We start from the raw sequence: 72089 nt of genomic DNA on the forward strand, positions 1-72089 counted from the left end.
CAGATTGTCAACCACTAGCTTAATCAGAGCAAAACTGTTTTTTTGTTTTTTGTTTTTTGTTTTTTCTTTTTTTCACATTCAGGGCAGATCCTCTTAATTGACTACACACAAGACATTCAACGTTCTCTCATTTACTCCCTTCATAAAAGGAGCTGGGAAGCCAAATAATTATTTTCCCAGGGAACTTTTAATTATAGTGGTTGTTTAACCCAATCTCAATCTCTGCATAATAAACAGAATGATGCTGATGAGGAGGAGTTGTTTTTTTTTAAAAAAAAATAATGCTTCCCTAGTAACAAAGTACATGGCAGATTTTCTGTATTTGGCCATTCTTTTTGCCTTCATGGTAGGTGGCATATTCATACAGGTCACATGCCCATAGAACCACAGGGAGAGAGGCAAGCAGAGAAAAACCAATATGCTTAGAGTGACAAAGTGGGAAGACAGAAGTAGCTTACCTCTCTAATTTAATGCTTGAATGCCCCCAAAAATTCCACTAAAACCTAATCTCAGATTACTTATGGACACAAAATACTATTTGTTTAAACCACAGTAGTCTGGCTTTCTGATTCGTGCAGTTCAGTATATGTCTATGTGATTCAAGGTCTCTTCCAAAAAAAGTATTTTTAGTGTTTTATAAATTATAAACATATTTGATTTTATTAATCTGAAACTACAAATTTTATATGCTTTTTTGAAAAGATTGTCAAGCTGATCACATTAAAAAGAAACCTAGGATATTTTAAAACATATAAAAATCTCTTTTTAATGTAAATAAACCATTTTATCTGACTGATTCTATCTTCAAAACCTTGGTGGAGTTTCTTTTCTTTTTCATCTCTATTGTCGCACATATCACTTGTTTTATCAACTCTGTAGCATCTTTGTATGAGTCTACCTGCCTTCCTAACATTCCCTGTAGTGGTAATAAAAGGACATTGCATGATTCATAAATTGGGTCCCTAGAAAAGGCGTGTAGTATAAAAAATATGTAACACCATTTTGTCATGCAATAAATCATTTAAAAATTATACTTTTATGGCTCAGCATTTGCCAGACATCTACAATTATATAGTGTCAGATCCATGGCCAATCCAACTTTTTTTCACTGCTCTCTGCCAAATCAAAGAAGCATAGCTCAACACAATTAAAAAAAAAAAAAAAAAAAAAAAACCCCACACAAGAATGTGAAGAGTTTCAACTCTGTACATTCTGCTATCAAAGTAACTTCAAATAATTGTGTATCACTTTCCAATTCCTTCACATGTTGTTCTTTTACAATTAAATAACAATTTTAAAAATTCACTTTGGAATTTGTTATATATTAAATGTTTAGTATAGATGGATAGCTTTCTTTCCTTTTCTAACATATGCATTTGTTTTTTTTGTCGATGTTATGAAATAATTCAGATTTTCCTCTATAAATGCTTCTTTAAGGTAACAGAAAAGGTTAGTTCATTTTGTAAAAGCAAAAGAATACTCACAGCTGCCTCATGCCTGATGTAATAACATTTTTAGACCACAGAAGACAAAACAGAAATTGTGAATATTTCCTAATTATATAATAGTTATTAATAAAATTGATTGTTAGCTCTGTGCTTGGCCCTGTGTTATGATTATAAGTGGATTATTATTTTTTACTAGAACCTCTCAAAAGCCCAGTGAATTAGCTGTCATTTTGTCTTATACATTATACAAATGAAGGCCTGGAAATTCAGAAAATTTTAAAACCTGCCCAAAGCACAACAGCTCATCAGTGGTGGAGTCTGATGGATTCTGGAATTTAATGAGAAAAATAGAGACAATTTGACTTCCTCCTGTCCTAATGAATACCTTTATTTCTTTTTCTTGCCTGATTGCTCTGGCTAGAAATTCCAATACTATATTGAATAGGAGTGGTGAGAGAGGACATCCTTGTATAGTGCCAGATTTCAAAGGGAATGCTTCCAGTGTTTGCCCATTCAGTATGATGTGGGCTGTAAGTTTGTCATAAATAGCTTTCATTATTTTGAGATACGTTCCATCGATACCTAGTTTATATCGAGAGTTTTTAGCATAAAGAGCTGTTGAATTTTGTCAAAGCCCTTCTCTGCATCATTGAGATGATCATGTAGTTTTTGCCTTTGGTTCTGTTGGTGGGGTGGATGATGTTTATAGACTTGCGTATGTTGAACCAGCCTTGCATTCCCGGGAATAAGCCTGTTTGATTGTGATGGATAAGCTTTTTGATGTGCTGTTGCAATCAGTCTGCCAGTATTTTACTGAAGACTTTTGCATCTATGTTCATGATGGATATTGGCCGGAAGTTTTCTTTTTTTGTTGAGTCTCTGTCGGGTTTTGAAATCAGGATGATGTTGGTCTCATCGAATGATTTGGGAGGGATTCCCTCTTTTTGTATTGTTTGGAATAGTTTCAGAAGGAGTGGTACCAGCTCCTCTTTGTATGTTTGGTAGAATTCAGTTGTGAATCCATCTGGACCTGGGCTTTTTTTGGGTGGTAGGCTCTTAATTGCTGCCTCAACTTCAGACCTTGTTATTGGTCTATTCAGGGTTTCAATTTCTTCCTGGTTTAGGCTTGGGAGGGTGCAAGTGTCCAGGAATTTATCCATTCCTTCCAGGTTTACTGGTTTATGTGCATAGAGTTGTTTGCAGAAATCTCTGATGGTAGTTTGTATTTCTGTGGAATTGGTTGTGATATCCCCTTTATCATTTTTTATTGCATCTATTTGATTCTTGTCTCTTTTCTTTTTTATTAATCTGGCTATTTTGTTGACATTTTCAAAAAACCAGCTCTTGGATTTATTGATTTTTTGAAGTGCTTTTTCTGTCTCTATCTCCTTTACCTCTGCTCTGATCCTAGTTATTTCTTGTCTTCTGCTAGGTTTTGAGTTTTTTTTGGTCTTGCTCCTCTAGGTCTTTCAATTTTGATGATAGGGTGTCAATTTTAGAACTTTCCTTGCTTCTCATGTGGGCATTTATTGCTATAAATTTTCCTCTAGACACTGCTTTAAATGTGTCCCAGAGATTCTGGTATATTGTGTCTTCGTTCTCATTGGTTTTGAAGAGCATCTTTTCTTCTGCCTTCATTTCACCGTTTACCCAGTCAACATTCAAGAGCCAGTTGTTCAATTTCCATGAAGTTGTGCAGTTCTGAGTTATTTTCTTATTCCTGAGTTCTAATTTGACTGCATTGTGGTCTGAGAGACTGTTTGTTATGAGTTCCCTTCCTTAGTATTTGCTAAGGAGTGATTTATTTCCAATTATGTGGACAATTTTAGAGTAGGTGCGATGTGGTGCTGAGAAGAATGTATATTCTATGGATTTGGGGTGGATAGTTCTGTAGATGTCTATTAGGTTTGCTTGGCCCAGATCTGAGTTCAAGTCCTGGATATCCTTGTTAATTTTCTGTCTCATTGATCTGTCTAATATTGACAATCGTGTGTTAAAGTCTCCCAGTGTTATTGTGTGGGGGTCCAAGTCTCTTTGTAGGTCATTAAGAACTTGCTTTAGCTACTATATTGGGTGCATATATATTTAGGATTGTTAGCTCTTCTTGTTGCATTGATCCTTTTACCATTATGTAATGTCCTTCTTTGTCTCTTTTGATCTTTGTTGCTTTAAAATCTATTTTACCAGAGATGAGGATTGCAACTTCTGCTTTTTTTTTCTGCTCTCCATTTGCTTGGTAAATCTTCCTCCATCCCTTTGTTTTGAGTCTATGTGTGTCCTTGCACGTGAGATGGGTTTCCTGGATACAGCACACCAGTGGTTTTTGACTTTTTATCCAATTTTCCAGTCTGTGTCTTTTGACTGGCGCAGTTAGCCCATTTACATTTAAGGTTAATATTGTTATGTATGAATTTTATTCTGCCATTTTGATGCTAGCTCGTTTCTTGCCTGTTAGTTCATGCAGTTTCTTCATTGTGTCTATGCTCTTTACCATTTGGTACGTTTTTGGAGTGACTGGTACTGGTTGTTCCTTTCTATGTTTAGTGCTTCTTTCAGGAGATCTTGTAAGGCAGGCCTGGTGGTGATGAAATCTCTCAGCAATTGCTTGTTCATAAAGGATTTTATTTCTCCTTCACTTATGAAGCTTAGTTTGGCTGGATATGAAATTCTAGGTTGAAAGATCTTTTCTTTAACAATGTTGAATATTGACCCCCACTGTCTTCTGGCTTGTAAGATTTTTGCTGAGAGATCTGCTGTGAGTCTGATGGGCTTCCCTTTGTGGGTAACCCAACCTTTCTCTCTGACTGCCCTTTGCACTTTTCCCTTCATTTCAACCCTGGTGAATCAGATGATTATGTGCCTTGCGGTTGCTCTTCTTGAGGAATATCTTTGCTGTGTTCTCTGTATTTTCTGGACTTGACTATTGGCCTGGCTTGTTAGGTTGGGGAAATTCTCCTGGACAATATCCTGAAGAGTGTTTTCCAGCTTGGATTCATTCTCTCCATCACATTGTATACCTATCAAACAAAGATTAGGTCTTTTCACATAATCCTATATTTCTTGGAGGCTTTGTTCATTTCTTTTTCCTCTTTTTTTCTCTAATCTTGCCTTCTCATTTTATTTCATTGAGTAGATCTTCAAACTCTGATATCCTTTCTTCTGCTTGGTCAATTTGGCTATTGAAACTTGTGTATGCTTTGCAAAGTTCTCTTGTGTTTTTCAGCTCCATCAGGTCATTTATATTCTCTAAGTTGTTTATTCTCATTAGCATTTCATCTAGCCTTTTTTCAAGGTTCTTAGTTTCTTTGCATTGGGTTAGAACATGTTCTTTTAGCTCAGAGAAGTTTGTTATTACCCACCTTCTGAAGTTTGTTTCTGTTAATTCATCCGACTCATTTTCCATCCAGTTTTGTTTCCTTGCTGGTGAGGAGTTGTGATCCCTTGGAAGAGGAGAGGTCCTCTGGTTTTGGTTATTTTCATCCTTTCTGTGCTGGTTTCTTCCCAATTTGGTGGATTTATCTACCTGTAGTCTTTGTAGTTGGTGACTTTCAGATGAGGTCTTTGAGTGGAGGTCTTTTTGTTGATGTTGAAGTTATTTCTTTCTGTTTTTTATTTTTCTTATAACAGTCAGGCCCCTCTGCTGTAGGACTGCTTGAGGTCAACTCCAGACCCTGCTTGCCTAGGGATCACCCACAGCAGCTGCAGAACAGTAAAGGTTTCTGCCAGTTTCTTCTTCTGTTATCTTCATCCCAGAAGGATACCCACCAAATGTCAGCCTGAGCTCTCCTTTATGAGGTGTCTCTTTGGATATAAGGGGGTTGGGGGAAGTGCTTGAGGAGACAGTCTCTCCCTTATAGGAGCTCAAGTGCTAAGCTGTGAGCTCCATTGTTCCATTCAGAGCTGCTGGGCAGATATGTTTAAGTCTGCTGCAGCAGAACTCATAACCGCCTTTTATCCCATGTTCTCTGTCCTGGGAAGGTGGGGCTTTATTTATAAGTTCCTGACATGCTGCTGCCTTTTTTCATAGATGCCCTGCCCAGCAAAGAGGTAGCCTAATCACAGTCTGCCAGCAGAGGCATTGCTGAGAGGCCATGGGATCTGCTCAGCTGCTGTGTGAACTTCCTTGAGGTTTTGTTTATAGAGGTATAGTTAGAACTGCCTCAGTAATGACCGTCTGCCTCAGTAATGGCAGACTGCCTCGGTAATGGCAGACACCCTTCCCCCCACAGAACTGGATCGTCCCAGGTCCAGCTGAGCTTGCTGTGAAACTCTCAATCCAGAGCATTTCAGATTGCTGGTCTTTGTGGGGGTGGGACCCACTGAGCCAGATCACCTGGGTCCCTGTTACAGCCCACTCTTTTTCAGTCGAATGGGCGGCTCTGTCTGTCATGCGTTCCAGGTGCCAGTTGAAATGGCCATCCAGATTGTGTGAGTTTTTGTGTGGAAACCCACTGCACCAGCTGAAGCAGCCATGCTGGAAACTCATGGCACTTTTCAGCCCAGGAATCTCCTGGTCTGTGGGCAGTAATAATTCATTTGGAAATGTGGGGATCACTCACCCTCTGCATTGTTCGCACTGAGGACTGCACTCCAGAGCCGTTTCTATTCTGCCATCCCTCGCAATTGTTATTTTTTAACTGAAATTTCCCAATTTGAAATTATCTTTACCCTCTTAGATTTTACAAGTAGGAGATTACTTCAAAAAATAATCTGTTAATATCCATAAGGTACATAATTTGATTTTTAGCATGTTGCAATGCTAAAAATATGACATTTGGCTGGGCATGATGGCTCAAGCCTGTTATCCCATCAGTCTGGGAGGCCAAGGCAGACGGATCACCTGAGGTCAAGAGTACAAGACCAGCTTGACCAATGTGACGATATCTTGTATTTACTAAAATACAAAAATTAGCCAGGCATGGTGGCCCACGCATGTAGTCCCGTCAAAATGGGAGGCTGAGGCAGGAGAGTCTCTTGAACCCAGTGGGGGCAGAGGTTTCAGTGAGCCAAGATTGTGCCAGTGCACTACAGCCTGGACAACAGAGCAAGATTCTACCTCAAAAATAAATCAATATATAAATATATACATATATATATGTATTATATATATATATCTTCTCAAAATTTTGATAGATATAAAATCCAGAATTTGTCTTTTATTTCAGAAGCTTGTGTGTTGTGTCAGCACATAGAACTAGATCAGCAGACTATCTTAAATGAAGCCAAAAAAACTAATTTTCTGAATTATACTCTGCTGACTTCTAAAAACTATTTCATGTCCTACACTCAATAATTTTCATGTAACAAAATAAAAAAATTTAAATAAATTACCTAGTCTGTTTATTCATATCCTTGGGAGATGAATATAAGCAGATCTAAAGTCTTACTTAACTTTGAATGTATTCTTTATAAAATAAGTGAATTGTGAATAGGCTGTTTGAAGTAAGCCTTATAAATCACCTGAACTGTTCCACTATTGGCATGTCTTGGAGTCATTATGTATAATTGGTTAATGGTATATTTATTCTCACATTATTGGATCAGCTCCAGGGATAATCACTGATGAGTTTCAAAACTCCAGGAGGATTTCTATGCAGAGGTAAATGAATTAAAACACAAGATAAAACTAATTACTTTTATTTAAATTCAATTTTGGGTGCACTTGTTCTGTCTTGGGGGTTTTCCAGCAGTTTTCAGAAGTGATAAATTTTATTTAGTTTGCTAAGTTTCATTTCCTTAGAGCTAAGAGATTAAATCATTGGGATGAATATTAGAAAGGAAGTAATTTAAACTAAATTTTGTGTTAGAATTTCCCACCTTAGTTCTTCATGCTTTCTTTTTGATGTTTCTCTTAACTAGGCATTTGAAAACTTGATAAATAAGAAAAAAGAACCAGTTTCAATGCTAAAATTACTTAAAGGTGTTAGGAGTTCCAGAAATTAAACACCATAATCAAAAAAGACTCATATATACTTTGCTGAAAGGATCTATAGGACTGGACAGGACTCAGAGAATGTGAATCATGAAGAGCTATAATTTTCATGTAAAGCAACTGGATGTAGTTAAGTAATAAAAGTTTAAGGTTTTTCCTCTCCATATGCTTGGCTGTGTTTGAATATTTTTTAAATGTCTGATATTATACATACACAACCTATTTCCTTTGACATGAGGCTATATTGCCATGAAAGTGGTAATATCACTGAGATAGGTTTATAAATTAAGAATTACACTTAAAGCATGCTTCTTGAGATAAATAGGACCTTTCATTAAATATGACTTGGGTTAAGAAAAGGGGTGTAGTGATTAATTAATTGCATAAAGCAGTGGTGAATATATCAATTAAAATTAGATTTTGCTACATGTAAAGAGCTATCTAAATAAATGTCATTGAACAAGAGGTGAGTTCTCTCATGAAACAAGTCTGCAGCATGGTGTTGCCAAATTGGTGTGATTACTCTATCATCATTAGGGATAAAGGATCCTTCTATTTTCTCTCTTTTTTTCTTCATCTCACTTACCTACTGAAGCAATGAATATCACTGACCAAATGGGTGGAGGAGAAGAAAGATGATGACAAAGAATCAGTAATACAAATTCAACTGTCCATGTGTTGTAGAAGCCAGAAAAACCCAAATTGCCAGATCTCAAGAAAGTTAGCAAAAAGTCAGAGTAAGTTCTAACTGATGAACTAAGGAGAGATTTTTAGAACCTCAAGAAGCTCTGGGTGCCTGGAGAATTCAACTTCAGCAGAACTCAGATGAACTCTGACTTTTCTAACTTCTAATTTCTTCATCACTGTAAAATAAAGTTTAGATTTCATTGTCATTAGTGTTTAGGAGCTACCTAGTGGCTCTGTACCTTGATGTGTACTATAAGCTGCTTGTTGAATAGAAAATTACAACAAAATGGCATTGTTTTCTAAAAAAAAAAAAAAAGCTGTCTTGAGATCATACCACTGCTAAATAATGAAAATTGTTTGATTTTTCTTTCTTTCTGTCAAAAATATTTAAAGCCAATGAAATACATATTTTTAAAATATGTGTACCATATGAGGATGACTTATCATCATACTGTCTTTAAAAAGCCCAAATATGTGAAAATCAGATATAGTTCAGAGGTGTAACTTCAAGAATGTTACAGCTCTTTGAATCCTATGTAAATTGCTCTTCTCTCTTTATGATTTCAGTAGAGAGTTTTTTTAAAAAAAAGCAAATTTTTGACAAGTTACCAGTTCTTGGATCTTTTAGTTTTTTTAATTCATGGTCCTACTTTGGGGCCTGATGAACCAAGACTATTATCTACAAGCCTTGCTATCAGATACTTTTACATTGGATAATGGCAGAGAAGTGATTCAGAAGTGGATCTTGCAGAAATGGGCAGATATTAAAAGGCCATGACCAATCCCTATTCAGATACATTACATGCTTATTATCTGTTGAAATCACTGCTGCCCTTCAGGTCAGGAGGATGAGAAGGATGGATTAAAGAGAAGTATATGAAAGCACCAGAACTAGTTTGCCTGTTAATATTCATATTCCCTTAACATAATCTTGGAAAAGAAATGATTGAAACAGATAGTAAGATATGATAACATTTCATTCTTATCACATCTTTTTAGAAAGAATCTTTTTGGAAAGATTCTAAAGTTTTAGGATAAAAATTAACTGTTGACCGTAAAAAGTAGAATTAAACTCAAGTGAGTATGATTCAGTAGGTATAGTTTGAAGCTCAAAGAGTTACATTTACAACATCAGAGGTGATTTAAACATACAGAGTTATTGGACCACTCTTTTAAAGACATTGATCTGCGGCATTGAAGTATGTCTCATGAGCTGGATGTAGGAATTCGTTATGCTTGTATTTTGATTTAAAAAAACATTTTATTTTTAATTAATTATTATAAATATTTGCTTAGGCGATTGTGTACATGACTATACTGATTTGTGGGATATAAAATAATCTTCAGCTGGGCACAGTGGCTTACACCTGTAATCCCAGCACTTTGGGAAGCTGAGGCAAGTAGATCACAAGGTTAGGAGATCAAGACCATCCTGGATAAGACGGTGAAACCCCGTCTCTACTAAAAATACAAAAAACTAGCTGGGCATGGTGGCACGTGCCTGTAGTACCAGATGCCTGGGAGGCTGAGGCAGGATAATCATTTGAACCTGGGAGGTGGAGGTTGCAGTGAGCAGAGATTGTGCCACTGCACTCCAGCCTAGGAAACAAAGTGGGAGACAGAGTCTCACTCTGTCGCCCAGGCTGGAGTGCAATAGTGTGGTCCCGGCTCACTGCAACCTCCGCCTCCCAGGTTTCAAGCGATTCTCCTGCTAAAGCCTCTTGAGTAGCTGGTATTACAGATGCCTGCCACCACACCCAGCTAATTTTTATATTTTTAGTTAGAGACAGGGGTTTCACCATGTTGGCCAGGCTGGTCTCTAATTCCTGACCTTGTGATCCATCCTCCTGGGCTTCCCAAAGTGCTGGGATTACAGGTATGAGCCACTGCACCTAGCCAAATCTGTAATTTATCAAATGAACACAAGTTTCTATCCAAGCTGTTCCACATACAAGCTAAATGGCCTTTGATAAGTTATTTTACTTCTCTCAATTGCACACCCATTGGTTAAAATATGGCTAATATTTATTTTGATGGATTATTATAGCAACTAAATTAGATTTTGCATGTAAAATAATTATTACAGTGAAACCTAGCTTAATATATAATACTTGTATTTCATGGTTTATTTTTAGTTTTTATGTTAAATTTTTGATAAATTTGGTAGCATTGTCTTCATTGCATTTTCTGCTAGATTTACAGCATTGCTGGTTTTCCATATATACAGATGCAAAAAAAAATGTATTTTTAAATAAGTATGTTTATTTTTAATGTCAATTTAAAGAAATATAATTTGTAAGTAGTAGTATAGAAAAGACTTAGATATTGAAAAATATTTTAAACTGGACCCAAGGTTGAGAAAATACCATATGATATGCTGCCAATTATATGTATTTCTTCCTTAATAATTCACAGATTTTTATTGTTGGATTCAGAAAGCATAACTGCAGAATAAGAGTGATAGAAGGAAACTGTTATTATTCACTTCATAAGGAGAAAACCCTGGTAAATGACATATGTATTTCTTCTTCAATATACCATTCATTTCATGGAGTCCTCTGCTAGATGCTAACATTCACCACAAGGCAATGAGGCCATAACAAACTGTACAAATGGAGTCAAATCAGAAACACAGGTGAAGCAGAAATATTCCTGTTTGTCCAGTCTCTCATTAGAGGCATGAAAAAAAATCATTTGTTTACTAATGAGGTACAAACATCAAGATTGATCATTTATTAATGATTAACATGGCATTCCCGTATATACAGAAGGGCATAGTGTTTTTTTTTTAACAGGAATGTGTATGGAAGATGGCATCTAAAATTTCAACAATGATTTCTGCTTTATGATTTCAGTCTTTCACAGAGAAGGCATAATGAGGTCAGAGATTAATAGCATTATTGTTTTAAAATAATACTTGTAATATTGGGAGGAAGTTCAAACTTAAAAGAAAAAAATATATTAAAAAGAACAACAGTTGCTTTCTAAGTTACCAGACATGTTCACATGCAAGGAACAAAGCAAAATAACACAGCACACTTGCAGTAATGTTAATTCCTAGCAAACTTGGAAATATATATATATTTCCATCTCTTTCTCCCTCTTTCACATATGCACGTACTCACATCCCGGATGCACCAACCCTGAGAAAAGTATTTCAGAACATGCTGACCAAAGTTCTGGCTACCTGGAAAGTTCCCGAATAGTAACTGTTTTATGGAATCCTCATAGCTGCTGGGTTTCATGAGAGTTTTCTCGTGTCCTTCTGAAAATAACTGTGGGAAAACAATTCTTGTAACATGCAATCCGAAATATTTTTAATCCTAATTAAAATGATCAACAATTGGTGTGATTTAAAATTCTTAGAAATCTTTGCTTGACAAGTGCTTTAAAAGAAACATATCTTGGGTTTGACACCGTCTATCTATAGGAGATGAAATTTATAAAATGTTTAATTCATTTTTCTTGACTTACTACAATAGAATGTTTATGGGAGAATAAAAAATAAAATAACCTGTCTCCGAAAAATTAGTTATATCATTAAGAACAGGCCATATTTTATATTTACATGTTTGTGTGTGGCCCTGTTATAGCATAAACTGTAAAACTGGTTACTGCTCCCAGCAGGGAAGGTCAATTTGCAAATTCACAAATCATTAATGTTACTCTTCTGTTGTAAAAGATGTTAATTTGTTGGTTTAAATAAAACCTCTAATCTCAAGTACAAGTGCTGGTGTATGGCAGTATTACCACTCTCAGCCACTGATAGAACATACAGATTATGAATTATTGAGGTATTTATCAGATAATTCTGCATTAGCAAATATGAAATATCATGAAATCAGAAGCAATGCCTTAAGTAAGAATGAATGTGGAGACTTTATATGAGACCTCTCAATTAGGTGCTAAACTGATAATACATCATGTGAATTTTTTTCATGTAAATATTAGCCATTATTAAATGCTTCTTTGTAACTTATCTTCTGTACCTTTTTGGGGGCACAGGGTCAGACTTATAATTGTGCAGATACTTTATCATGACTTTGCAGATAACCTGCCTTATCATAAAGATCACTAACTCAAGGTACCCAATGTTCACCTCCTCCACAAAAGAAGACCAAAACAAGAAATAAATAATGGCACTTTGAGTAGATACTCTATGAGAAGATGCTGGAATTGATCAAAGAAGACATGAAAACCCCCTGAAGCATGGAACCTTGAAATCGCAGCATAGAGAGGTAAGAAAAATACCTGGCCAGGATTGGCTTCAAATGCGCAGGTAACAAAAGCAAAACTAGACAAATTAGATTAAGTCAAACTAAAAAGCCTCTGCATAACAAAAAGCTTAGGGTGAAGAGACATCCTGCAGAATGGTGAAAAATATTTGCAAACTATTTATCCAGTAGGATGTTAATATCCGGAATATATTAGGAACTGAAAGAACTCAACAGCAAAATAAAACAAAAATAAAAACAAAAAACAAGGAAAAAACCTGATAAAGTAATAGGCAAATGATCTGAATAGATATGTCACAAATGTCAACAATTATCCAAAAAAGTATGTTTACTATCCCTAATTATAAGAGAAATTCAATTCAAAACCATGAAATGTTATTCAGCTTCAGTTGGAATGGCTAGTATCAAAAGGACAAAAAATAATCAATGCTGTTGAGGATGAGGTAAGGGAACTCTTATACATTGTTGGTAGAAATGTAAATTAATATAGTCAACATGGAAAAGCATATGAAGCCTGCTAAAAAAATAAAAACAGTCTGGGCACAGTGGCTTATGCCTTTAATCCCAACACTTTGGGAGGTCAAGGGCAGGGTACCACTTGAGGTTAAGAGTTCAAGACCAGCCTGGTCAACAAGGTGAAACCTCTTCTCTATTAAAAATTCAAAAGTTAGCTTGGTATGGTGGCAGAGGTCTGTAATCCCAGCTACTCGGGAGGCTGAAGCATGAGAGTCTCTTGAGCCCTTCAGGCAAAGTTTACAGTAGGCCTAGATTTTGCCAACACACTCCAGCCTAGACAACAGAGTGAGACTCTCTCTCAAGACAAACAAACAAGAAAAATTTAAAACGGAACTACTGCATAATACAGTAATCCCACTACTGGGCAAAAAAGAAAGGAAGTAAGTATGTGAAAGATTTATCTTCATTCTCATATTTATTTCAGCACTATTAATTTTAGCCAAGATTTGAAATCAATCAAAATTTCTATCAACAGATGAATGAATAAAGAAAATGTGGTAGAAATACACAGTGGAATATGATTCAGCCCTGAAAAAACACCTTGTCATTCATAGCCATATGGCTGAGCCTGGAGAACATTGTGCTAAATGAAGTATGCCAGGTGTGGAAATGATAAATAGCTCTTATTCTCACTCACACATGGAATCTAAAGAAGTAGCTCTCATAGAAGTAGAGAGTAGAATAGTCGTTACTAGGTATGCCAGGCATGAAAATAATAAATAACCCTTATTCACACTCATATGTGGAATTTAAAGAAGCAGATCTCATAGAAGTAGAGAGTAAAATAGTGGTTACTAGAGGCAGGGACATATAGGGGAAGGAAATTATAGAGAGCTTGGTTAACAGATACAATATTACAACTAGATCGGAGGAATAAGTTCTAGTGTTCTATAGCACTGTGGAATGACTCTAGTCAACAATAATTGACTGTATATATTAAAATAGCTAAAAGTGAAGGTTTTTATTATTCCCAACAACAAAAGAATGGTAAATACTGGAGGTGATGGCTATGCTTACCTTAATTTGATTATTATGCATTGTATATCACACAATATCGTTTTATATCATTTAAAAATATCACAATCTACCCTATAAATATGTATAATTATTACATGTCAATTAAAACTAATAAAAATAATAACATTTCTAGATGTTTTTAACTTAAAGCATACAGAATAGATAGTATAGGACTTGGAGTTGTACTCCTGTACCATGATGTCATTCTTTAATGAACCTCTCTCTCACAAGTGGCTATAATATATAAATTAAATAATTTATAGAAAATACTTTATATGTATCAGGAACGGAGGAGGGAATGATACCAGTAGGTCCCCTTTCATTTTTGAAACAAAGATCTGGTGTCAGTATTCTCTCACCCTGCCACTAAGCATAAATAAAGACATGCCTTTCTCTCTCTGCCTCTCTGTCTCGCTTTCTCTCTTTGTAAAGTAAATGTTCCCTATGTTTTTGTATATGTAGACACCAAAAATGTGCACATAATTATATGATATATTTCATCTAAATTGTAAAGTCTCTATGATTCTGCTTTCTAATCTGATCACTGGTTGACTTATACCACATTGTCTCTAAAGGACCTTATGGTTCTAAAAGTCTGTTATGGAAACTAGCTGGGAAAATGGTGGATAGGAGGTAGGACTAACTTCCAGCAACCACTCAGATAAACAGAGCACTGTGTGGAAACTCACATCATGAACTTTTGCTCCAAGAACTACTGCAGGAATATACCAGGAAAGCCTAGACAATCCACAGACCCTTTGAAGAAACTAGATCACTGCTGCAGTCTCCACGGGACAGTGAAGGAAGTGTGAATCCACTTGCTTTCTCAGCTGGGAGGCTGGTAGCCTGGGGCAAGTTCTCAGCCCTGCTCATAAGCTGTCAAGAAATAAACTTGATGCTGTCAGTGGGGTAGGGCGAGAATGAGACTAGCCTTTGGTCTGTAGGCTGCATGGGAGCTGGGTGAGGCCTGTGGCTGCCAACTTTTCCCCACTTCCCTGGCAAAAGGTGTGACACAGCACAGACAACCATAATCCCCAAGGAATATAACTCTATTGGCCTGGGAGCCACACCTCCATTCCCCACAGCAGCCACAGAAAGCCCAGCTCAAGGAAATCCTGATCTCAGATATACCTAACCTGGCCCCCATCTGATGGTCTTTTCTACCCACCCTGGTAGGCAAAGACAAAGAACATAATCCCTTGGGAGGTCTATGGCCCTGCCAATAGAGCTGATCATCCCATGAAACCACAGCGAATGTGCTCTTGAAAGTGCCACCTCCTGGCCAACAAATACAAAACCAGTGCACTGAACAAAAATACAACCAAGGACCTTCCCAGAGTCCACTTTACTCCCCTGCTACCTCCACTGAATCAGGTGCTGGCAACCATGGCTGAGAGACCTGGAGATAACACCACAGGTCTCTTTACATCATTCCCCAGTACCAGCTGGATCCTGGTAGCTTTGCTGGATGGATAGAACCAGAAAAAAAATAATCACTGCAGTTTGTCTCTCAGGAAGCCTCATCTCTTGGGGAAAGGGGAGAAAACCACATCAAGCGAGTGCCCCAGTGGGACAAAAGAATCTGAGCAGCAGCCTTGAGTCCCAGATTCTTTCTCTGGCATGGTCTACACAAATGAGAAGGAACCAGAAAAGCCCTTCTGGTAATCTTATAAAACAGGTTTCTTTAACACCCCTAAAAGATTACATTAACTTACCAGCAATGGATCAAAACCAAGACAAAATCTCTGAATTGTAAGAAAATGAAATCAGAAGATTGATTGTTAAGCCAATCAAGGAGGCACCAGAGAATGGTGAAATCAAACTTAAACAAAAATGATACAGGATATGAATGGGGAAATTTCCAGTGAAATAGATGGCGTAAATAAAGAAACAATCGCAACTTCGGGAAATCAAGGACACACTTAGAGAAATGCCAAATATACTGGAAAATCTAAGCAATAGAATGAAACAGAAGAAAGAACTTCGGAGCTCAAAGGCAAGGCTTTTAAATTAACCCAATCTGACAAAGACAAAGAAAAAAGAATTAAAAAAAAAAGTGAGCAAAGCCTCCAAGAAGTTTGGGATTACACTAAACAATCAAACCTAAGAATAATTGATGTTCCTGAGGAAAAAGAGAAATCTAAAAGTTTGGAAAACATATTTGAGAGAATAGTCCAGAAAAACTTCCATGGCATTGTTAGAGATCTAGACATTCAAATACACAAAGCTCAAAGAACACTTGAAAAATTCATCATGAAAAGATCTTTGCCCAAGCATATAGTCATCATGTTATCTAAAGTCAAGATGAAGGAAATAATCTTAAGAGCTGTGAGGCCAAAATATCAAGTAACCTATAAAGAAAAACCTAACAGATTAATGGCAGATTTCTCGTAGAAACCCTACAAGCTAGAAGGGGTTGAGCTCCTACTTTTGGCCTCCTTAAACAAAACAATTATCAGCCAAGAATTTTGTATCCAGGAAAACTAAACTTCATAAATGAAGGAAAGATACTGTCTTTTTCAGACAAACAAATGCTGAGAGAATTCATCACCTCAAAGCCAGCACTACAAGAACTGCTTAAAGAAGTGCTAAATCTTGAAAAAAATCCTCAAAATGCACAAAAATAAAATATCCTTAAAGCATAAATTTCACAGGACCTATAAAACAATAACACAATGAAAAAAAAATTTTTAAAGGTATTCAGAAAATAAATAGCCTGTTGAATAAAATAGTATCTCACATCTCAATACTAACATTAAATGTAAATAACCTAAATGCTTCATCTAAAAGACGCAGAATGGCAGAATGGAGAAGAACTTACCAGCCAAGTATCTGCTGTGTTCAGTAGACTCACTTGACACATAAAGACTCACATAAACTTAAACTAAAGGTGTTGAAAAAGATATCCTATGCAAATGGACATCAAAAGCCAAACTCGAGTAGCTATTTTTATATAACACAAAACAAACTTAAGCAAAAGTGATTAAAAAAGACAAAGAGGGATATTATGTAATGATAAAAGGACTAGTCCAAAGGAAAATTTCACAGTCCTAAATATATATGCACCTAACACTGGAGCTTCCAAATTTATATAACAATTACTGCTAGACCTAAGAACTGAAATAGACAGTAACATGATAATAGTGGAAATTTTAATACTACATTGACAGCACTAGACAGGTTATCAAGTTAGAAAGTCAACAAAGAAAGAGTGAACCTAAACTGTACAACTTAACAGATATTTACAAAACATTCTACCCAACAACTGTAGAATATGCATTCTATTTGTCAGTGCATAGAACATTCTCCAAGATAGACTATAATCTTCAAGATAAACTACAAAACAAATCTCAGAAAATTTAAGAAAATCAAAAGTATATGAAATACTCTCTCAGACCACAATGGAATAAAATTGAAAATCAACTCCAAAAGGAACCTTCAAAACAATGAATAAGCATGGACATTAAATAACCTGCTCCTGAATATCTTTGGGTCAACAGCAAAATCAAGATGAAAATTTAAAATGTCTTTGAACTGAATAATAATAATCATACAACCTATCAAACACTCTGGTATACAGCAAAAGAGGCTCTAAGAGGAAAGCTCATAAAATTAAAGGCCATTATCAAAGTCTCAAAGAGCATAAATAGACAATCTAAGGTCACACTTTATGGAAATGGAGAAACAAGAACAAACCAAACACAAACCCAGCGGAAGAAAAGAAATAACCAAGATCAGAGCAGAACTAAAGGAAACTGAAACAAACAACAACAACAACAAAAATTCAAAAGATAAATGAAATAGCTGTTTTTTTAAAAAAGATAAAATTGATAGAACATTAGTGAAATTAATGAATAAAAGAAGATCTGAGAATCTCCAAATAAGTACAATTAGTAACAAAATGGGAATATTACAACTGACACCACAGAAATACAAAAAATCATACCAGGCTACTATGAACATCTTTACACATATAAACTAGAAAACCCAGAGAAGATGGATAAATTGCTGAAAATAGACAACCCTCCTAGGTTAAACCAGGAAGAAGTGCAAACTCTGAACAGACCACTAACAAGCAGCAAGATTAAAATGGTAAGAAAAAAGCTATCAATAAAAAAAAGGCCAGGAACAGAAAGATCCACAGCGGAATTCTTTCAGATATTCAAAGAATTGATACCAATCCTATTGACACTATTCCACAAGATGGAGAAAGAAGCAATCCTCTCAAAATCATTCTATGAAACCATTATCACTCTAATACCAAAACCAGGAAAAAATATAATGAGAAAAGAAAACTGCAGACTAGTATTTCTGATGAACATAGATGCAAAAATCCTGAACAAAATATCAGCTAACTGAATCCAACAGCATATTAAAAAGATAATTCATCATAATCACATCAGTTTTATACCAGGGATGCAGGGATGGTTTAACATCCTCAAGTCAATAAATGTGATACACCACATAAACAGATATTTTTAATCACATGATTATTTCAATAGATGCAGTAAAAGCATTTCACAAAATCCAGTGTCTCTTTATTATTAAAACATCAGAAGAATCAGCATAGTAGAAGCATACAATAAGGCAATAAAGGCCATGTAAGCCAAATCCGCAGCCAACATATTGAATGGGGAAAAGTTGACAGTATTTCCCCTGAGAACAGGAAGAAGACAAGGATTCCCACTTTCACCACTTCTGGTCAACATAGTACTGGAGTCCTAGCTAGAGCAATCAGACAATAATAAGAAATAGAGGCCATCCAAAAAGGTATTAAGAAGTCAAACTGTCAGTGTTTGCTGATGACATGATTGTATACCTAGAAAACCCTAAAGACTCATCCACAAAGCTTCTAGAACTTATAAATGAGTTCAGCAAAGTTTGAGGTTACATAATTAATGTAGCGAATCAGTAGCTCTTCTCTACACCAACAGCAAGCAAGCTGAGAATCAAATCAAGAACTCAACTCCTTTTACAAGAGCAGAAAAAAAAAAAAAAAAAAAACACCTTAGGAATATACTTAACTAAGGATGTGAAGGACCCCTATAAGGCAAACTACAAAACACTGCTGAAATAAATCATAGATGATGCAACAAATGGAAACACATCCCATGCTCATGATTAGGTAGAATCAAAATTGTGAAAGTGACCATGCTGCCAAAAGCAATCTATAAAATAAATTCAATGCAATTCTCATCAAAATACCACTATCATCCTGAAAAAAAAAAAAATCGAAAAAACAATCCTAAAATTTATATGGAACCAGAAAGGAAGCCACATAGCCAAAGAAAGACTAAGTAAAAAGAACAAATTTGGAGACATTACATTACCTGACTTCAAACTATACTATAAAGACACAGTTACCAAAATGGCGTGGTACTGATATAAAAATAGGCACATAGACCACTGGAACAGAATAGAGAACCCAAAAATAAACCCAAATACCAACAGCCAATTGATCTTCAACAAAGCAAACAAAAACGTAAAGTGGGAAAAGGACACCCTATTCAGCAAATGGTGCTGGCATAATTGTTCAGCCACATATAGAAGAAAGAAACTGTAGCCTCATCTCTCACTCTATACAAAAAGCAACTCAAGACGGATCAAATACTTACACCTAGCACCTGAAACCAAAAAAATTCTAGAAAATGACATTGGGAAAAGCCTTCTAGACATCGGAAAAGACTTCATGACCAAGTAACCAAAAGCAAGTGCGATCAAAACAAAGATAAATAGATGGAACTTAATTAAACTAAAAAGTTTTTGCACAGCAGAAAAAGAATAATAATCAGCAGAGTAAACAGACAACCCACAGAATGGGAGAAAATCTTCATGATCTGTACATCCAACATTGGATTAATATCCAAAATCTACAAGAAACCCCAAATCAGCAAGATCAAAATGAACAATCCTATCAACATGTGGCTAAGAACATGAATAGACAACTATCAAAAGATGATATACAAATGGCCAACAAACATGAAACAATGCTCAACATCACTGATTATCAGAAAAATGCAAATTAAAAGCAGAATGTGAAAACACCTCACTCCTGCAAGAATGGCCATAATCAAAAAATAAAAAAATAATAGATGATAATGTTGGTGTGGTAAAAAGAAAATACTTTTAAACTGTTAGTATGAATGTAAACTATTACAACTACATGGAAATAGTGTGGACATTCCCTAAAGAAGTAAAAGTAGATCTGCCATTTGATCCATCAATCCCACTCCTGGGTATCTACCCAGAGAAAAATAAGTCATTATATGAAAAAGATACTTGTACACACATATTTATAGCAGCAAAATTTGCAATTGCAAAAATATGAAACCAGCCCAAATGCCCATCAATCAAGAAGTAGATAAAGACACACACACCATGGAATATTACTCAACTAAAAAGGAATGAAATAATGGCATTTACAGTAACCTGGATGACATTGAATGCCATTATTTTAAGTGAAGTAACTCAGGATTAAAAACCCAAACATCATATTCGCACTCGCAAGTGGGAGCTAAGATATAAGGATGCAAAGACATAAGAATGATACAGTTGACTTTGGGGACTTGGGGAAAAGATGGAAGAGGGCTGATGGGTAAAAACTACCGCTGTGTACAGTGTACACTGCTCAAATGATGGGTGCACCAAAATCTCAGAAATCACCACTAAATAACTTATTTATGTAAATAAACACAACCTGTTCCCCAAAACATTATTGAAATAAAAAGTAATAAGTTATGATTATAAAGGGAAAACTTTATCAATGTGTTAAAAAATAGAGAAAACAAAAATAAGGTTCAGGTTGGTAGTGTAAACAAGGTAGAAGGTGGAGAAGTGAAAGTAAATAAGGTGAATCAACTTCACAGGAGCTTGAAATTTGTATGGCTTCTTCAATTCTGCATTAATAATATATGAAACTTATGCATTTGAAATTCTTGAATGCATCCATCCATGCATAAGGGAATTAATGATTGAATGGATGGAAAAATTCCACAGAATCAATTGAAGCAAAGTTGTGAAAATGGTGACTGAGAACATGACCTGTGGAATGATTAAGCCCTGAGTTTACAACCTAACCTTAGTAAATTATCAGCTATGGGATTCTAGACAAGTTACAACTCCTTGAGCCAAACTTCCTCCACATAATACCTTTAGCTAATGGGATTACTATTTTCCTCGTGTTTCAGAGGAGGGCAATTAGATTCAGAGAATGGAAAAATGCACTTCGCCACTTGCTAAAGGGGCTGCAAGGTCAATGGATCATATAGGGATGGGTGGAATTGGGAGAAAATTGTAGCATTTCAATCTACCACATTCTATTTAATAGCTACTCACCACTAAAATTAGCACTAAATCCCGTTTAAAATCTGCTATTCTTTGCATTTAGTGTCATCCATGAATGTAGTGACTTGCTCATGATAGTTGTTAATTATATCTGGATGAATATACAATCTTCACTAAAGAGAAATAATCTAAATTTCATCAGGTAGTTCTTCCTTTAGAATTTACACTTGTAATTAACATACTTATTTTAATTAACTGTATTTAAAGTACAAAATATCTCCTATTTTGGGGGGTACATAGGAACACTGTCATGTAGAGAAAACACTAACTTCATTAAATAGACTTGAAATTTACTCTCTGGCAAGTCATTTAAATTCACTGTATCTGGTTCCACAATAAAATTGGGAAACTAGTCTGATTTTCTTACCTACCAGTCAAATGAGACAACATGTGACAGAATGCAACATCAATTATAAAGTGAGACAAAGTATCTTAATAATAATTAACCAAAGGATACCTTTGGACTTAATTGTTTTAAAATGAAACCTTGTTTATTTAGTTATCTATCTCTGTGTGCATTTTATAGTATTGTAATATAAAACAATGACCTTTCAATTAACTGCATTAAAAATGTAAAGCCAGTACACTCAGAGGCAGTTTGGGTAGTATATACCAAGCCATTTTAATAGCATGAATTTCTCTGAGTCTTCTAAATTTTTTTATTATTTTTGGACTTAAATGGAAGTATCACTTTAACTTGATGATTCTCAACTGGAGTGATTTTGCCATCCATAGTACATTTGGCAGTGTCTAGAAATACTTTAATTGTCACAACTCAGAAGGCGTGTGTACTTGTATCTTGTGATTAAAGGCTAGAGATGCTGTACATTATAGCTTCTCCATCTCCCCAACAGGAATTATTCAACCCAATATGTCAATAACCAAGTTTGAGAAAGCCTGTTTTAACTGAATAAAGAATTTACTGAGGTGTTATTATTTTATTATGAAGGTAGCTAATGATGTGAATTACGATGGCAGCAGTACAAAGAATGTAGAGGGGGCTCCCTTTCTTTTCTCATTCTTTGAAGTGGCTACCTTCCCACAAAGGATGGGAAGGTGAAGAACAACCCAGATCTCTATGCACTTCTTGAACCCCTATCCTTCTGGCCTTTCCCTGTGCTTCCTCTGCTGGTTCATCATCTCAGTGGTCCTCCTTGTCCATCTTTATGCCAGCATTTTTCTATTGTTATATTCTTGGAGCATTATCTGAGCTACTGACTGGGTCTTTACGATTGATGAGGTACCATCAGCCGTTTCAGTTTTTATCAAGGGAGCAGACGTGAGGGGGACTTGAGTTCTGGCATGTGTTTGGTAGGTGTTTGTTTTGACTGTCTGATGGCTGCATACCAGCCTGAGGGAGTCACAAATGTCACTGGTGTGTGATGGTATAATTTTCCTGCTGCTCCAAAGAGTCTTCTGTGTTAATCTCCTGGCATGTCTGGCAACTTTCAAAATAGAAGTAAAAAGGCAATTCCATGGAGCAGTGAAAAAAGATTCAAAGTCTCCATTTGTCTTTGTGAAGGACAGAGAAAATTGCTAGCGTGCAGTTGGCCATTTTCATTATTGAGAACATAGAGCAGCTCAGTTTTCACCAGGGCTAATTGATTTTCACAGCTGGTGCAGGAAAGTCTAAGAAAGATATGAGACTTGAAAAGTCCCTTTGTGCAGACTCTGAAGTTCACGAGTTCTGCAGGGACTTCAAACTTGGGCTTTAATAAGAGATGCTGAAATCATCTGAAATAACTTTGGGTACCAGCTGGAAAAGAATCACTTGTTTCTGTAGGCAGGGTGTGAGTAGATTTTGGCCTGCCATATGGCATCACAACAAATTCATCATTTTCCTTCTTACATGAAGTATCAGTATGTTAAATTGCACAGACCTGGTTTTCACCCCTGGTACCAAATAATTCCCCCACCTAACATGACATGTTAGAAGATGTCAATGTCTATCTTTCCTTTGCTTTATGGTTGACAGAGGACACTATCTACTAATGATAAGTAGTCTATATCATAGATGTTTAGTATTCCTTATTATGAAAAGATGGAAAGACAGTAGCAATCTGAGGTAGGGCTCCCATGCAGGAGCACAAAGCAGGGATGTAGATATTATATTAGTACTAAGATGGAACGGGAGGATTTGGTCACAGGAAATTATGTCAGAGTCCCAACGGAATGAGCATGCTTATGGAGAGAGGCACCACAGTACAGTAAAAGGCATGGACATTGGATCAGATAATTCTGGCTTCCAAGCCAGACGCTGCCACTGGGAAGTAAAGGGATCTTGGATGAGTTCCATTTCCTTATTGTAATGTTGTGACATTTAAAATGTATGTAGAAGGGTCAGCATGTCATGGCACTTCACACTCTCTTCTTCCCTTTCTTCTTGCATTGGTGAAAATTAGTTTCAAGGTCAGAGTCTTGCTGAGCAAAGTATACTGATGTTGAGTCTGGAATCATAGTGCAAACTTTTTGTATTTTCAACAACAACAGAACAGGATATTCTGTTGTATATTTTGGGATGTGAAAGGAGGGCTATTTTATCTAAAGAATATCTATGAAACACATGAAGTTAAAGTAAAATAAATCATTAAATCCAATAAAGACTATTACAGAAAGCAACAACCAGCAAATATTTGGGTGAGGTAGACTTAGATAAAGCTCAGGGAACTAGGTACTATTTACTCAAATTATTCTGATTCTCTATTTAAAAAAATTATGACAAGTACTTAGGAAAAAAATCAACTGTTTCTAGTGGTATATGAGTATTGCATATTATTTACCTCAAAGAAAATAAGCTTAATTATATGATGTTTTATTAGATGGCCATATTCATAAAATTACCTAGACACTAGACTTTTAAAATTTATGGGTATATTTGCATAGTAGGAACTTTATAGAATTGCTCAGCAGTCAGACTTTTTAAATATTAATTGTGATTCCTATTAAACTATATTGGTGTACAGATGTGCTTGTTTAGCATTATAAGATTTAAAATGCTCCCTTACTTTGGTGTCCTTTTTTAAATTCAGCATTTCTATTATCCTCTTAAGAATACTTTAATATTCAGAAAAAAATTGCAGATTCCCAGGCAAGATGGCTGAATAGGAACAGCTCTGGTCTGTAGCTCCCAGTGAGACCAACACAGAAAGTGGGTGATTTCTGCATTTCCAACCGAGAAACCAGGTTCATCTCGCTGGGACTGGTTACACAGTGGTTGCAGCCTATGGAGGGCCAGTGTAAGGCATTGCCTCACCCAGGAAGTGCAAGGGGTCAGTGAACTCCCTACCCTAGCAATAAAAAATGATAGATGCAATAAAAAATGATAAAGGGGGTATCACCACCAATCCCACAGAAATACGAACTACCGGCAGAGAATACTATAAACACCTCTGTGTAAACAAACTAGAAAATCTACAAGAAATTGATCACTTCCTGGACACATACACTGTCCCAAGACTAAACCAGGATAAAGTTGAATCCCTAAATAGACCGATATCAGGTTCTGAAATTGAGACAGAAATTAATAGCTTACCAGAAAGAGTCCAGGACCAGATGGATTCACAGCTGAATTCTACCAGAGGTACAAAGAGGAGCTGGTACCATTCCTTCTGAAACTATTTCAAACAAGAGATAAAGAAGAAATCAACCCTAACTCATTTCATGAGGCCAGCATCATCCTGATATCAAAACCCGACAGACATAGAATGAAAAAAAATTTTCAGTCTACTATCCCTGATGAACATTAATGTGAAAATCCTCAATAAAATAATGTCAAACTGAATCCAGCAGCACATCAAAAAGCTTATCCACCATGATCAAGTCAGTTTCATCCCTGGAATGTAAGGCTAGTTCAACATACACAAATCAAATGTAATTCATCACATAAACAGAACCAATGACAAAAAAACATGATTGTCTCAGTAGAAGCAGAGAAGGCCTTCCACAAAATTCAACAGCCCTTCATGCTAAAACTTTCAATAAACCAGGTATTATTGATGGAACGTATCTCAAAATAATAAGAACTATATGACAGACCCACTGCCAATATCATACTGAAAGGGCAAACACTGGAAGCATTCCCTTTGAAAACTGGCACAAGACAAGGATGCCGTCTCTCACCACTCCTATTCAACATAGTATTGGAAGTTTTGTCCAGGGCAATCAGACAAGAAAAAGAAATAAATGGTATTCAATTAGGAAAAGAGGAAGTCAAATTGTCTCTGTTTGCAGATGACATGATCGTATATTTAGAAAACACCATTGTCTCAGTCCAAAATTTCCTTAAGCTGATAAGCAACTTCAGCAGTCTCATACAAAATCAATGTGCAAAAATCACAAGCATTCCTATACACCAATAAAAGACAGAAAGTCAAATCATGAGTGAACTCCCATCAGAATTGCTACGAAGAGAATAAAATAACTAGAGTACCACTTACAAGGGATGTGAAGGACCTCTTGAAGGAGAACTACAAACCACTGCTGAAGGAAAGGAGAGGGGAAACAAATTAATGGAAAAACATTCCATGCGGATGAATAGGAAGAATCAGTATTGTGAAAATGGCCATACTACTCAAAGTAGTTATTTATAGATTCTATGCTATTCCCATCAAGCTACCATTGACTTTCTTCACAGAATGGGAAAATACGACTTTAAATTTCATATGGAACCAAAAAAAAAAAAAAAAAAAAAAAAAACCCACATAGCCAAGGCAATTCTAAGCAAAAGAACAAAGCTGGAGGCATCACACTACCTGACTTCAAACTATACTTCAAGGCTTTAGTAACAAAAACAGCATGGTCCTGTACCAAAACAGATTTATAGACCAATGGAACAAAACAGAGACCTCATAAATAATGTCACACATCTACAACCATCTGATCTTTGACAAATCTGACAAAAACAAGCAATTTGGAAAGAATTCCCTATTTAATAAATGGTGTTGGGAAAACTGGCTAGCTATATGCAGAAAGCTGAAACTGGACCCCTTCCTTAAACTTGATACAAAAGTTAACTCAAGATGGATTAAAGACTTAAATGTAAGACCTAAAACCGTAAAAACTCTGCAAGAAAATCTAGACAATATTATTCAGGACATAGGCATGACAAAGACTTCCTGACTAAAACACCGAAAGCAATTGCAACAAAAGCCAAAATAGACTAATGGGATCTATTTAAACTAAAGAGCTTCTGCACAGCAAAAAAAAAAAAAAAACTATGACCAGAGTGAACAGGCAACCTACAGAATGGGAGAATTTTTGAGATCTATCTATCTGACAAAGGGCTAATATCCAGAATCTACAAAGAGCTTAAACAAATGTACAAGAAAAAAAACTCCATCAAAAAGTGGATGAAGGATATGAACAAACACTTAACAAAAGGAGACATTTATGTGGTCAACAAACATATGTAAAAAAGCTCATCACCAGTCATTAGAGAAGTGCAAATCAGAACCACAGTGAGATACCATCTCACACCACTTAGAATGGTGCTCATTAAAAAGTTAGGAAACAACAGATGCTGGAGAGGATGTGGAGAAATAGTAACACTTTTACACTATTGACGGGAGTGTAAATTAGTTCAAACCATTGTGGAAAACAATGTGATGATTCCTCAAGGATCTAGAACTAGTAATATCATTTAACAAAGCAATTTTATTACTAGATATATACCTAAAAGATTATAAATCATTCTAATATAAAGACATATGTACACGGCACTGTTCACAGTGCGGCACTAATCACAATAGCAAAGACTTGGAACCAACCAAAATGCCATCAACGATAGACTGGATAAAGAAAATGTGGCACATATACACCATGGATTATTCTGTGGCTGTTAAAAAAAAAAAAAAGGATGAGTTCATATCCTTTGCAGGGTCATGGATGAAGCTGGAAACCATTATTCACAGCAAACTAACAAAATAACAGAAAACCAAACACCATATGTTCTCACTCATAAGTGAGAGTTGAACAATGAGGTCACATGGACACAGGGAGGGGAATATCACACACTGGGGCCTGTAGGCGGGTGGGAGGCTAGGGGAGGGATAGCATTAGGAGAAATATCTAATGTAGATGGAGGGTTGATTGGTACACATTCTGCGTGTACACCCCAGAACTTAAATTTAAAAAAAAAAATTTTAAGTCAGGAAACAGACGCTGGAGATGATGTGGAGAAGTAGTAATGCTTTTACACTGTTGGTGGGAGTGTAAATTAGTTCAACTATTCTGGAAGACAGTGTGGTGATTTCTCAAGGATGTAGAACTAGAAATACTATTTGACCCAGCAATAACATTCCTGAGTATATACCCAAAGGATTATAAATCAATTTAATGTAAAGACACATGCACATGTATGCTTACTGTAGCACTGTTCACAATAGCAAAGACTTGGAACCAACCCAAATGCTCACCAATGTTAGACTGAAAAAGGAAAATGTAGCACGTATACATCATCGAATATTATGCAGACATAAAAAAGAATGAATTCATGTCCTTTGCAGGAACATAGATGAAGCTGGAAACCATCATTCTCAGCAAACAGGAACAGAAAGCCAGATATGGCATGTTCTCACTCATAAGTGGGAGTTGAACAATGAGAATATATGGGCACAGAGAGGGGAACAACACACACCAGGGCCTGTCAGAGGTTGGGGGGGCAAGGGAAGGTATACCATTATGATAAATATCTAATGTAGATGATGTGTTGATGGATGCAGTAAACCACCATGGCACATGTATACCTGTGTAACAAGCCTGCATGTTCTATACATGTATCCTAGAACTTAAAGTATAATAAAAAAAAGAAAAAAATTGCATATTAAATTTGGATATATTGTGCTGTTATTGCTTCTTAGAGTGAATTGACAAGTAAAAGCCTTCAAAATAGTATAGTGTGCCAAAAATTTGTAACAATTGCATTTTTTATCCATCTATTATAATCTTTCTGATTTTTTGGTATATTTTGATTTATCACTTTTGGTTTTCTTTATTTACAATTAAATTCTTAATATAAGAATCACTAACATATTACATATAAATGATTTAAAAGTTGAACTGCTCAATTTATTCAAGATACCACTTTGACATTTCTTAGTATAAGCTCAAATACTCTCACTTCCATTTGGCTTTTAAAAAATGAAAGAATATCGATATAATTTGGATCTGTATCCTCATGAAATCTCATGTTGAATTGTAATCCCCAGGGTTGGAGGTGAGGACTGGTGGGAGGTGATTGGATCATGCGAGTGTATTTCTCATGAATGATTTAACACCATCCCTTTAGTGCTATTCTTGCGATAGTGAGAGAGTTCATTCAACATGTTTGTTTAACAGTGTGTGGCACCTCCTCCATCTCTTGCTCTTGATCCTGCTTATACCATATAATATGCCTGCTCCTCTTTTGCTTTCTGCCATAATTATAGCTTCCTGAGGTCTCCCCAGAAGCCAATCAAATGTCAGCAACATGCATCCTATAAAGTCCGTAGAATTAATAAATTACCTCATCTTCTCTTTATAAATTACTCCATCTCAGATATTCCTTAATATCAATGTAAGAATGGCCTAACACAAACATATACTTGATAAACAGCCAAAAATAAAAACCCAAACCAGACCTATTCAGGTTATGTGATTAGGCTCTCTAATCTTAATGGTAAATATCTGAATTAGTAAGTTAATACAATTTGTCAGTGTAAATATTTTTTGAAATGCATAGAAATCTATCCTTGAGGTGCTCGTAATTGTACTCATTTCACTATGGAAATATTCATTTGATTTTATAATTTAGTCAACTTATTTTTTCATCCCTTTTTTAAAGAAATGTATATATTTTAAATAGAAAATATATGAAGATAATATTATGTTCTTGACTTTTTCTTTTTGATAAATGCCAAGCCCACTGGAAGTGCTTTGAGCTGAAAATTCTTGGGTTGGATGCATTCTATAGTACATTTGCAATCTGTCACTCCTTATCTTTTGAAAGCAGGAAGCAAAATGGTTTCTGGACATGAATAGGATTGCAACCTACCTAATGACTGGTTGAGATTTTATCCTGTATCTCAGCTCAAATGTTTCCCATTGGGAGTGGGCACTTCTGGAGGAAAGCATGTACATCTTATTAATGAACCAAATATCTTTTAACAATCGCAAACCTAGCTCTTTAAAGATCCCTGAATAAAGTCCTGACTGAAAATCCTGGTCATTGTACATTTACAATATTTATCAACAAATCTCAAAAACAATACAAGCTAATTAAGTTATATGTCTCTCTCACTACAACTCTTAAACTGTTGCCCATAACAATATGATTTACAATGAGCATTTTCATTCTATGATGTTTATATTCAGATCTAGATGCCAGATTTGAAGAGGCTTTCACAAGCAATTATCATGTTTGTTTTAAAGTTATCCTCACTGTTTTGACTTTTTTTGACCTGAAACGAGTTGTAAGAGATTTTAACTAACAAAACAATAATGGGAGAGACCAACTTTTTTTTTCCCACTGACATTTACTTTCTGCTTATTTGTTTATTCATTTATTCAATAAATACATGTGGAGCCTGCCATGTTCTAGGCAGCAAACAGAATTAAGTTTCTTATCTTCATGTTACTTACTTTCTTAAGGAGGCCTTACAGACAAAAAATATTAAAAATCATATATAAGTAAATTATTTTGTTGTAAGTGGATAATTATTAATGATAAAAGAGAAAGTAGGGCAGAGTAAAGAATATCAAGAGTGGTGGGCTAGTGAAGGAGGGAGAGGTGACATTCAATAATACGGTCAGAGCAGGAATTTTAAAAAGTGTATATGAGGAAATTTGCCAAGAAAATATGTGGCAGAATTGAGTCCCAGGATATGAGAGAACTAAGTGCAAAATCCCTAAGGCTAAATCTGCCTTTAACTTTCATTAACTTTCATTAATTTACTCCATAATCATTCACCGTCTGCCTAAGAGATTGTAATTCTATACAATTGACCTCAAGAAAAGGAAGGGCATTTTATAAAGAGAGAGTAAAATGTTTAATTCCAGATACTAAAAAAGTTAGAAAATATGAAAAAGGCAGAGTGACATTGAGGTAAGATAACTGAACTGATAATGATATAAACAAATTTAGAAGCTACTCTTTCCTACTAACTGCAAGATTTTCATGTGGACTCAGTCCTCTGAAACCCCAATCAGTAAAATAAGGAGTTGAAGAAAATCATGTTCACAATATCTCATTTCACTGCTATATTCCTCAGTATCTAAGACAATAAAAATTTTTGAAATGAAATGTGGATTGATCTGTTGTATAAGAGCCTTCATAATATGGCCCCAATCCAATTTTACTTATTCTATTAAAAAATCCCCAAAATCTTCACATAATTTTCTCCCTTATGTCCCTTAGGCAGTAAATTTAAACTTTTACTTTGATTTTTCTCTTCTGTAAAATAGAGATGATGTTGATAATATTACCTACTTCAAAGAGTTTTTATAAGATTTAAATATTAATAATGATGTATTCCATTTACATTCTTAAAAATGTTTCTGGTGCCTAGTCAATATTATGTACACTTTGACTGTCAATACCCTTTGCATTTCTTTGTAACTCTTCTAGAAAAATAATTAGGTAAGCGTTTGAGGGTGGTGTTCCTATCTCTTCTATTCAACTGTTGTTCACAATTTGAAACCAGTTTCTCTATCAGGATTATATGTTATAAGCCCTTGAAAGAAGCAGAGAGTCAATCTTGTGAGGAGGCAAATAGTATACATGGGTACATCAGTCAGAAACCCACTGACGTACCAGTTCACGAGTGTGCTGTGTAATAAAGCCCAGTGCATCTATCCATTCATCCAACAAAGGTTCATATAATAGGAGTTATCAAGACCATGACTAATGCAGAGATTGATGATGCTGAAACAGAGGTAGTGTTAAGTCATTCATCTTTTTACATTCAGAGTAAATATTCCCAAATGCTCCTTATCATACCACCTTAATTGAGTGTTATTCTACAGTATTCAAGTCTTTATTTAACAATTAAAGTCTTATCTCAACCCCTCACTATGTTTCCACTTGCTAATGTATAGTCAGTCATGGTAAGAAAACACAAGAAACCGTGTGGGAAAAGGGCTGAGCATCAGAATTGTACTAGGTTCAGTTGTCCACATTACATCTTTATGACAGAGCTCTATGAAAAAGGTGCAGACAATAAGTATTTTTGAAATAAAATGTAAATTGATATGTAAGATCCTTCATAATCTGGCCTTAATCCAATTTTATTTATTCTAACAAACACGCTGGATCCCAAAATAATATTTCCACAATTTACTTCCTTATGTTCTCTTAGGCTCCTTCCTTAGTGCCATTCTAGTTCTTATTTAAAAAGGCCCAGCTGTGGAAATGTGAGGAGTAGGACAATTCTTTCTCAAAGAAAATCCTATATCTTTCCTGATCCTACAAAGCAAGACACCAACAGACTAACCTAATACTCACCTAATGCTCAGTGAAAAACACTGGGTTGTGACTTTGTAACTAACCAGTCATTCAACATCTACTTATTAAAAACAACACATATTCAGCCTTATGTATGCTCATTGGGAGAGGGAAAACTAATGTGTTTATTTTTTCCCCATTTACTAATACCACAACACATTTTAAAATGTAATATATAGCGATTATGAGAAACATAGATTTAAGAAATGAGGAAATGACGATAAAAAATGAAGCAAAAACAGTTGGTAAGAATAATAAAATCATGTTATATAGCTCTTAACAGAAACTGGTGATGAACTGCTAATTTGATTTTTCTAGCAGCCAGAAGAGCAAACAGCCAGAGAAAATAAAACTTAGAGATGTCATGGTAACCACAGTTGTGAAGACAAAACTGAGAACATGATTACATGATTTCTTTTCATGGGATGATCTGCCCAATGAGGGTAACCATTTTTATTGACTTCTGTAGTCCCAGTCCCAAACATCGTATTTGTTGAGTGCAAGTAGGCACTCAATCAGTGCATATTAAATTAGCATATGATTATTTTAAAATTTGAAACACTTCACATCAAATCACATTTATTATGTCTTTAAAGTAAAAAAAATCTGTAAAAGAAAATCAAGTAGTATGTAATCAGAACTCTCTCAAAACATCAACTATACATCTTTAGCATTGTTGCTTCTGTCACAAAAGGAATATTTGCTTAAGTGACACAAGATGAATAAAATGGTATTAATTGAACTATAGAGCTTTAGATTTATTTTGTATAAGTTTTTAAAGAAATATCTCAAAGACCATAATGTCTTAACTTGAGTCTTATAACTAGTGATTTTGGGTGAATGACATTTTTATTTCTAATAGATGAGCCTTGCTCTTCTTAACTTCTTCTAAGTCATATCAAAATCATTTTAATTCCACTAATGCTAATGAGGGTCCAGGAACAAATCTTGTTCAATTTTGTTATTAGAATATAACATTATTTTTATTTTTATTTTTATTTCTGAGATGGAATCTCACTCTGGTTGCCCAGGCTGGAGTACAATGATGTGACCTCGGCTCCCAGCAACCTCCACCTCTCAGGTTCAAGTGATTCTTGTAATTAACCAGTCATTCAACATCTGTTTATTAAAAACAACACACATTCAGTCTTATGTGTGTTGGTGCATGCCTCAGCCTTTTGAGTAGTTGGCATTACAGGCATGCACCACCATGCCACGCTATTTTTGTATCTTTAGTAGAGACAGGGTTTCTTCACATTGGTCAGGGTGGCCTTGAACTCCCAACCTCAGGTGATCCACCCTCCTTAGACTCCTAAAGTGCTGGGATTACAGGCCTGAGCCACCGTACTTGGCTTAGAATATAACATTCTAATAATTGTGTTTAATTTGAAAAAATATCATTCACCTTCTTACTTTCTCTGATGAACCTAATGTCAGCAAAATAATATCTCTTCAAACACTCAATATGAAGGTTACAGAATTTTCTAGAGCCTACCATTCTATTCTCCTTTTATCCTGGAAATAGTTGGATAGATACATTTTGCCGGTTTGATGATTTATATTAAAGCTCATTAAGAAATCCAGAAATGGCCAAAATCACACTTCTGCAATATAGGTAAGCTTACAGAAACTCAACATCCAAATCCCCTGCCAATAGACCTCCAATGAGGGTCCTTTTACTCTAAGTAGAGTTAACAGGACATTGCTGGGTTACTTAAAACTTCCTCTTTTGGATGAATATAGGGATGCTGGCATCTGGAATGCATTATAAATGTTCACACAACAAGCATACTGGAGAGAGGCAAAGAGGCCTCTGCCTTCCTCTTTCCTGCTTTCCCTGACCCAACATCTGAGAATGCTGATCTTCTGGGGGAAAAAATAATCTGATAAAGGCCTACTCACTAAAATTGATAAAATGCTCCATTACCTCAGGATCAAAAAGAAGTCAAGACAAAATTATGCCTAAGGGGACTAGGAGAGCCCATCGAAGCCCATCAACAGGCAGACAAGTGACAGACCAGGAAGCAATTGCAGAGCCATCAACCTAACGGCCTGTGAAATCTACCCCGGACCCATGCTCTGCCACCCGGAGAATATCATCTCTAGATGAAAGCACCTGGGACCTGTCAGTCATCCAGGCCCAGAGAATTAAGAGTTATATTATAATTGTCTCCATTTCATAGCCTTAGTTTCCAATGAACTGGAAAAGTACTAGTCTCAAAAACAATTTGCTTTTTGAAGGACTCCAGCACAGAAACATTGATGTAACTTTTTATGGTTGTTAAGATGGAAATGCAAAACAAATTGTATTGAATGTTACTAACAAGAATATATTTTATTTTTAATGATAATTTCAATAATGTTATCCAATGTTATCCAAATAATTGTCCTCATATTACTAGACAATTATACCACTGTAGGGTCATTTTCTATATACACAGTTGGTTTTTACAATACTTTTCTGATTTAACAATACATTTGGTTTAAATCATAAACTGGCAATTCAATAACCTTTGAATCTTAAAGAATAGTAGGTATTTGACACATTGAAAAAGTTCAAGATTATTAAAGAGCAAAGCTTCATTTTGCTTTTTTGGTGGTGTGTTTCTCCACCACACATTGTTAATTTGTTATAAATGCTTTCATTTCTAAGTGTCTTTATTCTAACAGTGACATATCTGATGACAGATCTTCAAAACAAATAGCACAATTTATTAAGATATTAACAAGTTCATCATTAAACAAATCCTCTTTTAATAAGGATGGAAGTCATCCCCAGGATAGAGGTCTAAACAACTAAGTACTGAATATGATACAATGTGGCAAATTTGTGCCATGGAAGTTGCCCTTCATAGAGAAGAAGGCTGTTGGAACTGTCATGGGGTTACAGGGAGGAATTTAATTAGTGATAAATTATAGCTTACAATTCCATAGCACTTCACACCTAGAAAATATTTTCTCATTTGCTATTAGAATGTCACAATAACTCTATGAGATAGGTAAGCATGCTTTTATTATCTTCATATCTAGGTTCTTTCTTTATATACAAACTCTAGTTCACAGGAATAAGAGACATTAACTTTGAGCACAATCACATCACACTACTAGTCAGTAGTGAGCCTGGGGTTTGTGTTAGGCTGTGTTGTTCCAAAGTCTCTGTTTTGTTTTGTTGTTGTTGTTTTAGTAAACCTTACTAAGTACAGCAGAGTTGCCACTGTTGCCACCCAGTAGGCAATTGTCTATTGCCTGATGTGTTTGCATAACTTTCTCATCAAAAGCTTAGCAATTGCTACTATTTGCGAGCTTTACATAGCTATGTTAAATATTTAAACTGTAATCTAGTCTACCTTATTTTTAAGCAGAAATACCACACATCAGTATCAATTCCTAGGAGGGGAGCATCCTGCATTGGTTACCAAGTCCAGGGGAGGACTGTAAATAACTTGCCAGTTTCTGCTTAAATGTCTAAGTCTACAGGAGGTTTTGCACAAACCCAGCTGCCAGAGTATGAACCCAGTAAGAGAAGAGACATGCACAAAAGTTAGGCAAAGAAATTCTGTTACAAATAATCAGCAAGAACCAACACAAGACTAGGATTCACAGCAAACTGGCACCCCAAGGCTCTGGAAAGCAACCCAGTGTGGAAAGAGTCTTGTCTGTGCCCAGTGTCTTCCAAGAGCTGAGTGAAATTATTGTATTCTGGTTTTTTGTTGTTGTTTTATTTTTTTGTTTTGTTTTTTTTGTTTGTTTTGTTTTGTTTTTTGAGACAGAGTCTTATTCTGTTGCTAGGCTGGGGTACAGTGGCGTAGTTTCACCTAACTGCAACCACTGCCTCCTGAGTTCAAGAGATTCTCCTGCCTCAGCATCCTGAGTAGTTGGGACTATAGGCATGTGCCATTATGCCCAGCTAATTTTTGTATTTTTATTAGAGATGGAGGTTTCACCATGTTGGCCAGGATGGTCTCGATCTCTTGACCTTGTGATCTGCCCACCTGGGCCTCCCAAAATGCTGTAATTACAGGTGTGAGCCACCACTCCCAGCCTTCTACTCTGGGTTTTATACCTCAGGCAATGCTTGGGCCACTAGGCTGATGTATCATACTACATTCTTTTTTTTTCTCTTTTAGGAGGGATGAGTACAGAACAAGGCTGTTCTAGACAGTTCTTCCTTTACTTAGAATGTTGCATTTTTACTGCCTTCTGCCTGAAATTTACAAGAAAGAGTGTATGGGAGGCCAAAATATACCACCAAATGTGAACAGTTGTAGAGCTGAAGGCATTTAAGAAACAGCAAATACCGAAAAGCCTCATCCTTCCTCTATTTGCTAAGAGCAAGAAATAGATTTAAAAAGACAAAAGGTATCCTGCCCTTCTTTTAACTAGAAGAACAAAAATTAACCACTGAAGACAACTTTAGACGCTTATCATCTGAAGATGATACCAGAAAAATCTACTTAATAAATTTGTGAACATGGTGAAACTCAATCTCTACTAAAAAGGCAAAAATCAGCTGGGCATTGTAGTGTACGCTTGTGGTCCCAGTTACTTGGGAGGCTGAGGCAGAAGAATCTCTGGAACTTGGGAGGCAGAGGTTGCAGTGAGCCGAGATGGCACCACTGCACTCCAGCCTGGGCTACAGAGCGAGACTCCAACTCAAAAATAAAAAAGGCAGCTTAAAGTGCACACTTGGTACAGGTGAAGTTTTTCTTCAAGGATTTGTCATCTCTCTTTTTTTGTGTCCTAGACAAATTTTAGTATTAGCCAAGTTTGCCTTTCATATATCTTTATCTTCTTTCCTGACACATGTACAATGTAATAACTCCACTAACTCTGCCTTTGTTCTCAAAGGTGGAAGAAAGATTATGCTACCATAATACTGGTGTTCCAAAGTATAAAAATCCCTTGAATTCTTCCTGAGTTCAGCCAGCTGACATTTCCTGACTCCAATCACACACAAACATGATTTAACTGTCTTGTGTTTTGCTTTCTGAAATCCTATTGTCCTCACTTCATGATCCATTTATTCTCAATCTGGATGAAAATTTCTTAAACTACATCTTTATAGCAGCATTTTCCATATACGCTTTTTTCCTCAATTAATATTTATCATGGTTTTCTGATGTATGGTATAGGTTGGTTGTATCTACAAATAATATAAAAAATACTCAGTCTTGAGAAGTATGTAAATCAAGCATAAGTAACATTGCTTGGGTGGTAGAAGAGGGAAAAGGAAGGGGAGGCTGAGAACACTGAAATCAAATCCCTCAAATAATAAATGGAGGATTTCCTCTCTTCCACAGAACCACGCTTTCTCTCACACCTTATTTCCTTGCAGCTAATAAACCCTAATGAGATAGCAGTGCTTGCGCAAGTCTGTGTTATACAGCTGTTCTTTCTCACTTTGACTTCTCCAGTTACTGACTTACCTCTCTCATTATGTGTGCTCACTCTACCCCTCCTCACATCACCTTTTGTCATTCATTCTTATCCCTATGATACACCTTTGTCTCTCTCTCTCTACTTCTATCTCTCGCTCTCACCCAAAGATAAAGCAAGCAGAACATGTGAACTCCATTCTTATCACCTGAGAAAAGACTGCCACATGAATGATTGATTGATAGATAGATAGATAGATAGATAGACAGACAGACTGACTGACTAAGATATTGTCATAATCCTTCTTAAGTTTGAGATGCTTAGCCAGAAGGTTAATAGCTAGAGCACAGCATGGGACCTATTGACCCTATCGAATTCTAAGAATGGTATTATAATTTCAGGATTTTTTCTTTCTTTTTTCCCACAACATGAAAATAGTTGGTGTAACTGCTTGGAGAAATAATGATGTCTTCTTAGAGGTGTTATCTTTGAACATCTATACTCAGATTTACAAAACTGTCCCTGTCTCATGGAAACTTCTGGCAGCTTTTTCGATAAAAAGAAAAAAAAAGTACAATGTGAAACTTCCTCAACCAAAGGCAGAACAGTGACTTCAGGTCTCTACTTTGAGGTGTTTTCTAAAGAATAGCAAGACCTGGGAGAAATTTAATATAGACGTGTAATTTGCAACAACGTTTTTGCTAGTTTGAAACCATAACGTTCAAAATAACAGGAAACAGCATACTTCTATCTAAGTTTTTAAAACTCTTATTTAATTAGAATTTAATCCATCTGTTTATAATTCATTGACTCTGTACTCTTCAAAATATTGTTTGCTGAGGGTGATAGTGATTCCAAAAAGACTTCAAAGCTGTTTTTTTAAACTAGAAAGTTAAGGGTTGCCAAGAATAAAAACATTCCACACCACACAAATTCTTATTTTGCTCCCAGCTGGAACTTTGGAAGGTGTAATTCTGCTCTAAGAATGCCATAACCAATGCATTTATTCAGGCTGCTTTCCCTGTGTGGTTGATGGCATTGTTTATGTGGATTAGAAAAGTTTCTGCTTCTTTCCAGTAAGTATAACCCAAAAGGAGTAAAATGCAATTTCATCACTTTTAACATTTTGAAGACGGAATTAGGTCTGGCCAGAATTTATTAGTGGACAGAATTTATTTTGTTCTCCCTTCAAAGAAAGCATTTGGCAGGAGCTAACATACAGAAAAGACAAAAAAGACAGACACTAAACACTACAAGATATGAACTGAATGGTTAGAGGGTAATTTGCAAATCTTGCTGACAAGAGATACACATGATAGTGGGAAACAGCAGAGAGGTTTTAGATTAGCTGTATGTTGAAGGAGATGTTCTCAGAGGGTAGTAGAAAGGGCTTTGCAAGTGTTTCCCCCCGCTTTTCCAAAGTATGATCAGATTGGAGTCCTTGGACAATGGTTCTCAAAGTTCAGGGAACTGATGGTCTCAGGATATCCTGTTGTTTTCTGATGCAAGAACATCTAATGATCATGAAACTGAAGAAAACATTTGTCAATTTGAACGATGCACAAATCAGTATGGGAGAATAGATTTATATTAAAAATATATAATTACATCTTACTTCTGATCCTTTCATCGAGCATTACTTAAGGATCATCTATACTTTGAGAATTTTTGCTTCCTGATCTTAAATCAGCCCTTACGCAGTGGCAACAGAAGTTTCTGTTTCCCTAAAGATAATTAGTCCAGGTAGACTTCAGTACTTAAGACCTTGGCAACGCTGAAATTACTTTAGGCAATTGCAATAAATTTCTTGTGCATATAGTATTTCCTGAAAGCTACAGTGATCTCAGATAAATAAGAATTTAATTTTGTCTAAATCACAATCTTCATTACAATGAAAAATGTCCTGGCATCAGCCCTTGCTCTTATCAAATTAAATTTTACATGATAATCAGGGGTTATTTTCCTTTTTATAACAGCATTTTTGAGATATAACTTACCTATCATAAAATTCATTGTTTTAAAGTTACATTTTAATGTCTTTTAGCATATTAACAGTGTTCTGCAATGATAACCATTGTGAAATTTTAAAATATTTTCATCACCCTCAAAAGAAATATCATAATCATTAGTAGTCATTCCCCATTTCCTTTTTCCTCCAAGCTCTAGTAACCACTAATCTACTTTCTGACTTTATCTATTTGCCCATTTTGGATTTTTAACTTAAATAGAATCATATAATATGTGGTCTGTTGTGATTAGCTTTTTTCTTTAGCTTAATGTTTTCAGTTGATCTGTGTGGTAGCTTGTAGCACTTCACTCCTTTCTATTACTGAATGTTACTCTGTTGCATAGAAATAGCACATTTTGTTTAGCTATTCATTAGATGGGTATTTAGGTTGTTTTTACTTTTTGGCTATTATGAATAATGCTGCTATGAACACTTGTATACAAGTTTTTGTGTGAATATTCATTTTCATTTCTCTAGGGTAGCAATTTAGGAGAAAAATTGCTGGGTAATGTAGTAACTATATGTTCAGTATGTTGAGGAGCTGCCAAACTATTTTCTGAAAAGATTGTACCACTTTCCATCAGCAATGAGAGTTCTAATCTCTCCGCATTCATATGGCACTTGTTAGTGTCCCGTTTTTTAATTACAGCCACTCCAGTGGATGTGAAGTGGGATCTTATTGTAGTTTTAGTTTATATTTCCTAATAACTAATTATTTTAAGCATCTCTTCATGTGCTTATTGTCATTTGTTTATCTTCTTTGAAGAAATATCTATTCAATTCATTGTCTTTTTTAAATTATATTTGTCTTCTCATTGTGTAGTAGAAACTATTTATATTTTCTTGATAATAGAACATAATAATATAGACAATTTCAAATATTTTCTCTCATCCTGTGTGTTCTTTTCAATTTGTTTTTCTGACAGTGTGCTTTGAAACACAGAAGTTTTCATTTTGATAGGGCCAAATTTGTAATTTTTTTCTTTTGTTGCTATGATTTTGGATTCATATGAACTAAATCATTTTCTTAATCAAGGTCATAAGGATTTACTCCTATGTTTGCTTTTAAGACTTATATAGTATTAGCCCTTACAGTTAGGTCTACAATTTTTTTGTAATTAATTTTTGTCTACCATATAAAGGAGGAGTACAACCTCATTCCTTTTCATGTGGCTGTCTAGTTGTATAGCATTATTTGTTAGTAAGACCATGTTTAGAGATACAACATACAAAATATCTGGGACACAGTTATAGCCAAGTTAAAAAGAAAGTTTATGGGGCCACATGCCCACAAAAAGTTAGAAAAATCTCAAATTACCAACCTGACACCACACCTAGAGGAACTAGAAAAACAAGAACAAATCAACCCTGAAGCTAACAAAAGATAAGAAATAATCAAATCAGAACTTAACTGAGAGAAATTGAGATGAAAAATGGCATGCAAAAAATAAACAGACTCAAATGTGGGCTTTATAGACCACTAGCTAGACTAATAAAATCAAAAGAAGATCCAAATAAAAACAATCAGAAATGACAAGGGGGACATTACCACCAACTCCACCGAAATAAAACAAACCTTCAGAGACTATTATGAACACCTCCATGCACCCAAACTAAAAAGCTACAAGAAATTGAAAATTATTAGAAATGTGTACAACTTCTCAAGACTGAGCCAGGAAGAAACTGAAACCCTGACTAGACCAATAATGAGACCCCAAATTGAATTAATAATAATAATAAATCCTACTAGCCTGAAAAAGCCCAGGACTGATAGAGTCACAGCTAAATTCTACCATATGTGTAAAGAAGAGACAGTGCATTCCTACTGAAACTATCAAAAAAATTGATGAGGAGGAACTCCTCTCTAACTTCTTCTATGAAGCCAGCACTATTCTGATACTAAAACCTGACAGAAACACAACAGAAAAAGAAAATTTTAGGCCAATATCTTTGATGAACATAGATTTGAAATTTCTTAACAAAATGCCAGCAAAGCAAATCCAGCAGCACATCAAAACTCTAATCCACCACAATCAAGTAGCTTTATTCATGGCAAGGTTGGTTCAACATATACAAATCAATAAATGTTATTCATCATATAAACAGAACTAAAAACCAAAAATATATAATTTACCTCAATAGGTAAAGAAAGGCTTTCGATAAAACAACATTCCTTCATCTTAAAAACTCTCAGCAAATTAAAGAATTAGGAATTGAAGAAGCATTTTACAAAATAATAAGAACCATCTATGACAAACCCACTGGCAATATCATACTGAGTGGGCAAAAGCTGGAACTATTTTCCTTGAAAATCAGAAAAAGACAAGAAATCTCACTCTCACCACTCCTATACAACATAGTACTGGGGGTCCTCACCAGAGTAATCAGGCAAGAGAGAGAAATAAAAGACATTCAAATAGTAAGAGAGGAAGTCAAAGTGTCTGTTTGTAGATCATATATATATATATTTGCCTAGAAAATCCCATACTTTCTGACTCAAAGCTCCTAGATATGATAAACAACTTCTGCAAAATTTCAAGACACAAAATCAAGTACAAAAGTCAGTGGCATTTCTATACAACAACAACATCCAAGCTGAGAACCAAATCAAGAATGCAATCCTATTCACAATAGCCACAGAAAGAATAAGACATCTAGGAATATGGTTAATTAAGAGGTGAAAAGGCCTCTATAATGATAATTACAAGAGAATGCTACAAGAAATCAGAGTTGACACAAACAAATGGAAAAACATTCCATGCTCATGGATAGAGAGAATCAATATTGTTAAAATGACCATATTTCCCAAAACAATTTACAGATTTAATATTATTCTTATCAAATAACCATCAGCATTCTTCACAGAATTAGAAAAACTATTCTAAAATTCATATGAAACCAATAAAGAGCCTAAATAGCCAAAGCAATCACAAACAAAAGGAACAAAGCTAAAGATATCACATCACCTAACTTCAACCTATACTCAAGACTACAGTAATCAATACAAGCATACTGGGAAAAAATATATATATATAAACCAATGAAACAGAATAAAAAGCCCAGAAATAAAGCTGCACAACTTTAATCATCAAGTCTGACAAAGGTGACGTAAACAAGCGATAGAGAAAGAATTCTCTACTCAATGAACATTGCTGCAGTAACAGGCTAGCCGAATGTAGAAGATTGAAACTGGATGCCTTCCTGACACCATATAAAAAATCAAATCAAGATGAATTAAGGCCTTAAATATAAACCTTATACTATAAAAACCCTTAAAGAAAATCTAGTAAATACTGTTCTGGACATAGGTCCTAGTAAAGATTTTGTGATGATGACACCAAAAGCAACTGCCACAAAAAACAAAAGTTGACAAACAGAACCCAATTACACTAAAGAGCTTCTGCACAGCAAAAGTAACTATCAACAGAGTAAACACGCAACCTTCAGAAAGTCCTAAAATTTCACCAATTTTGTATTTTGGGAGAAAATATTTGCAAACTATGCATCCAACAAAGGTCTAATCTCTAGGATTTATAAGCAACTTAAACAAATTTGCAAGCAAAACCCAAACAACCCGATTAAAAAGTGGGCAAAGTTCATGAGGAGACACTTTACAAAAGAAGACATACAAGCAGCCAACAAGCATATAAAAAATGCTCACCATCACTGATTTTTAGAGAATTGCAAATAAAAACCACAATGAGATACAATCTCATACCAGTCAGAATGGCTATAATTAAAAAGTCAAAATACAAATATAACAGATGCTGGTGAGGTTGCAGAGAAAACAGAATGCTTATATGCTGCAAAGAGGAATGTAAATTAGTTCAGAGATTGCAGAAAGCAGGTTAGCCATTTCTCAAATAACTTAAAATAGAATTACCTTTAACCTGTACCAAAGAGACACATACATATGTATATTCATCACAGCATTGTTCACAACAGCAAAAACATGAAATCATCTAAGTGCCCATCAACACACTGGACAAAGAAAATGTTGCACATATATAGTAAGAAATACTACACAATCATAAAAAGAAATAAGATTATGTCCCGTGTAACAACATGGGTGGAGCCAGTGGCCAATATTCTAAGAGAAATAATGGAACAGAAAACCAAATACTGCATGTTCTCACATGGAGTGGGAGCTAAGCATTGACTACACATGAACATAGAGAAGGGAAAAATAGACACAGAGGTCTACTTGACAGATGAGGGTGGGGGGAGCATGAGCATCAATACACTATTACATAGTATGTTATTTCCTGGATAATAAAATAATCTATACACCAAATCACTCTTACATGCAATTTACCTATATTAACAAACCCTGAAAATTGTAGCCCTGAAACTAAAATAAGAGTTAAGGAAAAAAGACCATGGGACACTGTTGTCTAAAGTCCATTGGCCAAATATGTGTGGGTTTATTTCTGTACTCTGAATTCTGTTCCATTTATTTATATGTCTATTTTTCTGCTAATACCACACTTAGTTAACAGTTATAGCTTTATAGTGAGTTCTTGATTTGGGAAGAAAAATTTCTGCAACTTTGATTTTGTTCTTTTCTTAAAAATTTGTTGGCTATTCTGGGTCTTTTGTAATACTATGTGAATTTTAGAATTAACTTGTCTATTTCTGTAAGAAAATACACTGCAAAATTTGAAATATATTATTTTTTAAACTGCAGTCAATTTTTAGGAGTATTGCCTTCTAAACAATAAGTTTTCTCTTTCAGAGGATGCTTAACCTTTTAAATAAGTTTTCTTTAGTTTCTTTCAATATGTTTTGTAGTGTTTAGGAATCCTGCAACTTTTTTGTTGAATTTATTCATAAGCATTGTATTATCTTTACTGTTAAGTGATTTTTTTCATAACTTTGTATGTTATTGTTTTTAGTATAAAGAAAATAGATTTTACTATTAATTACCTTTATTAAAGTTAACATATTAACTTCATATCATGCAAATTTATTGAAACCATTTAGTAGCTATAATTTTTTGTTGATTCCTTAAGACTTCCTACATACAGTCATGTTACCTGAGAAGAGAAATAGTTTTTCTTGTTATTTTCTGTCATGTCTGGCTTTTCTTTCTTCTTCTTGCCTAAATCTCTTAGCTAAAGTCTCCAGTGAAATTTTGAATAGAAATTCTAAAAGTGAACGTCTTTGTCTTATTCCTGAGCTTAGGGAGAAAGCTGTCAATCTTTCATTATTAAATACAATACAATCTGTGGGCTTTCATAAATGTCCTTTATCATATTGATAATATATCTATTTCTAGGTTTTTTAGTTTTTCTTATATTATGAAAGCATGCAGAAATTAATAATTTGTTATATCTCCTTTTCTTCTTGGTTATTCAAACCAAAAATTCACCAATTTTATTGATACTTTCAAAAAACTAACTTTTAGGGTTTGCAAATTTTCTTTACTGTATTTCTCATATTCATTTTATATTTATTCCTGCTACGATTCTTACGGTTTTCTTCTTTCTACTTGCTTTGGGTTCTATTCCCATTTCTGGAATTAAACTTACTATTCAAATAGATCTCTCCAGAGAACTTTTAAAGAATAAATGATGAATAAATGAAGACTGACTACTTAGAAATCTCATTGGTCATCCTCTTGTACCAATTCCTTTTATGGTAATGCTGGGTGGCAGGGAAAGTTAAGAATAATATAGTCAACAATTAAAATTGAACAGGATGAATGTCATAATATTTAGTAGGTAGTATGCTGTGAAGGTTTGCAAGACAGCAAAGAATTAGGTCTTATGGGGTCTCTTATTTTTAACTAGATATCTGTTCTCTAAAAAGACCTATCTATTTTGTATGTCATGAGCTGAGCATCTTATTCCTGCTGCTTTCTGATCTTCACTGTGCCTCTCTCACCATCAGAGATATTTTATTTTGGATCTAGATTTTCTTTTAATAGCTTCCCTTCACTTTGTTTCTAGCTTCTGCCAAATGGAAGCCAATGTCAGAGCAATACCTAGTATAGAGATAAAGAGAAAAAGCAGACCAATCAACCATAATAGATTGTAAAGCTGAGAAGTATTTGAATTAGATTTTTACTGATAGTCAATGCTAAGAAATACAAATTAAAAAATTTTTTAAACTTTGAAAATTTTCTATTATGTGATCTATTATGTTTTTAAAACATCTAGGAATATAATGATAATTCATGGTTCTCTAAATAAACTTTTTTTTTTGTTTCAACAGGAAATAGTAAATAGAAAAATTAAAACTACAAAGTTTTTTTTAAACAAAGGCAAATCATAACAAATATATTAGTATTTGGTTCAAGAAAGTGCCAGGAAATAAAGTTATTGAATCCATATGTTTCTTTTGATAAATAAATAATTATATAAATAAATACACACACACATATAAATCCATAACATAAATGACATAAAACATAAATTATTGTATTATACCCTTCATGTCGCTATGATAAAATACTATAGACTTGGTAATTTATAAACAACAGAAATTCATTGCTTACAGTTCTGGAGGCTGGAATTCCAAGATCAAGGGAACTGCAGGTTGACAGGTTGATGATGACCCAGTCTCTGTTCCCAAGATAGCACCCTATAGATGTGTCCTCCAAAGGGGACAAACGCTGCTTCCTCATGTGGAAGAATAGATACAAGTGGAAACCCCCTCAAGCCCTTTTATAAGACATTAATCTCAATGCAGATGAAGCCCTCATGGCCTTATCACCTCCTAAAAGGCCTCACCTCTTTACACTGTTGAGTTGGGAATTTAGTTTCAATATGAATTTTGGAAAGGACACATAAATACTCATAGCAGTGGTCAAGTGGCCAAATGAATTGATAACATTTTTCCTGACTCATATTTATTGCAATACTTAGAACATTTTCCAATCCATATATTCTACACAAAGATGTATCCAGACATATGAGAAAATAGAGAAAATAATCTCCTAAAATGATGTAAAATAGATATCATAAACTACATTTAATAGGCTGCTAAATTACCTTTTTTCTTAACTATAAAACATTATATAGTTTTATTATAAATTCCTTGAAAATAAATACCTTTGAAACTAATCAAAACAATGGTATAAATGGCTCTAGGGAAGAAGGTGTGTGGAAGCAGAACTGCATAGCACTGGATTTTATTATAGCGAGAATGATAGGAGAAAGGAATATGTTAATTTCTTATGGAAACACTCTGAGAAAGATGTGCCATCAAGGGAAAACTGTCTCTAAGTAGAATCAGAAGGCATAAGGTTGATATTCTTGACAAATAAATTTGATGAACAGTCCCAGATAATAGAGAAATGTAGTCAGAGGATTATAAAAAGAGTTGATAGTAAATTTATTTTGTCTTATAAGCATAAAAAAATCATTATTTTCATGTTAATTATTAGAATATGCCCATTACCTAAACTAAAGGGTAGTTTTATTTTTCTGTAGCTAATACGTGCTCTGAATATTTGAATTTTCAATCTGCTTTAAAATGCCTGAATAAATATTATTTTACCATGTGCAACCTGTTTTAAGTATTAGCATTAAAGAGGATCTAGAACAGAAAAATTAAAAATCTAAGTTTTAGAACGTCTAATATTAACGTACTTTAAAGATAAATAAATAAAACAAAATATACAACAAAAATTGGAAAGAAAAGTTGAAATTTTAGTGGATAGTACATTAATCAGTTTGGGCAGGCTTCATCAGTCACAAAACTCAATTAAAGTAGAAGACAGAATGAGTGAATTTTAAACATTCCCATTGCCTCTTGTTTTGCTCTTCCCTGCTATCTCATAGTTCCCCTTCCTTCATGTCTTCCTCCTTTTGGTGAACATGGTAGTATTTTGATGCCATTAACATATTTCTAGTCTGAGTTTTCATACCTTAAGCTTCATTTTACACCTATAAATTGTGGAGAGAAGTGATATAATGGAGTTTTCTCATGGAAGAGGCGGCAGGCTTTGAAAGATCATTTTCAACATTTTATTCTTTAAACAAAATTTTGCATGAAATGTTATCTTTCTTTTCAAAACAACTTGGTGTTTCTAGTGAGTGTCCTGGGCCAATTGTAATATTAGCTAATGGAAGAAAAACGATCGGTAAGTGAAAAATTATGTCAGTTTTACTGAGAAATAGGACAAAATCTTATCCTTTCAAAAGCTCCAAAGTGCAAAATTAGAGAATATAATAGACTTGAATGAAACCAGCCTCCAGCTCAAACTGGATACACTTTTACATTACCAGATGAATTTTAAGGCCAGGCCGACAGACTCAAAGTGAGGTCAAATTGAAAATCCTGAACATGGTTAATATTCTGAGCCTAGGTAACTTATTCATGATTACATGTTTCCTGAATGCATGAATGAGCTACTTAACTATTGATCTAAGATCAAACACAATAAACATGAGCATTTTTTGCCCTGTGTCAATAGGTTATGAGTGACAAATAGGAATTATTTTACTTAATCCTACATTAGTGAGGCATTAAAATATTGATTATTAGAATTTATCTTGTATCGATATATATTTCAATTGGGGGAGAGAGTTTCAAAACTGAGAAGCACCATATAATCTTTAATGATTTTCTATGTGGACCAAAAGGATACTTCATAATTATATAATACTAGAATTTGACTTTAACTCAGCTAAATTAACAATTAAATTTACTCAGCTATTTTATATATTATACAAATGTTAATACATTAAAATCAAGGATAAATGTCATGAGGTTCTGCACTGAAATTTTGCAACAATAAACTTTCAAATATTTTTTGAAATATATCTTTGAGCACAGTTAAATAGTCCTATTTATTCAGATCTTGCTAGATTTTGTATTAGGAAACTCCTGAATACCAGAATAACCAAATGTTTTAATCAGTTTTGACTTTATTCCAGTCATTTATAAAGATAAACTGCAAACACACACACATACACACACACACACATATGAATATATACATATACACTAAAGCTATCAGATCATGGAAAAAAAAAACTGTATTATCTGCATTTCACCAATAGTGTCAAGAAATTTTTTTTCTTTTTTTGAGATAGGGTCTTGTTCTGCTGCCCACCATAGAGTACAGTGGCATGATCATGGGTCATAGCAGCCTTGACCTCCTGGGCCCAAGTGATCCTCCCACCTCAACCTCCTGGGTAGCTGGGACCACAGGTGTGTGCCACCACTTCCAGTTAATTTTTTGTAAAGATGGAGTTTTATCATGTTGCCCAGGCTAGTGTCAAACTCTTTAGCTCAAGCAGTTCTCCCACCTTAGCCTCCCAAACTGCTGTGTTTACAGATATAAGCCACCATGCTCGGCCAACAAGCACTTTTGAAAATGTTTTAATACTTATTATTATATGAAACTGAGGGGGCTTGAGTGAAACTCAAACTCTCCTGATAAAGATTTTATGAAAGAATTTAGTAATGAGCATTGAAGAGTACCCTGCTGCATTCATGTTTCAGAGTTTAAGTCATCCTGTTTGGTGATGTGGCTTGGAAAACAGGAAACAAGCATAATTTTCACTCATGGCTTTTTTTCTGATGTTTGAGGTTTAGAAGACCAGAGCATATGAGTATCCTTTGCACATGGCTATATCAAAAAATCTAAGAATAATGGGAGTGAACTTTACTAACCAAGTCAGTTTAAAATGTCTTTGAGATAGAAAAGATGCATTCTAATTCAGGAATAAAGTCTGTATCTGAGTACCCAACTTTACTGCAATATAATTCTAAGTTTGATGAGTTTTGAGTATAATCTAGTCCAACCTTTTCATGCTCTTTTTGAACAAACAGATCCATAGAGTGGATTCATAATTGACCTTTAGCCACACAGCAGTTCATTGGCAGCACTGGTCAATGTCCCATTGGCCCTGTTTGCCATGAAACTACAGAAGGCCTGAGAGTCAGCAGGTAAGAATTGAGTTCAGGACTTGACCAAAGAGTAAAGCTGCAAGGGCTTTTTGTTTGTCAGTTTTATTCAGGAACTAGGTTCTAAATTCAGTGTATAAGAATTAAATTAAGTAATATCAAAATTTGACTAGAAAATTCATTTCAGTCATCAGAATGAACAGCATTCATTAATAAATCTAATTTGGCCAGTTTTTCTTCCAGCATTGAAAGAGGTCACAATATCTTTGGTAAATATAAGATGAAGTAATCGATAAGGGTTTAAAAAACACTGTACAAAAAAATGCAAGCTTTTTTGTATGATTGGTGCATTATTTTGTATGATTGGTGCATTATTTATTTTGTTGACCATTGTTGACTTTAGTTTTTTTAATCTCTAATTTCTTTTGTTTTTAATAAACTTGTTTTTAAGCTTACTTTCTAAAGAAGAATGTAATCATATTAAAAACATAGTGATACCCAGGTATTAATTAAAATAATAGGGGGTTTCACGAATGACTAACACTATAGGCTTTGATCTTTATCATCTCTGTATGCCCCATTACACCAAGTACATGGTAGCACCCCAATATATGTTTATTATGTGATTAATATAATATTGACTTAATTATTAAATGGTGGTTATTGATAGTAGGTTAAAAATTTCCCCTCAATCTTACTGCATTTAATTATTTAAATTATTTTCACCAAATTTATATTTCCATTTAAATTTCTTCCCTATAAAGTTGGAGAAAACCAATTTTATTTTAAGAATATTAATGTTTGCACACAAAGACACACACACAAACACATTTATACATTGACACACATATGTACATATGAATATAACAAACTTTCACTAAGCTGTTTCATGTCACATTGTAAACCATTGATTAAGTGACCTCAAATCTGTTAGGTCATAGGTATGATAGAATTACAAACAAACAATAGGAAGATGAAAGCCAGAAGACAGATGTAAACAGCTAGATGGCATCCAACATGTCAACCACAATCGTGAAATGTAGTTATTGTGTGAAGTATTGCAAATCAGGATTATTCTTTCCCCCAAAACAAAGAAACCAAACAAAATTTTTTCCCATTTGTAGCAAAAACCTGTTTGTGTATCAAAATATAAAATTGCTGTACAAAATATGGCAATTTAATAGCCATCTAGTACCAGCAATATAGAATCAGTTATGGGCAGAGTATGGCACACTGACCACTGCAGTGACTGATGTGATACTCATAAAAAGGCTCCACACCTCCATGTTACAGTCAATTACCAGTTATTTTGTGTTGTTACTCAGAAAAACCTTTGTTTTCCAAATATAGGGCAGACATTTAAGTTTTCCAGGATTCTAGGGATTGTGTTTGATTGTTCAAAATGTTTAAGAGGCACTCGCTCTGGCAGCCAAATCATCAGCCAACAAAATAATTAGATTATGGTTGTTTTTAAAAGCTGACAGACAGTTGCTTTCATTAACTTATACTGTTGTAATTGAGTGAGTTAGAAGGAACGAGCCATGCTCTGAATTCCAAATTAAGAGCCCTTTGTTAATTAGCCGGTGACCAAGAGACAGCTAACGCTCAAAATTCTCTCTGCCCTGAGGAAGGGGCCTGATTATCTTTTATACCTTGATTTAGGTAGGGGAGGGGAGTACCTGGCTGAAGCAGAATTTTACTGAAGCAGAAAAGTAGGTTAGAGGAAGCGGCTGCGGACACAGGTGGTTTCCATACAATTACCAAGAAGGGGGCAATCAGGCTCCTCTACACAATGATCAAAGGGAAACTTTTTTCTTACAATAGGAGGGGGGAGGTATGCCAAGCCGGATGTGGTTACGACGGTTACACGTGTTAAGAACAGTATGCTTCAATGCCTCTAAGTGCAGCATGACCCAGTTATGCACCCAAAGGGGCTGCAGTAAGGAGGGGGAAGACAGGTTGGAGATTACAGCTAAAATGGAGTCAGTTATGCTAGCCCAGGGTAGGCCATTACAATACCCCACCCAATGAAGCTCAAAATTGAGAACAATTCCTTCACTCACCTAGTATGAAACTTTCTTCATTGAGGTCTCACTAGCTGGAGCCTGTTAAAAACCACACCAGAAAAATTCCCTTATTGCTGACCAGTCATTCCTTTAATAAGGCTGAGCAAATCATTGATCTAATTTAGCAAATTCACATATTTTATAGTTGTATTCTTACAATATAAATGGACCAAATAAATACTGCCTAGTCCTTGACAGATCATGTTCTCTGCTCCTGTTTTCAGAATTCTTTTTCCCTCAGATTTGCAAAGCCTACAGTAAATGCATCACAGTTTAGCTGGTGCGATGCGTTTACACAGAGGTGTGAGGCACTTTTACAGATTAAAGATGAGATACAGATCATGGCCCAGACAATATCTCCTGCCTCCATGTGGAGGCTCTAGTGGCATTCAAATAGTTGCCCAGAGTGTTTCCTCCTCTGGGGTCTCTTTATCGTATCTATTTGAACGGAGTTTTCATGTATTACACACTCATTTTGGCTAGAAATTAGAAAACAAAAATAGCAAACAATTTATTTTGGAAATGAGTAAAAGAAAAACAGAGTATCAATTCAGGAGAGAAAAAAGAGGTACCTTATAGCAGTAGTAATGCTTGGCAAATAAATGTTAATCTGAGTTGTAGGAGATCGTTTAGCATGGTGGAAGAAGCTACAAGGAAAGATGTGAACCTTCTTGAAAGATCAGAAGGTTTAGAAAGCTTTAGGGGAGAATAAACTGAAGGCAGCTATTTTCCTACCCTGAGGCAAAGGGCGAGGAGTAGGTACACGGGAATGTAGGGAAGTTTATCTAAATAGGCTTGTTTACCATGTTGTCCAGAAACTGACCTTTGACCATCCATTTGTGTGACTGCTGCCTGTAAGGAGGAACAATTATGTTAATTACCCTCAGATTGTGTTTGCTCCAGGCTTTTGGCATTATGTCCATACTAAATAAAAGCAAGCAGCTCCAGCTTATCGGGACTGCTGCTCACTCTTCAGCAGTCCCCTAGCCACTCTTACACTGCATACCTATGTCTGAGTACTCCTTTCATCTGTCACTCGGCCAGGGTCTGCTGGACAGACACAGCACTGAATAGCTTACTAACTGTTTAGGCTATCTAAAATGATTTCTTAAGAGGAAAAAATGTAAAACAGAGACTGGCTCCTTGGAGAGTATCAATTTATTGATAATGGAAAACAAAAAGCATAGATGTAGATATGATCAATAAAAGGAAATGATATTATGGCTCTTCATTGAATTGAAGGTGATTCTGAGAGTGGATCAGCAGTTGAGCCTAAAGGATCGATTCTGCACAGGTCTTCTTCTGCAAGGGGGTGGATCTAAGTAGAAAACAGTTGATGTTCTTGAAAATAAGCCGGACTCATTCATTTCTTATTCTTTAATTCTAGTTCATTTTGCCATCAGTGGTTTTACTGTCATTCATTTAATGCTGATGTTATTAAATATATGGGGGAAAGATTACACACTTCTTAGGTCAAACAAATTCCTTGACTCCATAATTAGATCAGTTGGATTTTACTCTATTCCCCAAATACAAGAAAAAGTATATATTTAACTTAAAAATGACTTGTGTATATCATCCTAAAAGGAATGCAGCCCCAAATTAGATTGAATGCACACTGAGACGTGGAAATTAAGTCACAATAGTTAAGAAGCAAATTTGTCTACATAAAAGAATTAGCTTGCTTTACTTTTTCTTTTCAATTGAGCTAACACAACTTTTGGTGAATGTTATGGAGAATACATGGTTGTGATTTCCAATGTCACTTATTGATAATAACCATTGAACCAGGATTATGTGACTCTCTGAAATGACTATCATGTTTGCTGTCACAAGGAGTTAGGATGGTGTCTTACAGCTAGAACTTTCAGATATTGTCAGTTTTCCAAAGCAACAAGCAAACTCATTCTCATCCCTTATTTGTTGGAAATTGTTGCCATTTCTAACCAGCACACACTTGGTATAGTCAGAATAAAATTCTACCTGTCTTTTCCCTTACACCTTTCCCTTAAACCTTTCCCTTAAATCCTTGTTTCATTTGCTTCTTTGTTAAACAAGTTTGTCTTAATTCCTTGTTTTTATGTTTTTGTAACCTTGTTACTAACTTCATAACCTTAAGACCCTGGATATTAATGTATGACATAGAGATTTTGACATATGCTTGCTCTTCACAATTGTATTCCAATTGCCAAATCGAATTTGATGCCTAGCTACCTACCTCCAAAGCAAGCTGGGCAACAGGCACATTGCAAACCAGAAGGACCAGTACCAAGCTAAAACCTGATTCTCAGACCAATTTGCAGCCAACCAGGGACATAAATAGCACATCTCTTTGGGTTTCAGAAAATAAGGACACACCTCGTGTGCAATTAGAGTAACTCCTTAAGTTTAGAAAAAACACTTTTTACTCCTGCCATTGTAACAGCCCTATTTACAAATAAAAAGGACAGAATTTTCCTTTGGCTGCTAAAAATTTAAAATTTCTCACTTGGGTGGCTGCAATCTAGATCTATCAAATCTACTATACTTTTTTCTCCTGGGATGAATAATGTTTCATAAACTGCTTCCTTATATGTGACAAAACCAAAGCCGATTTACAGAGGACCCAAGGCAGAAAGTTCAAACCAGGTTTCTTCCAAGGAAGAAGAAAGGAGATAGATTGTGAACTGAAGGAGTAATGTACAATTGAGGAGGCTATTTGAAGAAAGTAATCAAACGTGAATGTATTACATAGTAAGCATTTAAGGAGACCAAGCCAAGGGATGAAGAGTACTGAAAATAAATCTTATTGTGAGAACACAGAGAACTTAGACCACGGGGGAAAACAATTTCAAATGCAAACAAACCTATGGTCAAAGACTAGTTTGATTTTAAAGAAAAATGTAAAATTTAATCTATCTTGATTGAGTTCTCCTATTTCCAGTTATGTTTTCAATTAAAAAGAGGTTTGAGAAAATCAGGAAGATAAATATGAATTTAGATTCTAGGTTATTCATGTTACTGTGGGTAAATAACTTAAATACTCTGGATCTCTATTTCCTGATCTGAAAAGTGAAGTGAATAATGACAATTGTGGGGAAAATGAGCCCAGGCTAAGCCACAAATACAACAAGGCTAATAAAAATAAAATTTGTTCATAGCGACTGGTTCAGAAAGTACTGACAAAGCAGTGACTGGTTCAGAGAGTATTAACAAAATATAGGCTAATCAAGAGATCTTTTCAGGATATCTCTGTTAGAACTTTTTAGAAAGATTGATGCTTTTCTTTCAATCGTAGAAGTCAAATATTTACCTTCATAGGCACTTAGGCTGTGTTCTTTCTTCAATTTCAGGAGACATTTCAGCATGTATGTAAGTTAAGATATTTTTGGTTGCAAAATATAGAAAAACAAACGTACTTTTGAAATATGAGAAATGATTGATTCATATGGTTGAAAAATCAATAGTATAATGGACTTTAGGTAAAATTTTACCAAAATATTATTTGGTATTCAATGCTATTTCTTTTAAAATTTCTCATCTTGTTCTTGGACTAGAGTTTCATTCATACGTCATTTTTTTTTTCTTATGATATCAAAATTGTTTCAACAGCTTTATGCTGCTATTTCATTCACACCATTTAAAGAATGCTTCTGTTCCTGGAATTCCAGCAAGAATTATGAGAACAACTCTGGGCTGGTATAGGTCATACGCTTACTGATAAAATAATTACTGTTGCTAAGGGGATGGAGGTCCCAAATGGTTTAGCTTGAATTATATTTTCTAGCCCTGGATGCAGATATAGAGTGAGAATCTCTAAAACCAGAAAGACATTTAAACAAAAATTGCATAAGATTTTTCACTTAGGTAATGATGAGTTATGTATATCACAAAAACCCTGTGGTTAAACACAAAAAAGAAAGTTACATGACCTATTTTCAATAATTTTTTAAAAAGCTTTGAAGAACAATAATAGACAAATCACCATGCTAAAACCTGATGGAAATACAAAACTTAGAGGCTTGAAATCAATATTCAGAACAACTTTTGCCCAGATGTCATTGCTGATCAGGAAGAAATAATTGATGAACTGAACATATTTTTTTTAGCAGACAGGCAAGTTGAAAGAAAAGTTAAAGCCCAGAGTTGAATACAGCAAATATAGCAACTTCTTTCCTTTCACTTGTATAGGCTTGCGAACTTTAAGCCTTGAAGTTGTATTTAGATGATCCTAATGTGGTAGTGAACCCAGGCATCAAACAGAAATTAATTGAAATTAATTCCAGAGGAATAAGGCATAATTATAGGACTAAAATTGTTCTAATAATTCTCATAGTTTACTACAAAAAAGAAATCACTGCCCTTTAACACACATTTGGGGAAGCATTTGTATACATCATTTTCTAATCACTGGTCACTGTTCAGTCATATACCCAAACAAGATTATAAGATTTTATGCATGCCCAGAAGTAAAATGAAATAAACTTCAAAACAGTGAAATGCTGAATTTATAAACAGGAATTTTGACAAGCAACCAAGAGAAACAGGAATTTTGACAAGCAACCAATAGAAATATTAATACTAGAAATAGGCAGGAGTGCAGAGATGACAAAATGAACAGTTAAGGATATCAATTATGCTCAAGAATTTTTTTTTATATTTTATTGCATTTTAGGTTTTGGGGTACATGTGAAGAACATGCAAGATTGTTGCATAGGCACACACGTGGCAGTGTGATCTGCTGCCTTCCTCCCCATCACCCACATCTAGCACTTCTCCCCATGCTATCTCTCCCCAACTCTCCACCCCCGACTGTCCCTCCCCTATTTCCCCCCAACAGACCCCAGTGTGTAGTGCTCCCCTCCCTGTGTCCATGAGTTCTCATTGTTCAACACCTGCCTATGAGTGAGAATATGCGGTGTTGGATTTTCTGCTCTTGTATCAGTTTGTTGAGAATGATGGTTTCCAGGTTCATCCATGTCCTTACAAAGGACACAAACTCATCGTTTTTTATGGCTGCATAATATTCCATGATGTATATGTGTCACATTTTCCTTGTCCAGTCTATCATCGATGGGCATTTGGGTTGGTTCCAGGTCTTTGCTATTGTAAACAGTGCTGCAATGAACATTCGTGTGCACATGTCCTTATAGTAGAATGATTTATAATCCTTTGGATATATACCCCGTAACAGGATTGCTGGGTCAAATGGAATTTCTATTTCTAGGTCCTTGAGAAATCGCCACACTGTCTTCCACAATGGTTGAACTAATTTACACTCCCACCAACAGTGTAAAAGTGTTCCTATTTCTCCACATCCTCTCCAGCATCTGTTGTCTCCAGATTTTTTAATGGTCACCATTCTAACTGGTGTGAGATGGTATCTCAATGTAGTTTTGATTTGCATTTCTCTGATGACCAGTGATGATAAGCATTTTTTCATATGTTTGTTGGCCTCATGTATGTCTCCTTTTGTAAAGTGTCTGTTCATATCCTTTGCCCACTTTCGAATGGGCTTGTTTGTTTTTCTCTTGTAAATCTGTTTTAGTTCTTTGTAAATTCTGGATATCAGCCCTTTGTCAGATGGGTAAACTGCAAAAATTTTTTCCCATTCTGTTGGTTCCCGATTCGCTCTAATGACTGTTTCTTTTGCCGTCCAGAAGCTGTGGAGTTTGATTAGGTCCCATTTGTCTATTTTGGCTTTTGTTGCCATGCTTTTGGTGTTTTGGTCATGAAGTCCTTGCCTACACCTATGTCCTGAATGGTTTTGCCTAGATTTTCTTCTAGGGTTTTTATGGTGTTAGGTCTTATGTTTAAGTCTTTAATCCATGTGGAGTTAATTTTAGTGTAAGGTGTCAGGAAGGGGTCCAGTTTCTGCTTTCTGCACATGGTTAGCCAGTTTTCCCAAAACCATTTATTAAACAGGGAATCCTTTCCCCATTGCTTTTGTCAGGTTTATCAAAGATCAGAGGGTTGTAGATATGTTATGTTGCCTCCAAGGCCTCTGTTCTGTTCCATTGGTCTATATCTCTGTTTTGGTACCAGCACCATGCTGTTTTGATTACTGTAGCCTTGTAGTATAGTTTGAAGTCCGGTAGTGTGATGCCTCCCACTTTGTTCTTTTTGCTTAGAATTGACTTGGCTATGCAGGCTCTCTTTTGGTTCCATATGAAGTTTAAGGTGGTTTTTCCAGCTCTGTGTAGAAGGTCATTGGTAGCTTGATTGGGATAGCATTGAATCTGTAAATTACTTTGGGTAGTATGGCATTTCCATGATGTTGTTTATTCCTAACCAGGAACATCGAATGTTTTTCCATCTGTTTGTGTCCTCTCTTATTTTGTTGAGCAGTGTCTTGTAGTTCTCCTTGAAGAGGTCCTTTACATTCCTTGTTAGTTGTATTCCTAGATATTTTATTCTCTTTGTGGCAATTGTGAATGGCAGTTCGTTCTTGATATGGCTCTCTTTCAGTCTGTTATTGGTGTATAGGAATGCTTGTGATTTTTGCACATTGATTTTGTATCCTAAGACTTTGCTGAAGTTGCTTATCAGTTTCAGGAGATTTTGGGCTGAGACGATGGAGTCTTCTAGATATACAATCATGTCATCGGCAAATAGAGACAATTTGACTTCCTCCTTTCCTATTTGAATACCTTTATTTCTTTTTCTTGCCTGATTGCTCTGGCTGGAACTTCCAGCACTATATCAAATAGGAGTGGTGAGAGAGGGCATCCTTTTCTAGTGCCAGATTTCAAAGGGAATGCTTCCAGTTTTTTGCCCATTCAGTATGATATTGGCTGTTGGTTTGTCATAAATAGCTTTTATTATTTTGAGATACATTCCGTCAATACCTAGCTTATTGAGGGTTTTTAGCATAAAGGGCTTTTGAATTTTGTCAAAGGCCTTCTCTGCATCAATTGAGATAATCATGTGGTTTTCGTCTTTGGTTCTGTTTACGTGGTGTATTACATTTATAGACTTGTGTATGTTGAACCAGCCTTGCATCCCAGGATGATGCCTACTTGATCATGGTGGATAAGCTTTTTGATGTGCTGTTGCAATCAGCTTGCCAGTATTTTATTTAAGATATTTACATCTATGTTCATCATAGATATTGGACTGAAGTTTTCTTTTCTTGTTGCGTCTCTGCCGGGTTTTGGTATCAGGGTGATGTTGGTCTCATAAAAAGATTTGGGAAGGATTCCCTCTTTTTGGATTGTTTGGAATCATTTCAGAAGCAATGGTACCAGCTCCTCTTTGTATTTCAGGTAGAATTCAGCTGTGAACCCGTCTGGACCTGGGCTTTTTTTGGGTGGTAGGCTCTCATGCTGCCTCAACTTCAGACCTTGTTATGGCTCTGTTCAGGGTTTCAGCTTCTTCCTGGTTTAGGCTTGGGAGGAGGCAAGTGTCCAGGAATTTATCCATTTCTTCCAGGTTTACTAGCTTATGTGCATAGAGTTGTTTGTAATAATCTCTGATGATGGTTTGAATTTCTGTGGAATCTGTGGTGATAGCCCCTTTATCATTTTTTATTGCATCAATTTGGTTATTCTCTCTCTTCTTTTTTATTAATCTGGCTAGTGGTCTATTTTGTTGATCTTTTTGAAAAACCAGCTCCTGGATTTATTGATTTTTGAAGGGTTTTTTGTGTCTCTATCTCTTTCAGTTCTGCTCTGATCTTAGCTATTTCTTGTCTTCTGCTAGACTTTGAGTTTTTTTGATCTTGCTCCTCTAGCTCTTTCAATTTTGACCATAGAGTGTCAATTTTTTATCTCTCCTTGCTTCTCATGTGGGCACTTGTTGCTATATATTTTCCTCTAGAGACTGCTTTAAATGTGTCCCAGAGATTCTGGTATGTTGTGTCTTCATTCTCGTTGGTTTTGAAGAACATCTTTATTTCTGTCTTCAATTCATTGTTTATCCAGTCAACATTCAAGAGCCAGTTGTTCAGTTTCCATGAAGCTGTGCAGTTCTGAATTAGTTTTTGAATTCTGAGTTCTAACTTGATTGCACTGTGGTCTGAGAGACTGTTTGTTATGATTTCTGTTCTTTTGCATTTGATGAGGAGTGATTTACTCCCGATTATGTGGTCAGTTTTGGAGTAGGTGTGATGTGGTGCTGAGAAGAATGTATATTCTGTGGATTTAGGGTGGAGAGTTCTGTAAATGTCTATTAGGTTAGCTTTGTCCAGGTCTGAGTTCAAGTCCTGGATATCCTTGTTAATTTTCTGTCTGGTTGATCTGTCTAATATTGACAATGGGGTGTTAAAGTCTCCCACTATAATTGTGTGGGAGTCTAAGTCTCTTTGTAACTCATTAAGAACTTGCCTTATGTATCTGGGTGCTCCTGTATTGGGTGCGTATATATTTAGTATCGTTAGCTTTTTTGTTGCTTTGATCATTTTACCATTATGTAATGTCCTTCTTTGTCTCTTTTAATCTTTGTTGCTTTAAAATCTAATTTATGAGAGATGAGAGTTGCAACTCCTGCTTTTTTTTGCTCTCCATTTGCTTGGTAAATCTTCCTCCATCCCTTTATTTTGAGCCTTTGAGTATCCTTGCATGTGAGATGGGTTTCCTGGATACAGCACACCAATGGGTTTTGGCTTTTTATCCAATTTGCCAGTCTGTGTCTTTTGATTGGGGCGTTTAGTCCATTTACATTTAGGGTTAATATTGTTATATGTCAATTTGATACTGCCATTTTGGTGCTAGCTGGCTCTTTTGCCCATTAGTTGATGCCAGTTCTTCACTGTGTTGATGCTCTTTGCCATTTGGCATATTTTTATAGTGGCTGGTACTGGTTTTCCTTTCTATGTGTAGAGCCTGTTTCAGGAGCTCTTGTAAAGCAGGCCTGGTGGTGACGCAATCTGTGAGTACTTGCTTGTTCACAAAGGATTTTATTTTTCCTTCACTTATGAAGCTTAGTTCAGATGGATATGTGATTCTGGGTTGAAAGTTCTTTTCTTTAATGATATATTGAATATTGGCCCCCACTCTCTTCTGGCTTGTAGGATTTCTGCTGAGAGATCTGCTGTGAGTCTGATGGGCTTCCCTTTGTGGGTAACCCGACCTTTCTCTCTGGCTGCCCTTAGCATTTTCTCCTTCATTTCAACCCTGGTGAATATGACGATTATGGGCCTTGGGGTTGCTGTTCATGAAGAATATCTTTGTAGTGTTCTTTGTATTTCCTGGACTTGAATATTGGCCTTCCTTGCTAGGTTGGGGAAGTTTTCCTGGATAATATCCTGAAAAGTATTTTCCAGCTCGGATTCATTCTCTTTGTCGCATTCAGGTACACCTATCAAACGTAGATTAGGTCTTTTCACATAGTCCCACATTTATTGGAGACTTTGTTCATTCTTTTTTACCATTTTTTCTCTAATCATGGCTTCTCATTTTATTTCATTGAGTTGATCTTCGACCTCTGATATCCTTTCTTCTGCTTGGTCAATTCGGCTGTTGAAACTTGTGCGTGCTTCACAAAGTTCTCGTGTTGTGTTTTTCAGCTCCATCAATTCACTCATATTCCTTTCTAAGTTGTCCATTCTTGTTAGCATTTCGTCAAATCTTTTTTCAAGGTTCTTAGTTTCTTTGCATTGGATTACGACATGTTCTTTTAGTTCACAGAATTTTCTTACTACCTGCCTTATGAAGTCTGATTCTGTCATTTCATCACACTCATTCTTCATCCAACCTTGTTCCCTTGCTGGTGAGGAGTTGTGATCCCTTGTAGGAGGAGAGGTGTTCTGGTTTTGGGTGTTTTCATCCTTTTTACACTGGTTTCTTCCCATCTTTATGGATTTATCTACCTGTCGTCTTTGTAGTTGCTGACTTTCAGATTGAGTCTCTGAGTGGATGTCTAGTTTGTTAATGATGAAGTTATTTCTGTTTTTTAGTTTTCCTTCTAACAGTCTGGCCCCTCAGCTGTAGGACTGCTAAGGTTCACTCCAGGCCCTGCTTGCCTGGGGATTGCCTGCAGCAGCTGCAGAACAGTAAGGGTTGCTACCAGTTTCTTCTTCTGCTATCTTTGTCTCAGAAGGATACCTGCCAAATGTCAGTCTGATCTCTCCTTTATGAAGTGACTTTTTGGATATACAGGGATCAGGTAGCTGCTTGAGGAGACAGTCTGTCTTTTACAGGAGCTCAAGTGCTGAGCTGTGAGCTCCGTTTTTCATTCAGAGCTGCTGGGCAGGTACGTTTAGGTCTGCTACAGCAGAACTCATAAACCGCTTTTTGTTCCCAGGTGCTTTGTCCCAGGGAGTTAGTGGTTTATTTATGAGTTTCTGTTGTGTTGCTGCCTTTTTTTTTTTCAGGGCTGCTCTGCCCAGCAAGGAGGCAGCCTAGTCACTGTCTGCCTGCAGAGGCTTTGCTGAGCTGCTGTGGGCTCCACCCAGCTGCCCTATGAACTTCCCTGCAGTCTTGTTTATATGGGAGTAGTTAGCACTGCCTCGGCAATGGTGGCCCGCCTCTGTATTGGCGGACTGTCTCTGTAATGCCAGGTTGCCTCGACAACGGCTGGTCGCCTAGGCAACGGCAGGCAGCCTCAGCCATGGCGGGTTACCTTGGCAACAGCAGGCTGCCTCAGCAATGACGGACTACCTCCTTATTGGTGGAGTCCCTTGGCAATGGCGGATGCCCCTCCCCCACAGAGCTGGACCATCCCAGGTTCAGCTGTGCTTGCCGTGAAACTCTCAATCCAGAGAGTTTCTGATTGTTCTTCTTTTGTGGGGGTGGGACCAGCCGAGCCTGATCACCTGGCTCCCTGCCTCAGAGCCTTTTTTTTTTTTTCTTTTTTATCCCAGGTGTTCCTGTCGCTTGTTGAAAGGGTGCCGGGATATGTTTCCCCTGCGGTGACCTACTGCACCAGCTTAAACAGCGGCACTGAGATTCATGGCACTTTTTTTGCTTAGGAATCTCCTGGCCTGCCTCCCTGTTCAGTCTCCTCTTTAATCAGATGAATTTATGGCTTCCCAGGGCTCCAATTGCCAACCAAAAGGGCACCTGGACCAGTGTATTTTGTATGGAGAACTGCTGGCTGGGTGGCCAACAAAGCAGCAGCATGGGGCAAAGCAGCCCCGTCGACCAAAACAACCCCGCCGGCCAAAACAGCCGTGAGTCTCCTCTGCCTGGGAATTTCCTGGTCCATGGGCTATAAAAATGTGGCTGTCCACTCACCCTCTATGCTTTCACTGGGAGCTGCAACTCCAAGCTGTTCCTAAATGGCCATCATCCTCAAGAATTTTAAAGAAAACATGTTTATGAAGAAGTACTAAACATATTTGTATTCACCCACTCTCAGCCTCTGGTAATTACCTTTCTACTTTGTGTGCCCATTAAATATATACAATTATAATTTGTCAAATTACAGTAAAAATTAGTGGCAAGTAAAAATTTTGGAGTAAATACTACATTATCTAAAATTAAAAATTACCATTTTGGGCTTAATAACTTATTAAACATTGCCAAAGAAAAGAAAAGTAAATCAAAGATTAGAAAATAAAATGTGTCCAAATTGAAAAGAATAAATATATAAATTTAAAAAATGGAAAGGTCCTCATTTACTTGAAAGACAATATCAAGTAGCTTAACATATGCATAATTGTAATTTAAAAAGAAAGAAAAAGGGATGTGGATAAAAATACTTAAAGAAATAAAATATATTTTTTCAAATGCAATAAAAATTATAAATATATAGATAAATAATTATCATGAATGCTAATTTAAAAAAAAAGGAAAGAAGAAACCACCAAAGGTTATAAAAATCAAATTGATAGAAATTGAAATTTTTTTTAAGTTCTAAAAAAGGTCCAAAATATATATATATCATCTAAATGAACTAAAGCTAAAAAATATACTGATGACTTTTGAAAAGAAACACTGTAAGACAGAAGACAATGGAACAACAAATTACAAGGTTAGCTCAACAAAAATTCATTAAAAATATAAAAGATACATATTCAGTCAAATAAATATTAAGATTTTTTATTAGACATATAACAGCTATGAAAATAACCTGAAACTAAGCAAAATAGAGACACACAAATCATGTCGATATATATGATTTTGACACCAAATATATTTATAGAGCCCTATACCAAACAAGTGAATTATACACATATTGTTTGTGTGCTCATAAAATAGTCACAAAACAGATAATATTCTCCACCATAAAATAAGTATCAATAAATTTCAAAAAAGAGAAGTAATAGAAAATTAAATTAAAAACCATAATGGAACACCTGGATAATCCATAAATATTCGTAAGGTAAACAACACTATTGTTCATAACCTCTAGGATAGAAAATAAATCACACAAAAAAATGACGAACTATGTTGAAATATTTTAAAATAAAAACTCCAAAGAGTAAAATTTTCAGGATACAATTCAAAGCATTTCTTGGAGAGAAATGTATTTTATATGTTTAGATTAGAAAAGAAGGAAGCTTCAAAAAATAATAATCTATGCTCTACTTTATGAAGCTAGGAAAGGAAGAGCAAATCAAACCTGCAGTATGTAGAAGGGAGAAAATGAAAACAGAAGAGCAGAAATTTAAAGTAATGAAATTGGGCAAACAATCAAGAAAATCAGTGAAACCAAACCCTGATTTTTTCATAAGGCTAATAAATTGCATAAACTTCCAGCAAGACTGATCAAGAAAAAAGAAGGGATGACACTAATTATGAAGATTGGGCCTATATAAATAATGGACAAACTACATATGCCACAACCAGACATTATAGGGACAATAATTATATCTTATGGAGAAGTTCATGACAAAAGTATTGGCCACATAGATGAAATTGATAAATATTTTGAAAGGCACATTAAAAAAACTGCATAAGAAGAAATAATCTGAGTGATAGCCTTTACCATTTAATACTGTATAAACTGTACTCTCACTTTGGAAGAAATGGTTATAAAAAAGTCTAAAAAAATATTCAGAGTAGAAAATAGCACATTCTATGATAGTCATTCCTGGGTTTTTTTTGTTTTTTGTTTTTTTAATCACCAACTTTTGGAGAAACTTGGGCACATTGTTTAATCTTTCTGGGCCTTGGTTTAATTATTTGTAAAATGAGAAAACTTTATCAATGCTTTTGATTTGAGTCATTTTTTTAGATGCAAATTTTTGGGACCATTCCTTGTCAGCTGAATTATAACTATTGCCAAAGAAGTTCAGAAGTCTGTAGTTTTAAAAAGGCCCCTGTGTGAGAACGGTCAAATGCATAATTTGTATAGATCCTCACGAGTTCAAAGTTCTGTGATTCCATGAGAATCTGCAAAAAGCTCTGGAAAACAAAAAGCAAAAGAAACAATAAAGATGGTACATTCATTCCATAGAACAAGTTTGAATTGGCCTAATTTAAAAATCCTTTGTTCTTCTTTTATTCAAATTGAATGACTCACCTTCAGATTTGCATCAAAACTTAAAACCATATGACTTCAAGCTAAAAGACTTTAGTGTCTTAAATAGTGTGACCACTGTGGGAACTAAATTTCTAATTGGTGACTGACTTACATTTGTGATTATAGGAATTTCCTCTATAGGTCATTTAATAGTTGAGGTTCATGACATTTCTTTTGCTTTTCTTAGAACATTTTCTTAATAGGACATATTTATTACTAATTTATCCAAAGTAAAATTAAGTTTCAGATCCCCACCATGTTATAGCCAAACACTCCTTAAGAATAAATAATGAATGGAGATTCAGAAGAACAAAACAAGCCATCATTATAGGTTTGGAAAGTTAATTAGAGCACAAATTAGCAATGGTTCCTGTAACGATGGCCAAATGTCTGATTGTTCCCAGCAGTCAGAGAAGCCAATTCTTATGCAGGTTTTCAGGTTCTTTGGGGTTAAATTGTCAGACTCAGCAAAATGGTATTCATGTACAGGACAAGATCCATCTACCAGGGAAGATCAACGTCAGTGACCTGAAGATTAAAGCATAAAAACATGGAAAGTTCACTAGGGGCAACTGTGGACCGATAGTGATTTTGGTGTATTGCAGTGAGAGCTTTTGAGTCATTGCCACTCACTTTAAATGAAATGTGTAAGCTTAAATTGTTAATGATAGATGAAAATATTAAAGTATTTCTCTAAGACTACCAGACTCACACACTTTTAAACCAATACCTTAAATTACATGAGATCTTTTATATCCTTTTTCAAAAAGTATTGATTTTATTATGCACACTTCCTGGAATTCCTTTGCATGTTAAAACAGGAAGATATTTTCCAACCTTCCTAAGTTGTCTTTTGGTCCAGTTTAATAAAAAAGCTCATAATCTTTATCTGTGCAGGGAAGAAGTTTAAACTTCCCTCTGAAGGTTTGATTAATGGAGTTTGCTGAAATAAACTGATGATAAATAGATTAACAAAAGAAAAGACATGCAAATTTGTTAACATGCACACGTGCATGGGAGACACATCAAATATGAGGCTGGAAGAAGGGCCAGATGGCTGAAGCTTAAACAGCACCCTCTTTAAAAGGGAAAGGAAGATGGGAAAAGATAGGCGATTTTGAGGTAATACATTATTTTTAGGAGAGTTGATTGGGCCCAGACAATAGTTTGTAAAGGATTATTTATAAAGCTAAATGAGATTTGAGGAATAGACAATAGCTTGTGACAAAATCTGTCCATGTGTAATGACATTTCTTAGCCTTCCTTCCTGAGATATGAATTTAATCCTCTCTGGTTAATGAAATTTCAGGATGGGGAACAAAGGTAATTGTTTGCTTCTGGAGGAGCTTCAGAGAAGAAAACTTCAGAGATAGAGTTCCATCCTGTGTTTGTTGGGTAGGAGAGGAAGAAACAAAAGAAGGTCAGAAAGTCCTTGGTTCTAAGCTTGCTTTTAAGGCCTTTTAATTTCCTTTAGATCAAAGTGCTGAACAGATCAATCTCCATATTTTGGGGGATTGTCCGAGCCCTAATATTGTTTACATATTTGAATGCAAATCACTCTCGCATAACTCCCTCAACCATTGGCAAAATACTACACAAACTTGCATTATATATCTTCATCTCCACTGGTTCATTGAAGCAGAAGTTGTCCTTCTGATAAGAAGCTTTGGCTTTTTTCTCTAAATAGTCTAGCAGGGTTTTTTTAAAAAACTTTAATTTATTCATTCAACGAATATATACTCAGGGCCACCTATATGCCAGGCATCATGTTAGGTGGTAAGAGTCAAAAAAAAAAAAAAAACGAGAGACACCTTTATAACCCTCATGATATTTATTAAGATTAAGATATTCGTATTATGACACATATTAAAGTAAATGCTGAAAATTCCCATTCCAACCATGATAGAGTTGTCAGGATCGAACAAACCCATGGACCATGAATAACTAGAAAACCAGACAAGATTTTCAGACATTTGGACATCAAGTATAGTTCAAAAATATGATACTTACAAGGAGGAAAACAAAGATGATAATCTCTACAATCACTCTGGTTTTCTGCCTAGAAGCCCTTTCCAGACCACACCAAAGAGAAGGAAATCCCAAGTAAAGCATATTATATTAGTCATGCTGATAAAGACTGGAGCTCAAGGAGGTGGAAATGGCTAGAATTTGTATACCCGAGCGCTGTAAAAGAAGGAGCTACAAAGAAAAAGAGCTTCAAACACCTACATAGGAGTTTCCTTGAGAATTTGGCTATACAAATATGTGTAGAGTGAAAAAACATTTAGCAAAAAACCTAAAGTTCAATAAACCTGGAATGAAAGGTAGGGGAAGCAGGGCAGGGGAGTGAATCAGATAAAAGAGAAGGAAGAAAGGTCAGAGAGGTAGAGCCAGGTCATATATGTATTCATTTGCTTCCTTTCTGTACTATTCTGTAAGAAAGATAAGTTTGCCTAAATTTGATTTGATGTTGTATTAGTCCACTCTCACACTACTATAAAGAAATACCTGAGACTGGGTAATTTATAAAAGAAAGATATTTAATTGACTTACAGTTCTGCATGGCTGGGGAGGCCTCAGGAAACTTACAATCATGGTGGAAGGCAAAGAAGGAGCAAAAACTTTCTTCACATGGTGGCAGGAGAAAGAAGAAAAAGAGGGAGGAAGTGCCAGAGACTTATCAAACAATCAGATCTCCTGAGAACTCATTCTCTCTACCTGAGAACAGCACGGGGGAGCTGCATTCATGATCCAGTCACCTCCCACCAGGTCCCTCCCTTGACATGTGGGGATTACTATTCAAGAGGTTATTTGAATGGGGACACAGAACCAAACCATATCAGATGTCCATTGAAAAAAATTAAGAAATTTCAAGCAGTATTAGCCAAATAGAGGTTTCTGGACACCATTGATACCATGGAATATTATTTATTTTTTTAAAACTGTATACGTATAAGAGTGAAAGGGTGTCCTAGGGTCAAATGAATTTGAGGAACTCTTTGTTGAAGAAAGCTATATATTACTATATCACAACTTCACCTAAGAGCATAAAAGAGCATAGTACTCAATTTTTCCTGGATTAATTTGAGAAAGAAATCTTTTGTTCAAAATACCTTTGAACATTACCTTGGGCAATGTTGTTATCAAGGCTGGAATGAACTACAGCAGTCTGGAGATAGACGTAACTTTTAGAAAACATTGAAATATTTCAAGCAATGTTGTTAGGGATTATAAAAAGAAATAATAGTGTGGTTGAATAGGCTGAGATATATCCAGAAGGGCAAAATAGACAAAACTTGATGTTGGATATGATTAGTTGGAAAATGGCAGAGTAAAATTGTTCTTGACTTCTAGCTATGTTGTTTCTCTGTATCATTTATCATTGCATAACAATCTACTATTAAAATTATTGGCTTGAAACAACATGCATTTGTTATCTCACATCTTCTGTAAAATAGGAATCCATGAACAACATAGATGGGTCCACTGGTTTCAGGTTTTCTCAAGCCTGCCATCAAAGTGTCAGCTGAAGCTGCAATGTCGTCTGAAGGGTCAACAGAGGAAAGACCTGCTTTCAAGCCGACCTACATCTTTATTTTTGGAATTCAGTTCTTTGTAGGCCGCTGGAGTAAAGGACTAATTACTCCCTGGCTATGCTACAGAGGCCACTCTCAGTTATTTTTTCACATTGGGTTCTCCATAGGACAACTTGCTTCATCAGAACAATCAAGCAGAAAGAACAAGCAAAAAAAGATTGCTAACAAGACAGAGGTCGCCATCTTGTATTGCTTAATTTTGGAAGTGATATCCAATCACATTTATTATATTCAATTTGTTGAAAGCAAGTCACTAGGTCCAGCCAACAGCAAAGAGGGGAAATGCAAACTTTCTGTTAGACAGGAGGAAGAAATTCAAGAGATCCACTGTACATCACAATTACTATTGTTAATAACAATACATTGTATAGTTGACAGGGTATAAGACAGTAGATTTTAAGTGTTCTTGCCACAAAAAAATGGTATGTATGTCAGGTGGTACATATTTTAAGTATCTTTATTTAGCCCTTCCACAATGTATACATATATCAAAACATCATGTCAAATGCCATAAATTCAAAACAGCTTTACTTGTAAATTTAAAAGCAAATTTAACTTTTGATTAAAAAATTAAAAAGTGAAAGGAATTACAGGGGCACAAATTATAGTAGATGTAAATTGTTACAGGCCATTTTAGAAGGCTGTCTGTCATATTATCTTATGGTAGGTATGAAAATAAATTTCTGTAGCTTTTCTCTTAGACAGGGATGATGGTTAATTAAAAATAACAACAAATAAGAACCCCCGCCCAACCAAAAAACCTCTCTTTCTTTAAAGTGTATGAAACATTATTTTATTTTATTAAAAAAATCTAAAGATTATTGGGGGCTGGGCACAGTGGCTCACACCTGTAATCCCAGCATTGTGAAAGGCCAAAGCAGGCAGATTACTTGAGGTCAGGAGTTTGAGACCAGCCTGGCCAACATGGTGAAAGCCTATCTCCACTAAAAATACAAAACTTAGCCAGGCATGGTGGCAGGCACCTGTAATCACAGCTACTCAAGAGGCTGAGGCTTGAGAATCGCTTGAACTCGGGAGGCAGAAGTCAGTGAGCCAAGATTGCGCCACTGCATCCCAGCCTGGGTGATAAAGCAATTCAGTCTTGAAAAAAAAAAAAAAGATTATTAGAGAGCTTCCTTAGCTTCCTTGTTAAACTACATGATGCGTCAAAGCATTTTTGTAACTTGAGGCATCTATGAGCTAAACTGCAAAGTGATCTGTGCATTCAAATGTGAATGTTTTACAAAGTATTTAACTCACACAAAGTAAAATACATCTAGAAATAAATACAATTAAAAATTAAACTATTCCAAAAACAGCTTTTATTTTTACTAAAAGTATTATTGAAGCAAAACTTATACTATTATGTTTTTTTTTCCAGCATTGTAACACAATACCCAATATCATGCTTTTTTGTCCTTTCTCTTTCTAATGTTTTACACATGTCTGGGAAATCATGTGTTCCTGATTAAGGACTTATTGTTTGCTAAATTGCTGTGGCCTTTCAAATTCTTCACACCCCTTTATCTTCTTATCCCCACCTCTTAATATTACAAATACACACATACATGCATTTTTCAGCTAAAAGATTACTCAGTCCCCTATGAGATCACACTCAAGGCAGTTTAAAAATATGTAAACATACATATGTGGAGTTTGGTCTACATTTTAACTTTATAACTCTAGCCGCAGTAATATTAGGTGGGCTTTGTGATTTAACCTAAGCATTTGAGAGTTACCTAACTTAAGACTGAAAGACTGGTATCTGGAAATCAGAATTATTGATTATATCTTGAACAAAGGTTGACTGATCTCTTACTTAACAAACTTCGTGTTCAGCTAAAAGAAAAGACCTGTGTGGCTGCAGCTTTCCAAGATGATGATTAGAAACATTAGGGGAGGATATCAAGTCAATCCAGGGAATAGTCACATAAAGTCCTTAGTGGTCATGCAAGAGGTTTAATTTGATTCTATGGGTGATTGGAAGCAATTATAGGTTGTTAGTAGGGCAACCACGTGGCACAACTTATGTTCTAAAAGAGAGAGAGAGCAAGCTTACTCTGGATACTCTACATAAAATAGATTATACAGGAATTAAATAAATGAGGAAGTTTTGAGATGATATAGGTAGTTCAGGCTAGAGATGATAAGTGTTTTATAACAGGGAGAAAAAAGGCAATGGAATGATATGGAGAAATTCAGAATACATTTTTGAGATCAATCCAAGGAAACTCTTTATAGACTTATATTCACAGGAGAGAGAAAAAGAAATCAAATGTGAATCTAGTTCATTGGAGTAAGCATCTGGATACATGAAAAAGACTGGTAAAGGGTATAATTATGGATAGGGTCTTAGCAATGTCAAAATTTTAAAAAAGCAATTAAATATCCTATATAGATGGCAGTGTAAGTGGGATTTATTATACTGGACTTCAGTGGACCATGGCAAGAGATATCATGGGAATTACTGAAATATAGATTAAATGAGTGTGTTAATATTTACAAAGGACTGACAATGTCTAACATATAGGACACATTATCTAATTGTGGAAGTTGCTCTGCTGTTACGATTGCTGCTATTGATGATATACAAAATGTGGAAAGAAAGGAGGTCTGAAGACCAATTATAAACGATTCCAATTTTAATATGATATTGTTTAAGTCCTATATTCAGAATTGAAACAGAAAAGAAAGCACTAGCTTTAAAAGGCTTACAAAGAAAAGAAAGTAAATTAAGGAGAAAAATTAAAGCATACAGTCTTTAAATATAAGAGGAATCGTGGCCTAGGAAGTAGAAAGCAGGTCTCTATGTCGAATGCTGTGAATCCAGAAAGCATGATGATAAAAATTGGCTTTTAATGTGGCAATTTGAAGGTTGCTGAGAGCCACCATGAATGAGAATGTTTTAAATGGAAACTTGCTGGGATCAAGAGGAAGAGAAACGGGAAAGAAAAGCAGAATAGCAATAATAATCAATGGTCTGAAAGATTTTATTAGGAGAGAGATAAGAGAGTTAATGGAATTGATGGGCATATACATAGAGTTTCTGTCACCATTTATTTTTAAAATGGTAAATCGTAAGCATATTTATGTACCACTGGGAATGAACCAAGGGAAATGGAGAAAATCATTATTTAGGTGAGAGAGGAAATAACAGTAATAAGACCTTGAGAAAGCTAAAAGTAATGGAATCCAGAGTTCCAATGAAAAGTTTGGACATTGATCTAATTGTTGAAATGTCATTTCTTGTAATAGACAGAAATCATTTCTCCCCCATTTTCCCGTTCTCTAAATGGGAGACGAATGCAGGTAAGATTGTAGGGTAGAAAAAAGGTAGAAGTGATTTCTTCCAATTCCTTCTAATTGTGGGGAGGAGAGATGGGTGTTCCAGATTTTAGGAGAGATTGAAAGGTATACAATATTATTTGGTATGAACATGAGAAAGGAGTGGAATGAGATTGCCCAGCAATGTCGATTGCTCATTTGATATTTGAGGTGTTGAGTTTGAACTGTAATTGGTAAGCTCCATTTGATGGTCTCTTTAGTCCTTGGTAGTTGCTTGTGTACAGGTACAGAGAAGGAGGTACTTAACTTGAAGTAGATTTATTGTTTCTAGGTAAATGCAACAGAGGTAGAAAAAGATGAACCCAGTGGCTCACGTCTATAATCCCAGCACTTTGGGAGGCCAAAGAGGGAGGATTGCTTGAGGCCAGGAGTTTGAGACTAGCCTGGACAAAAAGTAAGATTGTGTTTCTAAAAAATAAAAAATAAAATTAGCTAAGCACAGTGGTATGAGGCTCTAGTCCTAGCTACTTGGAAGACTGAGGCAGGAGGATACCTGGAGCCCAAGAGTTCAAGGCTACTGTAAGCTACAATTGTACTCTATCCACTGCACTCCAGCCTGGATGACAAAATGAAACACACTGTCTGTGGGAAAAAGAAAAAAAGAAAAGGCAAGGAATTTAAGAATATTATAAAAGTCATTATTACTGATCATAACATACCACAAAATCTAAAATGAATACACAAGAGATTAATGACTTTAAGATGATATTTGATGGAAACACTATCACAGACCAATGGAGAGAATTTCTCAATGAGACAGAAAGATTGTTGGAGCAGATAGAAAAGTGGAAGAAG

This window comes from Sapajus apella, unplaced genomic scaffold (genome assembly GCF_009761245.1).
Source record: "Sapajus apella isolate SASKATOON/1434 unplaced genomic scaffold, GSC_monkey_1.0 scaffold20, whole genome shotgun sequence".
NCBI lineage: Eukaryota > Metazoa > Chordata > Mammalia > Primates > Cebidae > Sapajus > Sapajus apella.